Source organism: Arachis ipaensis, chromosome B10 (genome assembly GCF_059453495.1).
Source record: "Arachis ipaensis isolate K30076 ecotype BB chromosome B10, ASM5945349v1, whole genome shotgun sequence".
NCBI classification, from domain to species: domain Eukaryota; kingdom Viridiplantae; phylum Streptophyta; class Magnoliopsida; order Fabales; family Fabaceae; genus Arachis; species Arachis ipaensis.
The window spans coordinates 150,518,149-150,588,229 of NC_142435.1; the positions used below are offsets into that span (position 1 = coordinate 150,518,149).

Consider the following 70,081-nt stretch of genomic DNA (forward strand, 5'->3'; position numbering starts at 1 on the left):
CACTCCCATTTTATTTTTTTAAATAATATATATATATATATATATATATATATATATATATATATATATATATATTGAGTTTAGAGAACTAAATTATGATTAACATAATGATTAAATATTATTGTGTGATTTGTTTGGTTGAAATGTAGCCCAAACCTCGTATGGCCCATGCATGCACATAATATGTCTCACACAATGATCATTCATTAAGCAAGTCCACTCTATAACTTTAAGTCTTTATCTAAAATGGGAAACGGCTGAACCAAGAAAAAGAAAACAAGCCACATATGTAGAAAATAAAAAGAAACAAGTTGGCCCAAGGAACAAATGTCTAAAACCCAAGTCAACACTCTCTTTGGTCAAACACCATCACAAATACTTGATCCAAAATTTAGTGGCTGAAATTTGAGAAAGAAAATACAAGTCCAATCACAAGCCCATGAAACAAACTTGATGAATTAAAAAGAAGAGAACCAAAGTTGCCCAAAACCTTCAATAACCTATACGGTGATCACAAAATCAAAGGATCCCACTTTGCAAAGTTATCATTCTTGGTTACTGAAACTCAAATTCCAACTTAATTAACTTTATTCCTTGATAACCAAAAGTCTTACACGTTACTTCATGTCTTGAGTAATGAAAGCGAAAATTCAATTTGATTTAATTCTATTTAATGCTTCTCTCGAAAGCTTTCTTCCTTTTTCCTTCTCTCTCCTCTGCTTCGGTCACATCAATCTTTCAAGGAATATGATAAAAGAAAGTAGAAGTCTCAGAAGAAAGATTTGAAGAAAAGCTATGAAGGATTTGTTCCACAAAAGGAAAAATCTGTGAAAAAGGACCAAAAGATTTCTTTGCCATGTAAGGAAAGAAAGGTCTCGATTCATGAAGCAAATCTATCTTGAAAGCACAGCAAAGATTCATTTCCATTTCTGTGAAGAGGATAGCCTCTAAGTCTCAAGAAGGAAGAAGCAAAAATAGAAAACTTGAAGCTGTCCTGGGTCAGAACCACATCAACATTCAGAATCAAATCTTAGGGCCAAAGTCAAGATCAATGGCCAAGATTGAAGAAGATGGATGAAAAAGGATGAGAGAGATGCATGCAACAGATTCGGGCTCTCTCTCTCTCTCTCTCTCTCTCTCTCTCTCTCTCTCTCTCTCATGAAGCCGCCGCTACTCTGATGTTGGAGAAGAAGACAGTGCTAGGGTTAAACGTGATTCAACTTTGGAAACTTCACTCTTCTATATTAAGGGTGAACGGCCAAGGGTTGAAGGTAAGGAGTGAGAGCACACGTTTGGGTTCCCATAGCTCTTTGAGCTGTTTATTCTTCTCCTTCATGACTTTCATTGAATATTTCTTTTTCTCAGTTTAGTCTATCTGTGTTTCATTGGTAAAAGGCAAAATGTGAGGTTTTGTAAGAAAAAGCCAATGAGTGAAAAAAAGAAGAGAGTTAAAGAAAAAGTCATAGTTATCTCAGAAATTCTTTGTATGTATTTCTGTTTTGTTGTCATGATCATGAGGGAATTTCCTTACAAATTGGGTTAGCACTTTACGGTTGAAAGCTAGGTTTGAATCCTAGTCAAGTTCAGGTTGGGTTAGAATCTGGACTTGTTCCCTTACAAGTTGGGTGAGCACTTTACTGTTGAAAGTTAGGGTAAGTCCTAGTTAAGTTCAGGTTGGGTTAAAATCTGGACTTGTCCCAGATAGAATTGGGTAGATTCTAGGGAGAATTAGTGAATGTATTTCTGTTGAAAGTTAGTGAAATTCTGTCACTGTTGTGATAAGACTGGATGTAAGCTACATTGCACTTAGCAGCTGAACCAGGATACATCTAGGTATGATTCTCTCTTCTCTGCTTCGTTTATGCTTCTGGCACTCAGAAGACAAAATGAAAAATGTCTCTCAATCTATTATGAGACAAAATGAAAATGTCTCTCAACTTCTTATGAGACAAAAGTAAAAATATCTCCTAAAATTTTTTTATAAGGGCAAAAGTAATATTCTACAAAAAAGGTAGCTAAGATTCAACCCCCCTTCACTTAGCCACTGATTACCATATATATATATATATATAACATGCCCCTATTTTAAATTTTAAATAATCCCACTACAAATAAATTAAGCCTAATTATTAAAATCCCCAAACCCACTTTATCTTTCTATTATTTTGACTATTAGTTAACCTAATTAAATTTAGTCTTCTTCTATTCTCAGATTCCAGCCGTCACTCATTTATTCTCTTAAACCCTCTTCTTAGTTTCATATTTTCAATCTTTTTTTTCTATTCCTTGTCTAGTGGTCATCTTCTCTTCATCAAAAGGTAAATTTTAAATTCTCCATTTTATTTTATATAGCTCTATATGACTCTATGTATCTTTCAATTTCATTGTTTCTATTTTTGATATTTTCAATTACAAATTTTAATTCAAACAATTATAGTTTAGGTATTAAGCTATTTTTTTATTCTATTCATGAATTTATATATTTTATTTTATTCTCAATTTAGTGATCCTTATTGAGTTAATAGTCAAAATTGTCCCTAAAAGATATTTCAATCTCCATTTTAGTTCTCAAAAATAAAATTAATCGAAATCGTCCCCGAAAGATACACGACTTGGTCACGTTAGTCTTTCCGTCAGTTGGATGATGACGTGTCATGTGGCATGATGTCGTGGTGGGTTAATGCTACGTGTCACAAGATGATTGGTTGACGTGTCAGATCAGTGACACCTGACACACCACGTAATGAAAAAAAAAGATGTAGAAAAAAAATAGTGGTATAACTTTATTTAGGTTAACATACATAAATTTTGTTTTTGAACATATAACTTTGTTTAGGTTAACAAATACATACATTATATATATATATTCCTGCAATATGTAATAATGTAAGAAAAAAATTTTAGAATAGAAAAGAATAAGAGAGATTTTGAGAAGAATTAAAGGAGAGATATAATTTTATTGAAAAAATTTTTAAGAAGAAAAGATACAATTACTAATTTTTTGTTTGTCAATTATATTTTTATTAAAATTAGTAGTATCAAAAAATATTTCAAATTTAATATTATCAAGAAAAAATAAAAAAAAATTATATAAGAACTACTTTGATTAATTTTTTAAATTTTAGAGATGAAAATGACTTACGTCTGAAATTTCAAGGACTATTTTGATTATAAATAACTTTTTTACATGTCAACTGCGGAGTTAATACTCAAAATGACCCCTGAAATTTGACCTATGACGCAATTAGTCCTTAAACTTTTAATTGACTCAAATTGTACCCTGAAATTTTGACTCGTGCCTCAATTTGGCCCTTTCGATGTTTTTCGTTACTGGAAAGCTAACATGGCAATTTTAAATGACACATGGCACTGTACGATTAGATGATGTGGCCAAAATTTTCAAGACATCAATTTAACCCCTCACAATTTGAACATAAAACCTAGCGCAGCCCAATTCTCTCAAATTGTCGTAGTAGTTTCTCCAATCTTGAAGTATGATGTTGGGTTCAAAGTGGCATCCGATGATAATTGTGATTGATGAATTAGTGCAAACTCCCCTTCAAGCTACACGCATGCACACACACACAAAAAAAAAAGGTTAAACAAGGTACTTCCACTTCTCGTTGCTCTAATAAGACAATGAAGTATGTGTTTGGATTACCGTTTGTAAACGGAAGTTTTTATAAAATTGGTTTTGTAAAATTGATTTTGATCAAAAGTGAGTTAGTATTAACTTGGTTTATGTTTGGTAATTTTTATTTAAAATAGATTATAATAAACTAAATATTGTTTGTATTACATTATTCAAAATCACTTATGAAAAATTACAGAAAAAAATATGAATTTAAATAATTATTTTATGTTATTTTATAATTTTATTTTAAATATTTAAATAAATTTTAATATTTTTTTAGTATTCTCAGTATTCTTTAATACTCTAATAGGATTAATAGAATCATAATACAAAATAAAAAAAATATTCCATACAAAAAGAAAATAACAATAACAGTAAAAAAAACTCATATAAAAAAAAACAAAAATTTTATAAAGAATAATAATATACATAAGAAAATATTAGAAAAAAATATTATAAAAAAAACAAACATATGAATAATGAAAGACATAATTGGTATACAGAAGATAAATTTTAATCTAACTTGAAAAGGTGAATGAAAAAGTTAGAATTTGTAACTTTTGGTAAATGTGGGTTAAAGATAGAAATCACTTCTACGTTTAGAGAACTCAAAGCACTTCTCTCTTCTCCAATGCAAATTCAAACACACTGGAAATAAGATTGTCAAAAATATACAATTATAATGGTAATTTCACGTACCTTTGCGACTTTTCCTGCAGTGCAACTTGCACAGACAAGTCCACTTTACCTTTGTTGGTTTTTTTAGAATATTTTTATTGACATTCTTTACATTACTCTCTTGTTGGTTCAGTTTCTTAATCTCCAATAGAACTTTGTCATCACTGGATTGGAAGGTTGCCCCTTTAACCAGAATAGACCTTACCAAACCCAAACCATCCAATTCTTTTGGGGGAATTGGGGCTGCGTTAGGTTTTATATTCAAATTGTGAGAGGTTAAATTGATGCCTTGAAAATTTTGGCCACATCATCTAACCGTACAGTGCCACGTGTCATTTAAAATTGCCATGTCAGCTTTCCGGTAACGAAAAACGTCAAAAGGGCCAAATTGAGATACGAGTCAAAATTTCAGGGTACAATTTGAGTCAATTGAAAGTTTAAGGGCTAAATTGTGTCGATGGTCAAATTTCAGGGGCCATTTTGAGTATTAACTCGTCAACTGCCACGTGTCACTGATCTGACACGTGGCGTGCCAGGTGTCACTAATTTGACACGTCAACCAATCATTTTGTGACACATGGTATTAACCCACCACGTCATCATGCCACGTGGCACTTAACGTGACACATCATCGTCCAACTGACGGAATAACTAACATGACCAAGTCGTGTATCTTTCGAGGACGATTTCGATTAATTTTGTCTTTCGAGGATCAAAATGGAGATCGGAGTATCTTTCAAGGACGATTTTGACTATTAACTTGATCCTTATTATTTATTTGTTTATCTTTTGTTTTATTCTATTATATGTAATTATGTTGCATATAAATTTTTAAAGTGAATTGATCAATTTACTAATTTGGAATATATATTTTTTTATTTTTAGAAATATTAATGAAAAAAATATTTCTCCACTAGAATATGAAGTCATTCCATTAGTCTATTCTAATAAAAAGAAGTTCTTAGAATTCAATGTAAAAAGTCTGATAGCTGATCCTGGACAACGACCCAAAATTTTAAATTATGATCCAAATAATAGAGATGAAATATGCACTTTTTTATTTTTAAATTTAAATTAATATATATTTTAATAGTAATGTGTATTATTTTTTTTTTCCTAACATAAATTTTCTGAATCCATCACTGACCATACAACGTAACGTACATTACTTACAAAAAATAATATATCATATGAAAATAACGTTTTTATATGAAAATGTGAGAATGTATTTATAATCATTGAATTAGTTTTAATAGTTAAGATTAGACATATCTAATAAATAACACTATAAATATATTTATTGAATTTATGACAATACATTTAAAGTCATTACATTTATGATCATTATTTTTAATTTTTATTAAAATATATCTAATAAAGATATTAAAATAATTAATTTCATATAACCATAAAAAAGCATAATTAAAAAACTTTACACAAACAATACTTTTTTAAAAAAATGGGATCATATAATAATTAAAATTATTCCATTTCAATATATATCCCTCGTATCCATATATATTGTTAATAATTTTCCGGGGCAAAAAAGCATTATTACTAACTTGTCTTAGGGACACTCCAGCTCGATGGTGTACACATTTTGATTCCGATTTATAGAGAATTTTGTTCTTTCAATTCGCCTGTTCGTTACTGTTTCAACGTTAGTTCCTTCTTTAATTTTTCGTGTGAACAGATTCAGGCTGTACTAAGCTATTTGATATAACCATCATGACGAACTCCTTTCACATACATGATATAGTGGGACGGATCCATAAATTAAATTTAAAAAAAAAAATATTTTTTAGTAGTTTATTTTTAATTTATTTATTATATATATTTACTAATAATAATGATCTCAAAAATAAAGTTGTAATATATATTAAAATAGAATATTTTTAATTATTATATGATTTCAATTTTTTTAAAACATATTGTTTGTGTACATTTGTTTAATTATTTTTTTATGATTGTATTAAATTAATTATTTTAATATTTTTATTAGATATATTTTAATAAAAATTAAAAATAATTACTATAAATACAATAGCTTTAAATATATTATCATAAATTCAATAAATGTATTTATAATATTATTTATTAGATATGTTTAATTTTAATCATTAAAACTAATCTAATAACTATAAATATATTTTTACACACACACACATATATATATTCCATCAAAATATATATATACACACGATAAACAGTAGGTAGGCTGCAAAAAATAAAGAAAATGATGATTAAATTAAAGGAAGAACTAACTTAGAATAACAAATTGAACTCGTGTCTGATGATAGCAATTTTTTATTCTTGCAACACGATTGTAAAAACTGTGACATTATTAGCCTTGAGAAAACCTCAAATTAGTCTCTACCATATATTTGGTGATTAAACAACAAATTAATTTCCACAATATTTTTTTAGTACGCACATTCTTGAAATTATAGAAATAAAATACTTTATTTCCTAACTCACATGATTAACTAATATTTATTTAGGAGATCACTCATATAAAAATGGTAAAAACAATTTTTTTTAAGTTATTTATTTGGCAACATTTAGAAAACATACTCTAAAAAAATATAAATTAATAATAAAAGTATAAATTATAAATGAAATTGAAGATCTAAGAGACGAAAAAATTATATTAATAATTTTAAGTAATATTAATTCAGACGACATTAAATTTCTTAAATCATTACAAAATAATTTTGTTCAAAATTTTAATTTCAAAATAAGTTTTATTCAAAGAATTAAAAAAAAAATAAAAATTACTAAATTAAAAATAGAACAATTAGCAATAAGAATCAGTAGATTAAAATATAAATCTTTAAAAATAAAAAAATATTAAAAAATTATTAAAATTGTAAATAAAAATTCAACTCGTAAAAAATTATTAAATTTGTAAAATGAAAAAAAGTTAAATTAACGATTTTAAATAAAAGACCTAATATATAATAATATATTTATTAGACCAAATCAAACGTTTTTATTTAAAGGCGTTTTAAACGTCTTTTGCCTGATTCTCTGATTCTCTGTTCTTTATTTTTTTTGTTGCCTATAGTATTTTCTAATCTGATAGGTTAATGACTAATCCGTTGTGGATGAGAGCTTTATTTAAAGATTTGTCGCTGGTTAATGGGTTGCTCTATGCACAAGATAGAATTCGATACCAAATTACCAATACTTATTTAAGTGGACGAATGAGCTGATTACCTAAATTGATTATTTGCTCTTTATTTAACCCTGTCTCACATGACACCCACTAACCAACAAGGTAGCGTTCATAACTGAAGGGGCCGAGGGAAGAAATCCAAACAGATTGAAAGGACGAGGGGAATCTGGGCCATGATTTTATCTCCCCATCACCTCTTCATTACTGATTGCATTGCAAGTCCAAAGGACCACAGGTATTTAAATTTTTCTTTCCTATGGATTTCAAAACTAATTATTTTTTTTGTCATGCATTTCAATGTCTCTAAATAACAACAACAACAAAGCCTTGTCCCACTAAGTGGGGTCGGCTACATGAATCAAACGACGCCATTGTGCTCTGTCATGTATCATGTCTACAGAGAGACCGTTTACATGTAGATCTCGTTTGACCACCTCATGGATGGTCTTCTTAGGTCTTCCTCTGCCTTTCGCCCTTTGTCCATCTTCCATCTCATCCACCCTCCTGACTGGATGTTCTATCGGTCTTCTTCCCACATGTCCAAACCACCTGAGACGCGATTCAACCATCTTTTCCACAATGGGTGCTACTCCAACTCTCTCCCTTATATCTTCAATGTCTCTAAATAATAATAATAATAATAATAATAATAATAATAATAATGTCAGGGAGGGACCAATTTTGAGAGTTGACTCTTAGTCGATGGCTCCCACTTTTGGGATTCGTATTTTGACATACTTTTAACATATGAATAGACCCAACTACATTGTTGGGAACGAGCCGAAACAAATTGTACCCAAATAGAAAAAGGACCCACGCAAAGGGTCCAGTGTCTTAGGTGGTTTCGATGTCATTTTAATATGTCCTACAATAAGCCCAACCCAAAATCAACCATTCAGTTTGTTGCGACCAAAAGAAAGAAAAGATTCACGCCATCAACCAAAAAGAAAAATCGAGATTTGTGAACTGATAATAGGTATAGGCAGCGGAGAGATTTGTGAATAAGTTATTCTGCTATCGCTCACCTCATTGCTCAAATTATGTGGCATGTTTAGTGTGCACATTGCAGATATATATGCTTGGTGGGGGATATTTTCAGAACAAAAATGTTATTTATATTAAAATTAGTCACTAAAATCAATCACTAATATATTTATATATAAATATATGTAAAATTTAATTTATTTTTAATATTTATTTGTATTCCAACATATATTTTATACTAATAACTGATTTTAGTATACATATAATATAGTCATTTTTAGAATTGTGAATATAATGCCTGGTTCGATATTATATGTGTGTTATATAAACATACATACTATATTTATATTTAGTTTGGATAAACAGATTAATTAAACTCTTTTTGAAAAAAATAAATAATAAATATTTATATAAAAAATAATTTATAAATAAATTATTTTATATTTATTTTTTAATCTTAAAAATATTTGTTTTAAAAGAAAAATAATAAAAAAAATTATTATAAAAAATGAATTTTTTAATCTTTTATAAATATTTAAATAAATCTTTTAAAAAATTATAATTTAATTTTAAAAATTATACTAAATATTAATGTTATAATTTTTTATAAATTAAAAATTAAAAAAATTACTTATAAACATATTCAAATCGGTCCTTAGTGGAGTTGCCCAGTTGGTCCATGATTCCATGTGCTGTGTTTGTAAAAATAAACCAACAATGGACTCTTATTGGTTTTCACATGGTCAGGTTCTCAACTACTATACTAAGTATTGTGTGGGTAAATGTCATAACTATTCCGGGTTCAGCAAAAGCGTATGTATATAAAAATACAACTTATGAACAAAAGTAATATTTTAAGTTTATATTATATTTGAATTGTAATACTTGTATCAATTTAGTTTTCAAGTATCAATTTAATTTTCTAAGTTGGACAGATGAGCCGTGTAGAATAGAAGATCGAAAACAGTGTTTGAGGTGCTTCTGTATTATCATCTGTCATATTTAGATGAAAAAGAATAAGAAGATATTTCAGAATAAAAATAAAGGAGCTAAAAAAATCTTTCACATGACCATGCTTAACTGCGACGAGTGTAGAGATGTCCATTTCTAGTGTTGTTAATGGCTATGTCGAAGATGACTTGTAGATTTCCTTTCTTTGACTTTTGGTTTTTTTGGAATTGCCTGATCTATTTGTATTGTTTAACGATGTATGCTCCACTTGAGTATGTTGAGCTCTTTTGTTTTAAAAAAAATATCAAATATTATATAATATAAACAATAATTTTATACCATTTTTATAATTATACCTCTTAAAAATTTTTTTACATATATTCTAAATATTAATGGTCACATAATCAGTTATTCTAAAAAATGACTATATAAATAAGAATTATTGAAATAAGCTTAATATTAATGAATTCTAAATCCCTTGTGGCTACTCTCTTACTAGTTTTTCATTCTTGTACTAATTTACATGAATTCTAAATCCATAAGTAGCCTCTTTTCACATGGTATTTACTTTCCTATTTTTTTCACTTATAAAATATTAAAGGGAATACCAATTACCAAACACAATCTTGTAGTTTGACATTTATGTAGAGTAACGAATGTATGAAACATTCCTTGTGGTTTATATTCAACTTTGGTTGTGCGCCGTAACAACCCCTGCTCGCCACTTTTGCCACAAGTGAGAGACACACGGATTTGTGATTATTGATTAATCAACTTTAAGGTGGGAATGTAGGTATTTATATTAATTTAAGTAACCCAAATCTATGTTATGTTAGGCTAATATATGCAAAATCTGAGTTGTCATTCCCTTGGGTAATGGGTATTTTGCTTTCAATATGCAAGGTTTAGGTAAGAAGTGCGATAAACCTATCTAGTTAATGTTCCCTCCAAAACGATTCCATTCCCAATAAATAAAGATCTATGTAAATATCACAAGTAATGTTTAATAGTAAGTTATACTATATTTTTGAAATTATTTAAACCACTTGACATTCATTTGGTATCACTTATACTATATTTTTGAGTAAGTTAATAGTAAGTTAAGTCTTAATTAAAATAAGCACAAAGATAAGATAAGGAATAAGATATCAAGGGCAAAAGAAAGAAACCAAGAACACGTGGGAGAGCAGGCATGTTTTGGCTACAAGCATCTGGAATTTGTGGAACAAACTACTTGCCAACTTCCAAATTCATGAATGTTACTTCGAACCACTTTGGATGCATTCATTTTGGGCTCATCTTAGTTTGATTTATGTACCATTGGCATGTAATTTGTCATTTTTCTAAACAGTATATGTACTCTTGATTCATGCGAAATTTCCATCGTGTTTCTTTCCAACACTCTTTTTTTATTTTTAATTTGGACCCGTCATTATTTTATTTTAAAATGGCTAAAATTTGTGGCGGGCATGCTAACATAGTGTAACATGCACTTTTCCCGGGCTTTGCACTTATAAGGGAGAGTTTTGGTCGAGTGACAAGAAAATTAACCTTTGTTTTTACTTTAAGACAAAAATTTACAAAATGTAATAATAAATCAATCAATTACATGGGTAACGTTTGGCTATTGAACAGAGTGAGGAAAAAGAGGGGGGGACCAAAAAGACTTTTGTGAAGAGTGAAAACTCAGGTGCAGTCGTTTAGACGTAAAGTTGATACTTGAGAGCCATTAAATGATTTGACTGATTTGACTAAATTTTTATTTAACGGCTCTCATGTATCAATTTCACGTGAAGTCAATTTCACCTGCATTTTTACCTTTGTGAAGTGACGAGGACTTATTAAAAGTTAAGTGGAAGACTTAGCATAATAATAAGTCTAGGTCTTTTGTAATTTAGTATTACTAATTTTTGCATGTGATTTGTTATTCCACAGGCAACTAAAACCGAGAAGAATGTACAAATTGTGCTCGACTCTTCATCACATTTCCCAATCTTATTATGTATTGTTTATGTTTATTACTCAACCATTGCAATCAATCAATTTTGTTATTTGTTTGTATCTTATAGTATGTCGCTATAGCCAAATAAATTCCAAATTTCCAATAGACTTGGTTTGTCAAAAAGTAAATGAATAATGCTCTGAAATTAAACTATACAATGATGTCAATTGCTTATTAGACACGTTCAACCTATTTCGTTCTTCATTCTTCAATTTGTGCAGATGCTCCAGGTTTGATTCAGCCGAAAAAGTAGACTCTCTGAGCAAGTTGATTTACATATATTGGTGTAGAATCATTGGGTTTATAGGTGTACATTATCTTAGAATCTGTGTTACTATATTTATATGTCGTAAAAATAATTTCGATTTTTAACTCCAAAGAGGAGTATTATTGTAGTCTATCTGATCTCATGAACTCTGCAACTTGCTAAAATTTGTAGTCAATTTGCATCACGTGTTAAGAGTATGTATGCTGCTTAAACTGTACTACTAGTTTGAATAGTCATGTTTGCTAAAATTGAATAGTCTTATTTTCTATGTTCGTTATAATAATTATTTTAAAACTTGAATAGTTTTGACATGTTAGCAAAATAGCATCGAAGTCGATGATAGTAACATAAAAAGCTACACAGAAATTCTTATTTTCAAAATTACCATAAAGAAAACTCTTAAAATTGTGGCACAGAGGAGAAGCTCAATTTGATTCAGAGGAAGGAAGACTTGGTAAGATGAGATATTTTTTTACTTGCTAGATGTATGTATATCATGTTGACGGTAATTTAAGAACATGGTGATAATGTTTGTAGGCACTGAATGTGTTGTCAACTCGTAATTGGACAATTCATTGCATGACTGAAATTTTTGCATAAAACGGTAAAACCCCATCTATTTGAAGCACCATCAAATTAAATCTACCGTATTTACCATTAAGGACCATAATTAATATATATAATGTTAGTCAGAGGGACCTTCTTCCACTGAACACAAGAAAACAGACATTGTTCCGCAGCAGCTTTAATTTGGCCTCGTGTAAAATCTCAAAAATAATTTTTATTTTATTTCTCCAAAAAAAAAAAGAAAAAAAGAAAAAATCGCAATCATCGCATTAGCCAGCGGGTAGTGAAATAATTTGTGGATTTGAACTTCAAGTTGGAGAGTGAAGAGAGAGCGCCCCCGCCCCGTAACCCTCATTTGTTTCATGTTCTCTCCTCTCCCACCTGCCACGGTAACAACAACACTAGAACTAGAGCTCATGAAGCCCCTCTGCAGATTCTTAATAGTAGCCATGGCGGTGTTTTCTGTGGTGGAATCTTCCAAATCTATATCTTCATGCAACACCGGCAGCAGTAGCGTAGAGCAGAGGCTGGTAGCAAAGGCTTTCAAGTCTGTATCCGGCTTCAACTCTTCCTCCTCCTGGTTCCGAAAAGGAGTATTACTTTCCAACTGTTCATCCCAATCTCATGTCATCAGCATAAACCTTCCATCCAAGAATCTCACCGGAACCATCTCCTGGGGTTATCTCATCAACATCTCAAACCTCCAGCTTCTTGATCTCTCAGGGAATTCCTTACAAGGCCGTGTCCCAACTTGGTTATGGTCAACCTCATCCTTACGTCACCTAAACCTCTCCAACAACAGGTTTGGAGGTAGCGTCGTCTTCACTACCACCGCCGTCATTCAAACGCTCAACCTCTCCCACAACAGGTTCACCAATTGGGTGGTCCAACACCATCCATATCAACGCTACTCTTCCTTCTTCCCAAACCTTAAAATCCTTGACCTCTCTCACAACCACTTAAGGACACCCCTCCCTTCAGGCTTCACCAACCTCACCAACCTTCAATACCTTGACTTATCAAACAACAACCTCACCGGAACTTTCCCTTCCGATTTTCCTCCACTCAACAACCTCCACTTCCTAAACATCTCTTTCAACCGCTTCAACTCAACCGTTAGCCTCAACAAGTTCAACAAATTCGGCAAAGCCGCCTTTATCCACGCTGGCAAGAATTTCACCTACACCGCCACTACTCCAACTCACAGCAACAACCATTCCGCAACTACCACCCCAGCCTCACAAGTCATTCACACAAGATACAAACACAAACACAAACACAAGACACACATTATTATCGCGGTTTCGTGTGCTTCTTCCTTAGCGGTTATTTTTATCATTTGGGCGCTACTACGCATTGCTAGGAAGAAGAAGAAGGAGCGTTGCAAGATTAAGAAATGGGCAATATCGAAAGCGGAGGACATGATGAGCGGCGTGATGGTGGAGAAATCAGGGCCGTTCGAGTTCGAGACTGAGTCAGGGTCCACGTGGGTGGCTGATCTGAAGGAACCATGTTCTGCGGCCGTGGTGATGTTCGAGAAGCCGTTGATGAGCCTGACCTTCAGGGACCTCATCGCTGCCACGTCACACTTCGGGAAGGAGTCACTCCTGGCGGAAGGCAGGTGTGGACCCCTCTACAGGGCTGTACTCCCCGGCGATCTCCACGTGGCAATCAAGGTACTGGAATACGCCAGGGACGTTGATCCTCGTGACTCCATTGCAATGTTCGTTGACCTCTCAAAGCTCAAGCACCCAAATTTGTTGCCCCTCTCTGGTTACTGCATTGCAGGTACCATCACCGTACCCAATACTGATACCACATACAGTGTCTTTCATGTTTCAAAGTTTTTTTATTCTCTCAATTAATGTGCTTCACGGGCTTTAAATTTTCTAGTGTCCTCCCCACTGCTCCATAACATGTTCTGTCGCCATTTCCTGCGTTTACAATATTAAAATCTATCATCATTCGCTATGATTGCCTCTGGATTCTGGAAATTCGCGCGCCCTCTTTTTTAGTTTCCTATAAAATTAAATAAAATTAACTGCATGTCTCTAACCTAGGAGATGTCACTCTCACTCAACTTGAGAAATTTGAAGGCATCAATACGAGCGTGATTAGTATTTTATTAGTTTATTGAATATGTGGTGTGGTTTTGATTTTGAAGGTAAGGAGAAGCTGGTACTGTACGAGTTTATGGCAAACGGCGATTTGGGGAGGTGGCTACACGAGCTTCCAACGGGGGACACCAACGTGGAGGACTGGACACGCGACACGTGGGAGATTCAAAACGGCGTCGTTGAGGGGTCATCAGAGAAAATGGGGTGGCTAACACGTCACCGTATTGCGGTTGGGATAGCGCGTGGACTAGCTTACCTTCACCACGCGGGTTCCAAACCCGTCGTGCACGGCCACCTCGTTACCTCCAACATTCTACTCGCCGACGATTTCGAGCCACGAATATCGGATTTCGGGCTGCGGGGAGAACCGAATCCGAATTGCGGGACGGAGGGTGACGTGTACTGCTTCGGGATGGTGCTGATGGAGATGTTGACAGGGAAGGGAGGGACGGAGGAAACGGTGAGCGCGGTGAGGAAGGCGGTGAGGGAAGGGGAGGGGGTTAGGGTTCTGGAGGAGAGGCTGCTAGTGGGCGGTGAGTGGGAGAGTGAGATGGTGGAGAGCCTCCGAGTGGCGTACCTTTGCACAGCTGAGTCGCCTTCCAAGAGGCCCACTATGAGGCAGGTTTTGGGCTTGCTCAAAGACATTAGTCCAAACCAACCACTCACCCCGAGTTGACTCGTCTTTTCTTTTTCTTACTTTTGGATTCCACGGTTGACCCGGGATTCGGAATGTGAAAAGAGAAAGTCTAGGGAGCCAATGACGTAAGCGTACAATGTGAACAATGAAGGTTTAGAAAGTATTAGAGATATCATTATTAGTGTTACGTTATCCTGTCAGGTTACGCTTTTGGGATGAGTAGTTTCAGAACATGGTATAAGAATTTCAAATGTGGAAGGTCAAAAGTTCGAACCTTGGTGAACCCAAAATTAACTTTTTATAACATGAGATGTTTAAACCAAAGATTTAGCCCATTGTACATATTGTACAATTAGGCCATTGGCTCTCTAGCACTACTCATGTGAAAATGTTATTATTGTTGCCAATATTTATTATTGATATAATGAATTCAATTATTATTATAAATGTAGAGGCCATTCTTTCAAAATGAAAAAGAAAAAATAGTTGGAAAGGAGTCAAGGACAAAAAGGTGGACAGGATGAAGCCATGAAAGGGAGTATTTTCTTGGGTGCGCATACGGCGGCAGAGAATCCCACTGAGAGGTTCCTTATATTGTTGATTCGTTCTCTTTCTTAATTTTGTTTACCATCATATGGTAGCAGGTAGGTTAGCACCACCTGTCCACCAGGGTGGCTACTCACATTCGCACATACTTTTTATACGATGGAGATTTTTTTGGTTCCCATACTAATTTTATCTAATTTACTTAAAAATAAAATTAGAGTAAAATGAGATCTATTTTTTTTTTTTAATTTCATGAATAACATTTAAGCACTATAAAAAAGACCTTGTGTAAAATTGGCTACTCATGTTTAGGGATAACAATCAAGATTCGTAAAATAAACATGAGTATTCTATGATAAAAATACTTGAATATTAAAGTTTTTAAGGTGATTATCCAATACTACAATACGTTTACTCTTAAAATTGTTTGTCTACTTTATTTAATATTTGAGAATTTGATATTTATTATTAATTTTATATATAATATTTGTAGAATATTAAGTTTATTTATTTTAATTATAATAAAATTAACGTAATTTTATTGAAACGAATCACTTTTATGGGAATCCCTTAGAACTTTTCTTTTTGGAAAATAAAAATGAGAAAGAATATTTCTCTATTATAGAGAATAGAAATAGAAATGGATGAGGAGAAATTTCATAATGGTGAGCGGGAAGTGAAGCCTATATTAGCATTCCTACTTCGTATCTATCCTATATACGAAGGATGGTGTTAAAGTAGATATTCTTTTTTTATTGATCATCAAAAGCTCAATTAACACTATCTTTATTTAATAAGGAATCCATAACTTTTTACTCTTCTTCCGACGTTGGATGATGAAAGGCATATAGATGCTTGACGATGCAATTTCCTTTAATAAGAGGATGCATGAGAGGATACATATCTATATATGAGGCAAAATAAAAGGAGGATATCGAACTTTTCCATTTGTTGATTTTATTCGGATTTTAAATCAAATAAAAAAATATTAATTAAAATTACGATAAAAAATAGAATAAAATATATTTTTTGTCCATAAAATATGGTAGAAGTTTTAAAAATACTCTTAAATTTTATTTTGTTTCAATTCTGTCCCATAATAAGTTTTCGATTTGCATTAACTATATTCCTGGCCGCTTAGGACCAAATCAATAACAATTTCATAATAACAACCATCAACACAAGCAAATCAAACATAACTTTTATGTATTTTTGTTGGATTGGTCTTAAATTTTTTGAAAACTTAACTATCGAAAATACAAATCGAAAATTTTTGGGACAAAATTGAAATAAAATAAAATTTAAGAATATTTTTAAAATTTTTACTAAACTTCAAAAATAAAAAATATATTTTATCCAGAAAAAATAGGATCCACTTTATTTTTTGGTAAAAGAGAAAGTTGGATGAAAATGGGAGAATCTCGCCTAACTTTGGTGAATAATATACCCAATTTTAATGTGGTTTTTATTATTTTTGGAATTTTAAAAAATTGATTTGAGTTAAAAATCCGGTTTATTGCGTTGTGGAATTGTTTATGTTTGGCAAAGAATATCATATGCAGCAAGTTACGTAGGAAAAGTAAGAGATATATATAGAGAAAAGTTAGTTGTAGAGGAGACAGAAACAGGTAGCTGCTATGTATTGCGGGTTACGTGTTTGCTTGCTTTATTTACTCAAACTCTCAAAGGGACCATGTGCCTTATCATGTGGTTAAAGCGTGCAATAAAATTCGGTCCATTGTACATTAGCATGTTTTCTGAGGAGAGGTTATCTAAGTTGCTTCGAGTGATTTCTGTTCAAGGTAGCAAACTATCAAAAGTATAAATGGAAGAGTCATGCTGTTTTGGATGTATATTGTGAGAATGGAATAAGACCAACAACAATATTACCCAACCAATAAATATTATTATTTTAAATTAATAATAATTTATATTTAAATTTATAAGAATTTGCACAAAAAAAATATAATTTATATTTATCAAAATTAAATGAAAATTCACGTAAAATTGACTGTACATGAGTTTTTATCATTAAATTAATATAATTTTTTTTAATCAAATAGAGAGACTCGAACTCACAATCTCTAGATGAGTATAAGGAGACTATGCGGTTTGAATTATAGTTTGTTGGCATTAAATTAATATAATTTATATTTATAAAAGATAATTTAATATTTATACTGCTCAATAATCAAAATTACTAAAAATTACTAATCCAAAAAATTTCTCTTCTAATCATTCGATGGCTTTCGTACAAAATTCCATAAAATTGGCACGGATGCAATAGCTAACTCGTATATAAACTTGACTATTAATTTCGAAGGGTTTTCTTTTATTTATACAAGTGAATTTTCATACTTGTATAGTTGTATTATGATGGGATTCAAGTCAAACTATTTTGACCTTTGCTCCAATCAAATGAGATGGTTTCACAATGTCAATACCACACCTAGAAATTTACTAATCTGGACCAATAATAATCTTGTTTTTCTGTCTGTACCAGTTTGCACTATTATATACAGTAGTATCTTAAAACATTTATTATAACAAAACCTAGTAGAATTCTGTTAAATGCTCTTGATCACTCATTAATGTGTCTACTACATATATACCATATACGTAAGACTATCAGTAATTTAACGGCGAGTTGCTTTAAGTAATTAATCTAACTTTGATAAATCATCAATAATAGATCAAGACATGTACTTGATAATGTTTGTGTTCTCTCTCCTCGGATCTCTCTCTCTCGTAGTCTCGTGTCATAGGCAAGATCAATGCATATTGTGATATCACGTCAATGTAGTGTGAGAATTGATGAAGCTACTGATTCTTGGAAGAGTTCCCAATCAAAACGTGATCAATTAAATTAAATAAAAAGGGCCAAGTTAAAGATCTGAACATACATGTGGATCGGATCCATGTATGGTAAATTGGTGACCTTCTTTTAATAAAATCACCCTTTTATTTGTGGCCTTTATATTTTTCCGTTTCTTATATTAGGCCCAAAGAGAAAGTCATATGCAATAATTTCTTCTTTTTTGTCTTGATGTTTACGCCAACGTGACGAAGCAGAGGAGTCCCCTTCCCAGTTCCCACACAATTTTATTCAAAGAATACAATCCAAGATCCTAATTATTACAATTTTCTGGGACCAGTTCATATCTTATAATATACACTAGTTTCTTGAACAATTCATATTCATTATCACTAACATTTTCAGCATTAAGAAAAGTAGGTTTACATTTTACAGTATTCATAACTGTATGATGATAGATTAGTAAAGTGAGGTTCAATTTCGATATATATATATGGTTCTTTTGCTTTTTGCTTTATACATACACAGATGTTTCCAAACATGACACACAATCTGACTTCTTACTTTACAATCTTATTTCTTTTTTCTTTTACTAAAAAAACTCCATCATCTTGCTGTGAAATTGATAGGATAATTGAGCTGATTCCGAGTAAATTAAAGTAAGTGGCACAAAGACGGTGGTACCTGCATGCATGCAACTTGGAATCTAATTGGTTATTCGATTCACAAACTCAAATGTGAGTTGTAAATATATGCCATCCCTTCCACATTAAATTTTGTGCCACTGAGCAAGCTTTAGAATTCAGTATACGGGACCATGACAGGATTGACGAACCCACTACGTTGTGTTCTCCAAAATCCATCCATCAATGCATCGGTATATACTGCAATTCACACATTTTTGGGCCTATGGACAATAGTGTGGGCCTGCCAAGTTATCGTAGTTGGGCCTGAATGTAGCAACAATTCAAATTGAATCAATTTTCGAAGGAGTGGACTAGGGTCCATGGGGAAATAAAATATGCAATTTCCCTTTTTGGTTACTTCGTTCCATTGTGACTAGATTCAGCGTCATGAAAGTTAAGGTGCGAAAGCGAAAGTATAGGGTGACATGGATCCCCCCTATCCTGTTACTGTAGGGTATCACAAGTCAAATATGAAAGATCATGTATCCCTTGCCTTTGATAAGTCAACATAAATTAAATATGCTCATGTAATCTTACGGTTTTGTTTATAAATTGCACAAAGCTAGCACTTACTTTTTGTTAATTAATAATAATTTATAATAAAAATTATCATCGTATAAAGATATTTTATTTTAACTATTAAATGATAGATTTTAGGATTTAATTTTTATATGCTATAAAAATATTATTTTTATTTAAATTTTAAAGTGTGACAAAATAAATAAATCTCACTTTTTAAACTAAAATCATGGTAAAAAAGATGTTTTTGACAATTTTTATTAGAGTAGTTGCCAAAATTTATTGTTTGGATATACTTAAGTAACAGTCATCCGCTCCTCCGAGTTAAGTAAGAGTGACTTGGTTTGGTTGGTTGGATATACGTAGGATTTGTGCTTTTAGAGGTAACTTAATTAGGAGTATCATTTTGCGTCTTTTTTTTTTTTTCTTTATTTACATAAAGGAGCCCTACTGTACTATTTTTTTGAACCACTTTTAAAGTTTTAATAATCTGACATGGAAACGCACTATAGTGCAAGATGGACCATGATAATGATTCCTCGCTCATCAAATTTTGTATTATCTTCCTCTAAAAGTATTTGTGAACGCAGACTTTTTCTTTTGTTCAAGGAATGCTATGAATATTCTTGTAACATTCCAAGTTTTATTATTTCCTTAATTATCATTTTACTTGTGGCGTTATATGTTTTACTAACTCTGCTAAAAATTCATGCTTACCATAAATCCAATGTGAATCTAGAATATACACATTATAATTGATTTCTTTTGCTTCTCCTAACACAAGTACACAACTTGGTCTTCTAGGCTTTAATTTTATAGTGTAATGCTTATATGGCATGTTCCATTATTATCAATTAGTTACATAAAGGGATTGTTTGGACAAATTGTCTTGAATTTGGATATTAGAGATTTGTGCTCGGAGAAGCATCTATAATAATACTATACATTATAGCACATAAATTGATATGCCTAATAATCTAATAAGAATTTTTTTTTTTCCACATTTTTAACCTCACATGGAAACTCACCACTTAGCATTTTTTGTCATTAATATCCTTTTATGACGAACACACTTTAGTACTCACATTTAATGAAATAAAATAAAATAAAGAAAGAATATCGTTGTAAAGTGTAAAGTTTAATGGGAACAGTGAAGCAACGGTAACATTTGAGTTCAGTTTTTTGGAAGTTCCTTAAGGGGCATAATAGGAATAAAGGAAATTTAACGGAACCCTTTGATATAAATAGTGTTGTTCCTTAATAAATGAAAAAAGCACACCTTGGAAAGTTAGAACCGCTAACAACAAAATCGAACTGAGTTAGTGCTTAGTGTTAGTGGGCAGCAAGAGACCAATTTTCTTCTTCTCTTGCTCTCTTTTTCACTTTCACAATTGACTCCATTAGTTTCTGCCAGAATTTTCGGTCTTGTTCATTCACATTCACCAAGTGCTTTCTTCTTTTCAATCTGAGAGGATCAGAGCAAAGCCTCTGTGTTTTTCATGCTTCATAAGGATTAGTTGGATTTTGAAGGTTTTGCAAAAGTGGGGCGGTGATCAATGGCGGCTACTAAGGTAGAAGATATAAGCTACCCACCAATGGACCAACTTCAGGGCTTAGAGTACTGTATAGACTCAAATCCATCTTGGGGTATATCTCTATATCTATGTCTATGTCTTCTTCTCTCACATTCAGCTGCATTCTTTGGTTTTTCAAGTTTCTCAGTGTTTATGTGTGTAAACAGTGGAGACAATAGCTCTGGGATTTCAGCATTACATCCTGGCCTTGGGAACTGCTGTCATGATTCCTACATTGCTGGTTCCTTTGATGGGTGGAACTGATGTAAGCCTTTTCAAACTTGTTCATTTCATGGAATTCTTTCACATAGTATGCAAATCAAGGAAAAACCCTTCCTTTAATAAAATGTGATCTGCTAAATGTGGTAGGTGGGTCCCTCTCCATCCCAGTGAAAGGGACTAATGGAGGGTCCTGAAAAAATGAAAATGGCCTTACACTGGGTGATAGTCATAGATATTGTCTTATATGGTTTGCAGGGTGATAAAGTGAGGGTCGTACAAACCCTGCTATTTGTTGAAGGAATTAATACGCTTGTCCAGACACTCTTTGGAACCCGCTTGCCGACAGTGATCGGAGGTTCATATGCATTCATGGTCCCCATCATGTCCATCATTCATGATCCATCTCTGGCAATGATACAGGACCCTGAATTGGTTAGTGTTATTTTCTTTAACAATTCTATTTTGTTGTCTGCTCTCAACTTTGTCATAGTTAATGTTCTTAACAGAACCATAACTTTGTTAGTTGATTGGTAGGCAAACTTGAGTCAGATTAGTGGAATTCTATGTAATTGCTTTTCCATTTGTTTGTAGAGATTTCTTAGCACAATGAGAGCAGTCCAAGGTGCACTAATAGTAGCATCAAGCATACAAATAATTTTGGGTTTTAGTCAAATATGGGCCATTTGTTCCAGGTATGCTCAGTTTTTTTATTTTGTTGAAATGCATGTTACACTTTTTGAAGTCAAAGAGAGAAACTTGGATTGGAGAATTTGCCAAATAATTATTGTGCTTTACTTTGCATTCAGGTTTTTCAGTCCACTTGGAATGGTTCCAGTAATTGCATTAGTTGGTTTTGGACTATTTGACAGAGGGTTCCTTGTGGTACATATAACACCAGCCCCACTTACTGCATTATTAATAGTGAAATTTACAATTATTTTCTCATCACTAATATGGTTTAGTATACTATTCTGAATATGAATCATTTGTGTTAGGTTGGGAGCTGCGTTGAAATTGGAATTCCCATGCTAATACTGTTTATAGCCTTATCTCAGGTACAATTCAAAAGTAGGCAATAATGGATTAGGATTCTCTTGTGTCTATCTTTCTTAAGGCATATAATTTTCTGTCAAAACAAGCATGATAATATCACAATCCAATAGTTTTGAATGTGTTTTATGCAGTATTTGAAGAATTTTCAGATAAGACAAGTACCACTATTGGAGCGATTTGCTCTACTCATAGCAACCACAGTTATATGGGCATATGCAGTACTCTTAACAGCCGGAGGCGCATACAAAAACCGCCCGGAGATAACTCAACGTAGCTGCAGAACAGACAGGGCTAATCTCATTTCTACTGCTCCATGGTTTGTAGTTGGACCACAAAGATCCTTCTAGTTGAACATTTTTGCAGTGTATAGCAATTATTGTGTGGAGAATTGCCATTGACTTTTGCACATTTGGCAACAGGATCAAGATTCCATACCCTCTTCAGTGGGGTGCTCCTACATTTGATGCTGGTCATGCTTTTGGAATGATGGCTGCTGTTCTTGTCTCGTTAGTTGAGGTGACATATATAGAAAACCAATGATGTTGTATGATACATATAGCCAACTCTATTTAGCAAACAAAGTGCTTTAGTTTGTTATATTGATGATGATGAATGATCTATATCTTTTGACAGTCAACCGGGGCATACAAGGCTGCGTCTCGTCTAGCAAGTGCCACACCCCCTCCTGCTCATGTTCTGAGCCGTGGTATTGGTTGGCAGGGAATTGGAATCTTGCTGAGTGGCCTTTTTGGAACATTGTCTGGTTCAACGGTATCTGTGTAAGTGTTGTTCTTCATATGTCTGTAACTATGGCATTTTTTTGGGACAAGAAGGCTAATCCTTTTGGGATTGTGACAGAGAGAATGTGGGGCTTCTAGGAAGCAATCGAATTGGTAGCCGAAGGGTCATTCAAGTTTCAGCGGGCTTTATGATATTCTTCTCAATGTTAGGTGAGTGTAGCACTTGGAAAACTAAACCTATGGATTCACTCAAGCTAGTTCTCACATAAATGAAATGTATCGGTTTTTCTTTTCAGGAAAATTTGGAGCTTTGTTTGCATCCATACCATTCCCCATTTTCGCTGCTGTATACTGTGTCTTGTTTGGTCTTGTGGGTTAGTACTACTACCATTTCGCCTTTTCTTTTACTTGATTTGTCACTTTGTTTCCTTATGAGGATTTGCTATTCTCTTTTTCAGCTTCTGTGGGGCTATCATTTTTGCAATTCACCAACATGAACTCAATGAGGAACCTCTTCATTACTGGTGTTGCCCTCTACTTAGGTCTGTCTATTCCTGAGTACTTTAGAGAATACACCATCATGGCACATCGTGGCCCTGCTCATACAAGAGCTGGATGGGTAAGTGTACTTAAGTTCTTGAATGTTTCTTGTTTATCCATTATTTCCTAAAGCAAGAAATCATTTGTTTGTTTGTTTTTGCAGTTCAATGATTTCCTTAATACTATCTTCTTTTCTTCCCCAACTGTTGCATTGATTGTTGCTGTTTTCTTGGACAACACTCTTGACTACAAGGATAGTGCCAAGGATAGAGGAATGCCATGGTGGGCAAAGTTTAGAACATTTAAAGGAGATAGCCGTAACGAAGAGTTCTACACCCTCCCTTTCAATCTCAACCGGTTCTTCCCTCCATCCTAGAGAAAAATACTATGATAGAGATATGTTAGAGGAAAGGAAAATCATCATTTCCAGATAAGCTTGCATCTTATGATGATCAGTGCGAGAGAGAGAGAGAGTCAACATGTAACTTAAGGTGGCAGAAAGTGTTCTTCTGCTACCTCTCTTTATTTTTCACATGTCATATATTGAATTGGTTTATTTTTCATATAATAGAACAGTTATTTGTTCACCTTCCCATTTTTCTGGATTTTTTAATTCATTTCACTCTGATTTATCTTTGGTATATTGATTCTTTCAGTTCTTTGGATTCATAAGATGACAGTATTATAAACATAAAGGTATTAAGGGGTTATGGCTTTAATTACACACAGAAGCTAATATATATATATGTCATATATAAAAGTTATACCAAGTTATTATACAATGAATCTAAGTCAGATTACTTTTTATAAGTGTGCTATGTCAACAATTTTGAATAGATGATAATTTTGTAATTTTATAATATAACATAATAATAATAACAAAAATTTAATCATCTTAATCAATTAACTTTAATATATATCAATAGACAATTAAAGTAAAAAGAAATGGTTTAAAAATTCACAAATAATACGCCCACCGTGGGGCTCGAACCCACGACCACAAGGTTAAGAGCCTTGCGCTCTACCAACTGAGCTAAACGGGCTTGATAATTCAAATAACATAGTTATTTTTATTCACTTAAAAGGTCACAAATTCGAGTATCTATCTCTCTAATAAAAAAAAATATTTATATTAAAACTCTGCTAATAATTTTTAGTTACAAATACATAGTGTGGAGTTCAGCTATTTAAGCTTTGACACAACATTTACTTACATACTAGATATACATTTAAATATATCATGATTAATAAAATTTATTTATAATTTTATACTATATTTTTTGTATTTTTTTATTCTAAAAAATATTTGCACCATCAAGACAACAAATGAAGAGGATGAATTTATCAGTCTAAAATCAATTATATTAGATGATTTAGTTGACACTTAATCATCTCAAATTAGTTAAATTAGATTTAGACTCACGCAATGAATAAAATAGATATACATTGTATAAAATATATAAATTAATTTAAAATTTAATAATTATGAAATTAAAACTTTATACATAAGTTGGACTTTAAGTAAAATTGTGAAAATACCAAATCCAAATTTATTTATTTGATTTCATATTATTATCTTTATTTTTATTCTTATAAGACTACTTTTATTTATTTTTATATTATATTTAAATACTATAGTATAAATATAAAACTATTAAATAAAATATAATTTTGAATATAATGTTTCAATAGTTGAAATTAACATTCAATTTTTTAATTTTATTTTTTATAACTCACGACTACCATGTATTTCCAACAATATTACAACTAAATGATATTAAAAAATATAAATAGTTGGAAGGAAAAAAAAAGTGATATATGCACGATATAACTAATGTATACAATTACACTGAAAAATGAAAAAAAACAAAAAAAATGTAAAAGACATGATATATAATTGAAATTAACATTTAATTTTTTTAATTTTATTTTTCATAACTCATGATAATACCATGTATTTTTCAATATATTACAATTAAGTGATATTAGAAATATAAATTATTGAAAGAAAAAAAGGAATGATATAACTAATAAATACAATTAGATTAAAAACAAAAAAAAAATAAAAAATTGAAAATGTTTAATGTATTAGAAATTTATCCTTTAAACATATGTTTAGCAAACTAAAAAAAAAAAGTTGTAGTCATCAACAAAATTTTTCAAATACTTGAGCAAAATATTAGTAAGAATGGAGAAAAAAGAATAAGAGGTATGAGATTATGTGAAAAGAGGAGATAACAAGAGGTGTAAAGTGAAGATTGATTTATATAGTAAATATGAGAATGTGAGTATGAAAGAAGATGATCAATTATGTTTTATTACTTAATTTATATTTTTTATCTATTAAAAAGAAATAACATTAACATTGAAATCATATATATAGTATCCTATATAAAAGTAAAGAGTAAGAAAATATAAAAATATAGAATAACCTAAAGAAAAATAAATGCTATAAGAGTGACAAAAAAAATAAAGAAGAATCTTAAGTTATAATTCTATATAGTAATAATAAGAAAGAATAAATATAAAAGAAAATGAAGAATTATGTTTATACCTAATAAAGAAAAATAATATTAACATTGACGACATATAGTATCTCATATAAAAGTAAAGAATAAGAGAATATGAAAATAATAAAATATCCTAAAGAAAAATAAATGTTATGAGAATGAGAAAAAAAAAATCATAAACTATAATAATAAAGCACATGAGAAATAAAAGCAGAAGATTTAAAAGAATTTCATTTTAAAACAAAAGAATTAAAAAGTAATTCAATTAGGTAAGTAATAACTAATAAGCAAATTGTGCTAATTAGCTACTTATGTTGATGTTGCATAATATTAAAAAGTTAGAAGACTAACAATGTATCAAAAAATTATTTTAGACTTTGTTTTAATATATATTACTAGATTAATAGCTGTGTAATATGGGGAGAGTTAAATTAATTATACTATATAATATATATTTAAAATGTTAGATTGTTTAGGAAGATATTAGATAATATATAAGTTAACGTTAAACTTAAAAATTAATTTATAAAAAATATTGTACAATATATTTATTTAATAATTTATATATAATTCAGTATTATTATTCAACAAAAAAAAATACCATTTTAATATAGATAATAAGTATGTTTAACCATTATTAAATAATGATATGTAATAAATTTAATTGATTAAATTTTATTTTTAAATTTTATTAATAGCATATCAAAATTGATATAAATTTTGTAATGGTTAATAATAAATGATAATTTAAAATAATAAAAATTAATTCAAAATTTAAATACTATAAAATCAATAAAGTTATAGATAACATTTTTAGATCTATACTAATATATAGTATAAGTAATTCAGCTCTCTGTGCATTGGGCGTATTCGTCCATAGATCAAATCGGATATGTTATTATTGGAATAATTGTTGGAGACTCAGATGGTGAATATGCAAGCATGATAACTTATATGTTGTTCTATATCTCCATGAATCTAGGAACTTTTGCTTGCATTGTATTATTTGATCTACGTATCGGAACTGATAACATTCGAGAGGATTATACACAAAAGATCTTTTTTTGGCTCTCTTTTTAGCCATATGTCTCTTATTCTTAGGAGGTCTTCCTCCACTAGCAGATTGTGTTGATTGATGGTGTTAATTAAGGTTGTCTACACATGCACTCTGGAGATCTTGGCTGTCTGTAAATGCTTTTACCAAACTTTCTCATTGTAGCTTTCTGACCTTCCTGGATCATTTTCTTTACTCTTTCTTCAAAACTGTTCCATCCTATGGTACCATTCTCCCACAAGATTGCTGCCAGCCTCTTCTTGTTAGGCCTCAAAGTGGGAGCATGATCACCACCATAGTAGCTTCTGAATCCAGACACCATTGCTGAGAGTTGGCTACCAGAGTCTGTCATGGCAAATACATCAGCAGTTGCACATGCAATAAAGTCCAAAGCAGCAAGCTGCATTAACATCAAACCTTCATTGTTAAGTATTAGTAATCATGCTTCAACTGAATTTGAAAATTATTAACATGAATATTTATTACCTGAGAAGAAAAATTCTTAAAAGGTTCAAGTTCATTGGGAGCAAGGAAATCTTCCTTTGTAATAACATTGGGATAGAGCCTGGTGAAGGGATTCATTCTTGAATCTGCTCCATAAATACCAGAACCAGCCAAGTAAACGTAGGTTCCGCGCTTGAAACCAAGACCTGCTAGCACAAGTGCTGCTTCTTCTGGTGTCAATGGACATCTTCCCATTTTCCTCAAAACCATTGGAGATATAGGGCTACAACATCATATATATGTCATAATACAAGGGCATGTATCAAAACAATTTTTTGAAAAGTATATTGCAGAAACAATCATACCTTGTTGAATTCTTCAAGCGCTCAACAAGAAAAGGAAAATGGCTTTCTCTATAGGCTTGAAGTTCCCTTCTCTCACTTTCACCACCTCCAAACTCACAAAGGGAATAGGCAACCATATCAACTTCAAATCTCAAGTGCAATGCAAGATACTTGATTGACCCTTTGGCAGAATCATGATCTTTCTTCTTGTCAATGAACTTCCCTAGCAACTGAGTGTCTAACATGCTTCGCGAACCACTATGCTTTCTAATCCTTCTTACCAATAGCGCACCAACTTCTTGAATTTTCGGAACAAACTTCAAAGCATGGAAATTGCATTTGCATCTTAACCTCTGCAATTATTTCAGGGGTGGACCATTAGCCTTGAGGTAAACTATGCAACAAAAAGTATTCAAAACCATATTGTTGATAAGGTAAATGTTGTGACCTGAATATGAGAAGGCAAGGGATCAAAGCCAAGTCGATTTCCAAATCCAAGGAAGTGAACAAGCCCATTTTTTAAAAGAAGAGGAAGCACAATTTTAATATAGTCAGCAGCTGTAGCCTCCTTTGGAAGATCAGCATCTGTAATCTAAAATGCAAGGTGTTGTATTGTTATAGTTAATACAAGTGCAAGTTGTCTTATGAAGTGCACAAAAATGTAAGATGTTTATAATACCTGGCTGCCAATTGCTTCAGGGTCCAAAGATTTCATATGAGATGGGAGCTCCTTCACAATACTGATATCATCCTTCAACATATTCATGAAATGCTCCTCTTGGTATATGTCACCAAACTGGCTGTATATTTACCAAATTCATCAAATACTATCACTCAAAAATTGACCACAATGATATAAACAATTGCTTATTATATGATTTTACCTGGGGTCGTTCCAAACATTGCTGTAAAGAAACTTAGGAATAACAAGAGTTGCATTGAGGAGGGATGCCACAGCAACACCATTGCAAATCTGTAATCACTGAACTAGTTTGGTCACTTCCATTATTTGAGATGCCAAACAAACAAAATCCTAGCTTGTAGGATAGGAGCTAATGCATTAAACAATGTGAAAGAAAACAAAGTTTAATTTGTTCCATGTATTGAATCTCAATTACTATTATTTAGTGAACTAATGATTTGTTGTATGTCAAGTTCATCAATCTATCTATCTATGATCTATCCATTTATAATATATTAAAGAGAGACCATAATCGCTATAAACATGCATTATTGGATGATTTATTTCTTCTAACCACGTTAACTCAAACTGTCAAACTTACTGCAACTCGTTGTTGATTGAGACCTCCATTTGCACTGACTAAGATATAGCCATTATTTTCCACAAGGTTCCCTGTCACAATATCAAGGATAATAATAAGATGAAAACAAACTTGGCATTGCCATACACATATATGACGATAATAACATGATACGAACCTGGAGTGTTGTGAAGATTTCTGTGTGCACAAGGTTCCCATGAAGATGCTATTCCATACGGTTCCACCCACAAATTGGATGACTCTTGCTTCAACTCCTTCTATAATGCATAATAAAGTAGAAGTTACACAACATGCATGGTAACAGAAACCATAGACCATAATAATCTGAAAATTTGATACAAACCTCAGCAAGTGCGCTGGAAGCCATGTTTAAAAGCCTACCATACATTTCTATTGGTGATGATTGTTTCTTGCACGTGTAGGAATCTGCACTACTCTTCTCATTCAAATAAAATAATGCGTAAGTTGATAGAATTAATTCAAGAATATAGCATAATAAGGTGCTCTTATATATACCTGCTGAAGAAACGGACTTGAAGTATTAGAGGGTGTAGCAGAATCATGGGAAGAAATCGCAGTAACGTAATCAAGAAGGAAAAAACAAGCCAGAAATCCTAACATGATAGCCATGGTCATTATTACGTTCTTTTGGAGCCACAATTGCTTCTTCCCTGCATAGAGTCCCTTACAAGAACTAGTGCTGTATTTTGAAGCATCATCATGATGATGATGAAGCAACAAGGTAGTGTTGGAAGAATTCCAACCACTGATCCTTCTCCAACATGGAGGATCATTATTATTATTATTATTGCATCTATACTTTGTAGCCTTCATTATTCCTAATAAGCCTAAACTTCCATTCCCCATTATACCGTACATACTTGCCTAACTATTGGTTCCCTCTTCTTTCAAGATTAACAAAATGGGCATTACACGATGAAGTGATGATCATCCATTTCAAGTTTGGTGTGGCTAATGAGAATGTAATAAGTTTCTCATATGGATTCCAAGTGAAGCTAATTAAGGAGTAGGTGTTGATGTAAGAAAGCTAATAAGAAAGTACAAAAATGCCATGCACATATATATATATGATGAGTGAAGTGGAAGCAAAAATAGATGAAAACTGAAGCATGAAACAAATGTAACAGTCGTAACCATATTGAACAACGACTTGCCTGCAGTTGCCACCAAACAAACTAATTAAAGCGGGAAAACCTTCCAACTTGGTTTACAATTCACAATTTTACTTCTTTCAAAGGGTCACAGCGGTAACAAAATTTCAACGTTTTTTCCTTTTATGTTTTATGTTTGGTAATTATAGGTGGAACGGAATAGTTCAATTTCATAGCAATAACTTCACAACATAAAGTCGTTATTCTTAACAATATAATTTATTTCTAATTAGTTCTATCCACATCTTGGACAACTCAATAAAATCCCTTAAGAACAAAATCAAGGTTTAGTTGCGATTTATAATCTATTCTATTCAGTGATGTATAATATATGGGTTGATTTACCATCAATGTAATTGTTGCTCAGCGATATAATTATTTGAGAAATATTAAAGGATTATCAAAATTTATTGTTTTTAAGGATTAGTTAATTATTAATGTTTAAAAAATATAGGATAAAAGATCTTATTGAATTACTAAAATAAAAAAATTAAATTAATGACTAAAAATAATAAATTTTAATAATTTCTAATATTTTTTTAATGGAGGAAGAATTTCTAATCCATATATGATGACAAATTATGCGAAATGGTTTAAAAGCCCGTTTAGGAAGTTTTAAAAGTAACTTTTTTGAGTTTTTGACTTATAAAAAGTACTAATATTAATGTCTAGTGCAATTTTTAAAACCAAATCTAAAGTTATTTAAAAATTTATAAAAAAATTAAAAAAAAATAATTTCTCTCATAATACTATTATTTTTTATCATATTTCTATAAAATAAGTATTTTTAAAATTAAAAATTCAAACACAAAATAATTTATTTATAAGTTATTTTTAATATAATTATTTATTATTTAAATTATTTTTAAAAAAAAATTAATTAAGTTGTTTATTCAAACTGACTCTAATTTGGACCCAACAATGGTAATTAAAACATAATGAATGATTAGCAGTTGAGAAGAGACCAAAATATAAATTATGCTGGGTGTTGTGTGGATTGTTGAATGTGAAATCCGTTAACTTTGGCGGGGTCGTTACTCGTTACCAACATAATAATATATTAATTTAAAAGCCGCTAGCATTCGTTCCCCTTTCTCTTTTCGCCCAACAATTCCCCTTTTCTTATAACTTCTAACTCTTTTTTTGCTTTGTTTTCTTTTTGTTGACCCTACGAAAAAAAGAAAGTTTCCTTTTTTCATTTTGAAAAGCATTTAATAAACTTTATCTGATGGATCCCCAGACATTGATTCTTTATCTGTGCTAATTTTATTTGAATAAATTAGGTATTTGTTTTTAAGCATTCAAAACTTGAATTCCTGCATGTAAAAACGAGGAAGAGTCAATTGACCTATCCCTGTAGAGCTGACCTTCAAATAAAATATAATGTACTTATTTATATTTTCATCGGTCAAGGTTGGTTTTTTATTTTTTATTTTTTATTTTTTAACTGCAACCCAGAAGTTTGACTGAATAAACAAGACATATATGGTTTGACATTGTTCATTTAAATGTCAAATTTGAACATAACAAATATTTATACAACTTTGACAATATTTTTCCATGCACTTAATTTCTAATTTCTAACTTCTCTCGTTGACTTATAATGAATTAATGATGCACACCTTTTTATTTATTTATTTTGACTGTTAATGTGTATATAAATTATCATCAAACCTAATAATGTGTTGCTAAAAAAAGAAAATTTGATATGAAAATTGCAGAGAGAGAGAGAGAGAATGGTGAATTGATAGTGAAAACTGAAAAGTTGTAAGGAAAAGGTTGAGAGCTGGAATCACATGGAGTTGTCGCTGAAGCTTGCTGTCTCCTCCATCCCAATCCCATTATTCCCTTGACAATCATCCATCCATCACTATCTTCTCTTCTTCACCCGCTTCCACTCCACTCCATTCTCTTTCTCTTCCTCCATGGCTCACCTTAAGGTACCTACTTTCCTCTGCTTTTCCCTTTTCGTCCTTTTCAAGTTTGTTCATGTCATTGATGTTTCATGTTTGGTTGGTGAGAGAAAGCTATCCAATTTATACAACTGGGTCTAAAAAAGCCTTCCACTTTTCCTTGTTTCAGACTTTAGAGGAGCGTGCTGTACACTAGTGTTCTTGTTTCTCCAATTGTATTTTTGTTTCCTTCCTAACGTGGCTCAGCAACTGTTAGGGTTTCTTATGGGAGAAATTCAGCTCCTTTGCACAACATTTTTGTCTATGAGCCCGAAAGACAAGATCCCTCTTTTGATTTTGATTTTTTTTTTTTTTTGGGTTGGTGGGTAGGGGACTAGGGGTGTCTTGTGACAAGTTCTGAACTGAGTTTTGTGTAGGACGATGAAGATATTTTACGAGTCAGTCTCAATTGGTTGTGATCTTTTGCTTGTTATTTACTAGTTCCTGTTGCCTTGTTTTAATTTGTTGTAGCAACTTACTAATAAGTTGAGATCTCTTCAGTTTGTTGGAAAAATAAAATTTTTAAAACTTGATTATTTCCTATGCAGTCAAAAGGATTATTTATTTATTTATTTTCAATATGTAGTGGTGCCAATGCTTTATATTTACAATAAGCAGTGTTTCAAGTTGGATAGTGAGACATGTGTACAGACACTCATTCACATCTATAAACCTAGCCAAGAAATCCATTGTGTGTTTTTTATCCAACAAGCTTACTGAGTGTGTTATTGTATCTGTTATATTTGCGAATTGGTTACCTATACTTTTCCTACTTTGCGTTGATTGTAGTGACAAATCATGTTGAACTGCCTTGCGAAATATTTGAAATTCTAGTATTGTTCATAATTGTGACAATTTTGACAGGAACTGCCCGCTTCTGTTGTTAATGGGAATGATTCCCTCCCTGGTAATATAATATCCACTACAATTGGTGGAAAAGATGGGGAGCCCAAACAGGTATTGTCCTTGTTCCCTGAGTTCATAGTTGTTATGATTTTCTTTCGTTGAGTTGTAAAATTTACAACATTATACCTTCATACTTTTGGATTTAGACAATTGCACATCTGAATCGTGATAGATCTTGGATTGAAACTTTAACATCTTTGTTATGAGAATTTCTGTAGACTATAAGTTACATGGCAGAACGTGTCGTGGGTACTGGGTCATTTGGAATCGTTTTCCAGGTATGCCAATACTTGATTTTATTCATCACTTTTATGCTGCAATCTCCACATCTTGTAATAATTCTTTCTTTTAGGCAAAATGCTTGGAAAATGGGGAGGCAGTAGCCATCAAGAAAGTTTTACAGGACAAAAGATATAAGTGTCGTGAACTAGAGTTAATGCGCATAATGGATCATCCAAATATCATCTGTCTGAAGCATCATTTCTTTTCCACTACAAGTACTGGTGAGCTGTTCCTTAATTTGGTGATGGAATATGTTCCCGAGTCTATGTATCGAGTCTTGAAGTTCTATAGCACTGCTAACCAAAGAATGCCTCTTATCTATGTTAAACTTTATATGTACCAGGTAAGTCTTAAACTTTATTTTAAAAATTAAAAGAAGGAAATAATTCTTTCCTTTTCACTTCTCACATGTTTGGCACACATCCAGATTTTCAGGGGGCTGGCTTATATCCACACTGTCCCTGGAGTATGCCACAGAGATTTGAAGCCACAAAATATACTGGTTGGCTTAATATGCTTTCTAAATGGACTTTATAAGTAATAGTCTTTCCCATAAGTAGCTATTATTTCCAGCTCTGATGTCATTCTTGTATTTTCCCAGGTTGACCCTGTTACACACCAGGTTAAGATATGTGATTTTGGAAGTGCAAAAGTGCTGGTATGTTGGCATAAATATATATTAATCCATCATATTATGTTTCCTTGTGTCGCTTGCATTATTATATTTAGTAACTTTGCCTAGGTTCTCCTGTAATTCTGTTAGAATATTAACCAAGTATTATCAATTGTAATGAACTTTCAACTTTTTAACAATGTCAATGAAGAGGATCTAACTGATATGTTTTTTTTTGTCAGGTCAAAGGAGAAACTAATATATCATATATATGTTCCCGGTTCTATCGCGCACCAGAACTCATATTTAGTGCTACTGAGTATACTACTTCAATTGATATTTGGTCAGCTGGTTGTGTCCTTGCTGAACTGCTTTTGGGCCAGGTTTATATCTGCTTTTTCTCTGAGTGTTTCAATGTGGCATTTATTGCGAATCATGCAAACAATCTTTGGTTTTGTTATTATCTACTGCCTATATGTCAACTGATATACAAATGGTATTTTGGCAGCCATTGTTTCCGGGTGAAAATGCAGTGGATCAGGTTGCAGAGATTTTCAAGGTGCTACAATTGATGCCACCTGCTATGTTTCTACTTTTCTATTCTGGTATTACCATGTCATTATTGTCATAAGAATTTAGACCTATAATATTATGTGGTTTCAGGTCCTTGGCACACCCACTCGAGAGGAAGTCCGCTGCATGAATCCAAACTACAACAACTTCAGGTTTCCACAGATAAAAGCACACCCATGGCACAAGGTTTGCATTTCTATCTCCCTTCTGCGACATGTTTTTTCATCTAATCAAAGTTGAGTAGATAGAAAGGGACATTCTAAAACATGACGATTTTTACAGATATTCCACAAAAAGATGCCTCCCGAAGCAATTGATCTCACTTCCCGGCTTCTGCAGTATTCCCCTAGTCTCCGATGTACTGCAGTGAGTGAGATTGCTGCAAATATGATTTACCTGTTCGGTTATTGGCTGATAATTTTACATATGCATAAATGAAAAGATAATTTAGAAGTTTGAGGATGGTTCTGCTTTTGTTCTGCAGCTAGAAGCTTGTGCACACCCATTCTTTGATGAACTTCGTGAACCCCATGCTCGCTTGCCAAATGGTCGTCCATTTCCACCACTATTCAACTTTAAACAAGAGGTGACTGTGCTGGAGCTTCAAATTCTTGGAAATTCTATTAAACTTGGATAATTTTGAATAGTATGATTCACTTTTCTGATCAACCATCAATATAAACATTCTATGTAAACAACTATGAATATAAAATATAGTCTTAAGAAAGAAACACCAGTTTTCAATCCGTCAGATTGCTTGTACCAAGGGGACCTCATAGGAGAAATCATGTTAACTATGAATCATCATGATCTGATAGTTATAGTTACTTTGGTATCTTAACTAGTAGTGATTTTTACCTGTTGTGCTGTTTGTTGTTACTGGTTACAGCTATCCACAGCACCTCCAGAGCTTGTTAACAAGTTGATCCCTGGCCACATGAAGCGGCAACTAGCGCTGCAACTTCCCCATTCTGCAGGAACATGATGTTAAGCCAAGGGCACAGTATTCTGGTTGGTAAGTTAACGCTTAACAGAGGAAGTTCCATCTTTTGTGTAATTTGCCATGTATTTTGCCGCACAACACAACCAGTGTAAAGTTTGCGCCCGACCGGAACTGAGGCTCGGGTTTCTGGACGGCTGCAGTTGATCCATCGGTTCAACCAACATATATACCTACTAAACTCCTTTTGCTTCTTTATGGTGGATCTATATTTCCCCAGGCAAATGGCTCTGGGATTCCATGATATTTGTAAACATCTACTTCTAGTATTGGTCACAATGCTTCTGTGAAGGGCAAAGTAAACCAGAGAGAGGATGGTTCATGAATGTTGAGGACGGATAAGGTTGATTTGTTGGGTCTGGCTATGTCCCCATGTCAATATATGTGACTCACTGGCCATGTTGCACATAAAAAAAAAAGTCATGTTCTTATTGAATGTCAATATGCTGTTTCTTCTCTTCAGTCTTCACCCTCTTATCCGTATTAAAGTTTATTTATATGAATTCTTATATTTCATGCGTGATATTGTTTTTTTTTTTTTTTTGGTGCTCATGATATTGTTATTTTATATACAGAGAATTATTTATTTCTCCCTTGTGTTCCAATATTCTCTGAACTTTTGAGGTTATGCCATGATTGATTAATAAGAATTTTGGGAAAAAAAATTAATCAAGATATTTTTATGTACGCAGACCATGTGAAGAACTTGCCTTAGGTATATTTCTTTATGGAAAAGTCTACGGGGCCAGCAATTTTATTGCATTTTGGCCAGCATGTAACCAGCAGAGAAAGGTGAGCCATTGGATGAAATCTCACACCAATCTCACACCATCAAATCATCATTGATGGCTAGTTGATGGCTACCAATCACAAATGTTGCTGGCCCTAGCATTGTTCTTTCTTTATTAAACATCAGCCGTATTTGGCAATGATTTATAAGTCATTTAGTACTAATTCTTAATGGAAACAGATCTGGTAATCTAACATGGCAGGTTGTTAAGATAGGCTAGAAAAAAATATCTTGTTGGATAGAGGTAATACTTTGTTAATTAAAATTAATTAATGAATTAGAAAGATCATCATTTTGCAGTTTGCACGTGACTTGCTGGTTATACCAACTTCCAGAGTCAACGTCTTAGTTAATCTTAGACCCAAGATTAAGACTGGTGTTATTATTCTGACTTTTAATTACACATTTCTTCATGATTACAAACAATATCAAAATAACACAATCTCAATCAGTGTACAAGACAGACAATATTGTATAGACAAAATATTTTTCAGGAAATGAATGCATCCATATGTTGAACAAATATCCCATGCCGTTGGAAGTAGTTATTCTTTAACTTTTTCATAGCTCAAGCTTACTGAAGCTTCAAATGTACCAAATCTATCGGCATTAGTCAATTTATACGTACCATTTTGCCCTATGTAACACTAACAACACGAGTTTCGTACTTTGAAAATTTGACCAGTATTTATTTGAGTGTTGACAGTTACCAGAGAGAATATCTTTCTTAGGAAAATCCAACTGGATGATACTTTTATCTGTTTAGCATATATCTCTAAATGTAATAAAGAATTGAGTCAATTGACACGTGAATATTGTCCCATTTAAGAACAACCTTCATTAGTTTGAATAAATTAAGGGAATACTTATTTTTGTCTTCACATTCGTACACACACCAAAATATATATAAGGTAAAGTGTATAGTAATGTGCAAGTAGACGTTAATTTAAGTTAGACATAACTAGCGCCAAATTTCTGTTAAAGATTCGCGGTTTAAGGAACTTGATTAATTAAGGTATAGTGTTAAAATAGAAAGATACTTGATTTTGTTTGTTTGCTCTGGGAGATGCAATTCATGGCAATAGCTAGATTCTTAACTTTCATTAATGTTTGTTTGTTAATGCAATTATGCAAATTCTGTTACTATGTCGTATGCTTAATCACAAATTAAATGTCAATTTTTTCATATCACAGAAGAAAAGCAAAGGTGGCAAGATAACTTCAAAAAGAAAAGTCATCAACAAACAGGAGTGTTTATTTTTGTTCCCACTTGTGTTATTACTAGTTGACTTGATATCAAACCATCACATGAATTGCGGTGCTCAAGAAAGTAGTATTTTATTTTTTTAACACAAAGCTGCATGAATAATCAATATAAAGTTAAATTCGTTAACAAGACTATAACATTTTTGGCAGGTAATTAGATAAAAATAGCTATTAAATGGAATAAATTTTGTATTTTGCAATTGAAAAAAATAAAATAAAATAAAAAAGTAAAAAGGGTTCTGTTGTGAAAAGCATGGAATGAAGACAAAAACCCTGAATTTGCTATCCTTTGCTTTGGACATGAAATGATTCAATTGCACTCAAACTCAATCCCTTTTTCTTACCATTTTCCAAGTTCCTTTCTTCACCTAACCCTGCTACTCTTCTTACCCTTCTGTTCACATTCACATTCATATATAAATTAAATATTAATAATGCTCTTTCTTACAACACCACCCACATCCATAAGCAGTAAAGCACTTACCTTCAACGCGGTGTGGATGGATTCTAACATGCCCAGACTTTAATTTCTTTCCATAAGTTAGTATTTTGAGGTAAACCCTTTCTCTTTTGTCACTTTCTCCTTGTTTGTTTGGGTGATTCATTATGGTTAATTTAGGTGATCCATCATATGACCAAAGTTCCTTTCTTTTTGCCTTTTTCATGATTTTGTTGCAATCTCTGAAGATTGTGTGTTAAATCATGAAGCGGGTGGTTGAATGATGTGGCTTTGCTACCTTTCATTTGATCACATTATTCATACTCTCTTAATAATTTTTGTTCTTTTGGGGTTTGTCAGCGTGGGATGCATGGGTTACTAGGAGTTTCCTTTCAGGTTTGGAAATACAAATTCAGTGGAAGGGATTGATTTTGGTGTGATGGATCAGGCAAGAAGCGAAGACAGTGCTGAGGTGTTGGATAATGTAGTTGGAGAAGGAGTTGCAACTGATGCAGGAGATGGTAGTGAATTGGTTGAGAGAGATGATGTAGTTGGAGAAAATGGAACTTCAGATCTGGGTTTGAATACGGAGCTAGAGGAGGAGGAGGAGACTCGAGTGGTTAAGGATCAGGAAACAGCTGACTTGCAAAAAATCAGTGATACATTGTGTGGGGTTGAGCAAGGAACTAGTTATAGCTCAAGAAATTTGGTCAGTGGGGAGGTTGTACTTGAGACCTGTGTTGTAATAGATCCTCCTGCTCAGATCGAGCATGTCCATGGAAAATCGAAATCAAAAGCCAATGAATCAGGGTTGAGCAAGCTAGCCATGAAAGCACCAAAGGCAGTGTCTGAGACAGATAAAAATTCATGTGCAATTGATATAAACAAAGAGTTTAGTGAGAACTTGGAAGGTGAAATGATTTGTAGAATTTGTCATCTGGCATCAGGGCAACCAATAGAAGCAATGATGGTTGGGACTGCAAACAATGAAACTAGTACAGATTTGATTCAACTTGGTTGTGCATGTAAGGATGAGCTAGGCATTGCACACAGTCATTGTGCTGAGGCATGGTTCAAGCTTAAAGGAAGCAGGTAACAGTCTCTTTTACCTCAATATCTGTTTTTCTCCTAATTTTATATATTCAAGTGTTTGGTGTTTTGGAATGTTATGATATGATTAAGATTTAAACATTGACCTTATTCATCGTGCTGGCACTACCTATTTTTAATGGACAATACCAAACATTTCATAAGGATTCCTAAATTTCCATTTCTTTAATAATGATATTTGTCTTAATTTCTGAAAAGAAACCGTCACTCCTGCATTCTTCTTGCTGTATGTGTGTGAATAATATGTGGTAGGGGTTTCAATGTTTTTGTTTTTTTGTATACATGACTTGTCCTGTGGAATTGCTGAAATTTTGTAGCATTACATAAAACCAGGAATGAAATTATACATGACTTGTTTTGTTTTGTTTGTTAGACTTGTTAATTGAATAATGTAATGTAGCTCATATCTATTTTGCTTCCAACTTTTACGTCTCTAGTTGGAGAACCTCTACCACATGACTGCACCCTGACACGTGGAGTTTCCATTGTAATGAACTTCAGGGTGAGTTGGGTAAACCTAGTGGGTTTTCCTTATTTGAGAAGGAGTTTGAATCCCCAAAAGAATTAATACATAACTATGTATCTCCTGCATGAACTGCTCATTGTTGAATGCCGAGTATGTTGTCAAAGTTACTAACCTTTTCACAATCACAGGTTGTGTGAAATATGTGGAGAGACTGCAAAAAATGTTTCAGAATCACAGGTTATCAATCATTCATTTATGGAAGAGTGGAACGAAAGTAGGTTCATCGACGGTGGTAATAGTACCTCAACCGGCTTCTTTGGAAGATGCTGGCGTGGACAGCCATTCTGTAACTTTTTGATGGCATGCTTGGTAATAGCTTTCGTTCTACCATGGTTCTTCCGTGTAAATATGTTCTAGAGAGAGAGTTAGTTAGACACTGTGATGAGTTCTTCATTGTTTCCGGCGCACATACTTCGGAAGGGGTGTTAACCTTGTCCAAATTTCCATATCTCAAGGTTTGTGCCTGAAGCTTCAATGTACAAAAAATGTTACCAGCTAGGGAACTCACGGCCAAATGGTTTCATTATATGACATTCCACGGATTTGAGTGTGTCTTCTCTTCTGAGATATATACATTGTTCATACAGAGAGATTACTTTAAGGGATCCAAAAGAGAAAGAGTAAAAAAAGTTACTTGTGGTGGTTTAGATGTTGTGTTAGAATTCAGTACCTAATTTGTTGAAAAAAAATGCAAACAAACAGTAACACCTTCTTCTCTTGTTCCTTTATTTTAATCTATGTTTTAGAATGTTGGCATGTCTGCCAAAGTTGAAAGAGAACCTAGTATATCTCAAAAGAGAAAAACTCAATGGCCATTAAAATTTATTTTTAGCCAATATTTTTAACTATCATTTTAATTTCTTTATCTAAGAATCTAACAACATATTTTTAGCTCATTTTTTAAAATATTGTTGGTCAAAAATAATAAATTCTGTTAGTCATCTAGTATTTCTATTTTCAAAATTCTAAAAGTTCTAACATACTCAGGCATGAGTACAATTGGTTTTGCGAGCCTTTGGTTTAGGCTACAACTCTTTTCTTTTAGTTGGCAGTAGGTTTAAGCCCTTTACTATTGCTCCAATTTTAGTTGCTCAAATCCGTGTATATGATACTATTATTCAACATAACAAACGCATTTTGTCAATAATATACTAATGCATATAATAGTAGTATATTTGTAAATAAGTTATATACACGCATGTAACAATCCGTTGTAGTCTAGGTGGTTAGGATACTCGGCTCTCACCCGTGAGACCCGGGTTCAAGTCCCGGCACCGGAAAATTTAGATTTTTTGTTCCTCAATAACTAGTGCTTTCCTTCACCCGACTTCCTCAATATATGACTAGTGCTTTCCTTCACCCGACCCGCACTCTAAGGGACCAAACATATATAATTATTTTAAATTAATTTTATTATTATGTTATATTAATTATAATTATTTTATTTTTAATCATATTAGTTGAATTAAAAAATATATTAAAAAAACATAAAATTAAAATTTATGAATAAATTTAAATTTAAATATAGATATCAACTTTTTAATAATAAATATATTTTTTATAAATAAATATATTATAATTTTTTGACATAAAATTTTTCAAGACCTGAATTTTTTTAGTCTAAACCCAATTTTAGTTTGAGTCATAATGTGATTTCTTCATATCTAGGATCAGATAAAAATTTTAAAAATAGACTCAATTATTATTTAAAATTGAATTTGGATCGAGACGAACCGACTTTACCTCAATTATATACACCTCTAGTTGAACTGGTGAAACCATATGTATCTGTTGTTATAGGCAATTTTAGATGCAATTGTCACCGCCGTCAAATCCTTTTTATGCATTCTAATGGCAGAGTTTTATTAGGGTAACACGGGCATGGTTTTCCAAATATTTTATTAAAAGACGGTTATTATTACAGCATCTATTTATTTTTAATATATAAGAGTAGATATATAAATTTATGCACATTATTTATAAAATATTTTTTTTTCTACTAATACGATATTAGTAACATTGCTTATTTGGCAAAATTTTAGAATCAACCACTAATTTTTTGCCAAATTAACTATTATTTTTAAATAAAAAAATTAAAATATACAAAAAATACAAGTAATAGAAATATATGTAAATTAGGCTGCATAATTACCAATGACAATAATTAAAAATTAATAGTGTCTAATTAAATTTGTAACCTACAAGAATTCATATCCCTATATTTATTATATTTTATCGTTATAAACAATACAATAAATTTATAACTTCAATAATTAATTTATTAATTTTTATAAATAATTCATTAAATATAATAAACATTCATATTACAAATGTCATAATAATCTATTAATCATAATAAATTTTACGTTATAAATATTTAAATTCCATACTATTTGACCTACTTATATAAGTCTCTTATCACAAGAAATTTATTTTCGCACTACACAACATCTCAAACTTACTCAATAGAATATCATTCTTTGGACAATATCATATCACCAAATAAACAAACAATTGGTTTATCAAAGTTTGTGTGGTTCGTTTATGCAAAATATTAACACCCACAAATGAAGAAAAATTTCTTTACTTAGAAATGATTATATTAGAGGAAAAGATACAAAACAAACATATTTATTATATTTTTAAATTGAACATTTTCCAACTCCATTTTGAATTTGTATCACTTGAGACATTGTCACAAAGTGGGTCAAAGAAAAATATTAACAGGTAATTTTACTTTATACTATTTCAATTATTCTTATTAAAAATAACTTATTTAAAAAAAATTTTACACATTTTTATTCTTTTTACTGTAGATATCATTAGAAAACTGCATGCACATCAAGAGAATAAAGAGAAAGAAAACCATACAAATTTAAGATATATCTTCGGAAGAAGAATATACTTGCAAAGATGAAACAAATAACACAATAAAAAGTGCATACAACTCAATAATTCATAAATAACATGCATTCACAAGAATTTACGACACAAAAAAAACAACAACTCTAACAATAACACCTTTTAAATTTAGCTTTAGTTTACACATATTTAATTTAATTTTACAAAATATAATTATTTTTAATATTTATTATATATTATCATTATCCGCGCATCGCGCGAGTCTCATTCTAGTACGTATAAAAAAACGTTAAATTGGAGTTCACTTTTTTATAACTATTTTCACAATGATATGATTCTTGGTTCAAGTCTTGTTGCAACAACATTTTCTTCCTTATATATATATATAATCAAATCTTTATTTATTCATATCTTCATTTCATATTATAAATTTATAATTATAAATAATATATTTAAAAAAATTGATTTAGACAAACAAAAATATCTATTTATTGTAATTTTAGATGTTATTATGTTAATTATAATTTCTCAATATTTTTAGAATTTATTAAAATTCTATAATTAAAAATTTATGATGATTGAAAAATAAAAAATACATTTAATTTGAGCATAAATATTTTTACATAATTTATATATTTGACGCTCCTAATTTTTTTTAAGATCCGCTACTGATCGGTTCATTTATGTGAACTATTAAGTGTGTGCTTGGATTAGAGTTGGTAAATCTGTGCTTGGATTAGAGTTGGTAAATCTGGAGTTTGAATGAAAGTAATTTTATAAAATTGATTTTGGATAGAAGTGAGTTTGTGCCAACATGATTTATGTTTGGCAATTCTATACTAAAATTGATTTTAATAAAATGAAATTATTTAGATAATATTAGTTAAAATCACTTTTAGATAGATAATTAGTTAATTACTAAAAAATATAATATTAAATTATAATATTATTTTTTAATATATTTAATCTTTTTTTATACTTCTTTTAGTATATTTTTTATATAATATTTTTTATAAAATTATATTTTAGTTTGTTATAATTTTTTAATAAAAATTAATATTTATTTATTAAATTAAAAATAACATATAAAATAATATATTTTAGTACTTTTTATAAGTACTCTCAATAATCTTATTTTGTTTACTGTTTTGGATTCTAATTTTTTACTAATTATGTTTTATTATTATTTATAAGTAATTTATCATTTTCAATAGGAACAATAATACATATTATAATAAATTAGAATAATAAACAATGAACAAGAATTATAATAATAAATTTTACAATATCAAACAAAAAAATATTCTATAATTTTGTTAGTACTCTCAGTATTCTTTTATTTAGTATTATTTTAGATCGTAAAATTTTATTACTTATGATTTCATTGTTATGCATGATTAGTTTTTTATTTACTTTATCATTTTTAATATGATCAATAATTTATATTATAATAGAATTACAATAATAAATTCAATAAAAAAATCAAAATATAAAAAAAGGTACTAAAAATTGAAAAAAATTTAAAATATTTGAAATGACTTGAAACAAATATAAAAATTCTTTTGAAAAAAATCAATAATGATCATTAAAGATGAACTCACGTTGAAGTGAACGCAGAAGCAACAATTTTTTGCTTCCAGTAAACGCGATTTTAAGTTGCAAAATCACTTCTGCGTTTAGAGAAAAAAAATTGCCAAACATAAAAAAGCAGCGTTCAAAGAACTTCAACGCACTTTTATCCTCTCAAATGGGTTTGCCAAACACACCCTAAATATGTCATAGTATGAGCATATTTCAATGAGATAATACTCAATTTGGTCCCTGAACTTACATGTAAGTCTCAATTTAGTCCCTGAAATTTCAATTGCCTCTATCTAGTCCCCAAACTTTGTGAACATAACTCATGTTAGTTCTTAAAACAATTTTCAACGTACAAATGTTAACGGAACACTGTCGTGACAGCCGGATGCCACACTAAACTTTGTAAAATGATGTCATTTTGGTTTTGGCACTCAAATAACCCAAAAACAACATCATAAATGGTGTTTATTAAAATTTTACCTAACAAAATAAGTAATACGATGCCGTTTTTGAGCTATTTAAATGTCAAAACCAAAACTGCATCATTTTACAAGTTTTAACGTGACATGTGATAGTCTACAACAGCGCTCTATTAACGTTTTTATACTAAAAATGGTCTCAGGGACTAATATGAGGCACGTTTATAAACTTCGGGGACTAAATAGAGGCAATTGAAACTTCAGGGACTAAATTGAGACTCGCGTGTAAGTTCAGGGACCAAATTGAGTATTATCTCTATTTCAATTGAAGGATATTTTAGATTATGTTTTTTAATTTGTGGGGATGTGCGGGAATATTTTAGTATAGAAATCTGATTTGGCAATGAAGTAAAATGAAAGAAGAAGAGTCTAATTAATTCAGTAGTTTGGCAATGAAAACTACTTTAGTTCAACTTAGATACACATTATGGAACCGTGGACAGTCATAGACAGCTCATATCCAACCATCTATAAGAAAATTAGCATCGGCCTTATAATTGGACCAGACCTATATACATCAACATTAATACATCATCATCGTCCTCTTTTTTCCACAACACAATATTATTCTTTACACCAAATCATATCCTGTCATATATTAACATCATTAGCAAGCAATTCCCAGCTTGGCCTTAATTATGTCCCTCTTCTAATCAATTAAAAAACTTTGTTCCACCCATGTGATCAAAACTAAAAGGTTTCAAAATTTTTTTTACTAATAATTGTTATTAAGAATACAAAATTGAATAATAAATATAAATAAATTTATTTATAAAATCCTTTTCTTTTAGGATGTTAGTAAAATCCAACTTTAAAATAGCAAAACTGTTAAATAGTATACTCGAGCAAAAGAAAATAATTAGATATGATAAGCTCATCGACATTGGGTCAGAAATCAAAGAAGGGAAAAGCATGAGAAAATAATTCCAGCCGAAAACATGAATGATACACAATATTAATTTATTTATTCGCCTAGTATTCCATTCATGTAACTCGTAGCAATGCACAAGAAATTATTGAAAAACAAATAATGGAAGGAAAAAAAAAGCTAGTTCTGTGATGCACCCCTCCCTCCCTTTGGTTACAATCTCAATCAAGAACAATCACAAAATAGCCAAAATGAAAAGAATTGAGACATTAGCAATTTGACAACATAGAAAAAGAAACATATTGACATCAATTTAATGATTCTTCCTATCCTATTGGGTACCTTCCATACATTATCCACACCAAAAATAAATAAATAAATTCTTCCCCATTTTTTCATTTTCTCTGATCCAGCAATCGCCCCTCTTTTTGCAACCAATGTATAATTAATCAGTGCATTTTAACAAAAGCATCAGACTTAAATAAATAATAATTTCTCCTAACCTAAGTCCTTAAAACCAATAGCATCACCGACAGCACTTTGAGCACAAGATCAGGAAAACAATGAGGAAAACAATGGAAGAAAGAGCAATGGCGACACCAAGAACCACCTTGTTAGGACCATGATGGTGCTCTTTCTTGTGACTGGTATCATCATCGTCATCATAATCATCATCACTGCTATCATCCTCAGAAGAAGAAGAATCCTTTGATGGTGGAGGAGACATTGGCATCCCATACTTATCACAGGGAGCAATCCCAAGCTTCAATTTTGAAGAGAAAAGTGTGTGATTGTAACACAATTCGCTGTTCCCACCAACCTTAATCACTTGCAACCTCTTCATGAAACTGGAGTTGAAAGGTACAACCCCACGAAAGTTGTTGTTTGCAAGATTCAAGTACTTGAGGCTCTTCATCTCAGATATGAACTTTGGAATTGTACCGTTGAGCTTGTTTGAACTCAGATCCATGTGAATCAACTCTGGTATAGCTGATATAGAATCTGGGATTGACCCAGAGAATGAATTTGAGGCCAAAGAGAGATTTTTCAATGAAATCAAGTCACCAATGGAAGAGGGTATCTCACCCTTGAACCCATTGGAAGAAAGATTCAAAGTTTCAAGGCTATCAAGCATGGTAATGGAAGGCGGAATGCTACCCTTGAGCTGGTTACCGGACAAATCGATGTGGGTAAGGTTGGAATGGACGTGCTTTGGAAGAAAACCAGTGAGATTAGCATTGGAAATGGTTAAAGTTTTGAGCTTGTTCATGTGGGCAAGAATGACGTAGGGACCTGAGGCCTTGATTTGGACATTGGAGAGAGAGAGATCGGTGAGGTTTGAGAGGTGGGAGAGGGAGACGCCGGAGATTCTGTGGGGGCAATTGAGGAGGTGAAGGGTTTGGAGTGTTGGTGAGAGGGATTTGAGTGCTGTGGATGAGAGTGAAACGTAGCTTGAGCAGTTTGAGAGGCGGAGGGAGATGATGTGTCGGAAGGGTTTCGAGTTGTCGCAGGTGGTTGTGTTGTGAAGTGGTGTTGGGGAACATGGGTTCTTTGAGGTTGGGATGTTGAGGGACTCGAGTGCCCTCAGTTGCTTTGGATCAAGGGGTGATGAGGATGAGGATGAGGATGAGGGAGATGAAGGTGAAGTAGATGCCTTTGGTGAGGGTAATGGTGAAGATGTGGGTGAGGGTGAGGATGGTTTAGAGAAGGGTGAAGGTTTGGGGGAAGGTGATGGCTTAGAAGAAGAGGGTGAAGTTTTAGGGGAAGGTGAGGGTGTTTGAGGGAGTGGTGGAGAGGATGATGAGATGATAATGGAGGGGAAAAACAGGAGAATGAGAAGAAGTAATGGAATTGGTTGTGATGGTTCCATTGCTGTGAGGGTTTGGAACTTGGAAGTGAGTGTGTGTGTGATGGATGGTTTTGAAGTAAGTACAAAAATGGGGTTATACCGGAACTGTAACAAATATAGAATATTGGAAAATCAGCTTTGCTACAAATTACAGAGAGAAGATCGATGGGTCCTTGTCTCCTTGATATTCTTCTATTTAAATAACAACGGTCAAAATGGGAAAAAAAATGTTTAATTAATTAATCTTATGATTTGCCAATAACTAGTTCATGGCTATTTCTTTTTCTTTCTGTTGAACTGGTGCCAATGTTTAATGAACCGGAAAATGCAGGTAGGTGAGTTTTCTTCACCTACAATGCTGATCAAAGAGTTTTCCAGATACACATTATGTAATCAATTAATGGAGTTGGTTATGCTAACATTTGCAATGAGTAATGGTTGGTGGATTCAAGTGGCATTTGCTTGGGATAAGGGGTGAGAATAATGATAATTATAAGTTTATAACTAAGTTTTTTTTTTAATAAGCCGCAAGCCTACCTGAATTATAAGCAGCAATGCAGCAAGACAGAAGACTTCTAATAAACTTCATTTACTATAGAATAAAATAATATTAAATATAATAGATGATTATCATAATCTTGTGTTTCTTTGGTATAGTACGGTGCAAAGAATAATGCTTACTTCAAATCTGTGAAAACTGAAAAGTGAAGTTTATTGAATGTTAAAATATGGGGCGGTAAAAGGAACAGCCACAAAATAAGGCCAATCTCATAGTACTAGTTATTCACTTATTCTGTATCAAATTAGTACATGTACGTGTAACTTGCATTAGATAATATATAAAAATATATAAAAATTTTTTTGAATTTTTTAAATAAAAATATATATAGTAATTTTTATTATAAAAATTTTATAAAATTAATTAAATTTAAAATTTAATTATTTTTAATATTAAAAATAATAAAATCAATCATTATTAATTTTATTTATTTCAAAATATAACAATTACTTGTTAATATTAATATATAATTTATTATTAAATTGAAATATTTATATTAGAATTCTATTATTTTAAAGATTTTTTTTTAGATAATATTAGTAGTTGAATATGTAAATATTTTTTTATGATTTATAAGTAAAATTTTTAAACTCCCTTACTTTTATGTTAAAAGTAAGTTCAATCTAATATGAGATTAAGTTTGTTTTTGAATTATCTTTTTTATTATCATAGCGAAAAAAAAAACTATTATAGAAAACTGTTTTTGTTAAAATTTATGTGGTTTTATATTCTTGTATCATATTCATTATTAGAATCAAAGTAATATGATTAACATTGTTGTTTAACTTGAAACTTATCAATATATTTTCTTTATTTTTGTGTTGAAGTAACTGTATTTATACCTGAAAACGGTTTTATATTTTTTTTCTTAGTTTAAACACTTATCAAAACTGCTAAAGATAAAATGAATGCACAATTGAATACATAATATATTGCGACAACGATGATAAATTTATTAGTCAAAAGTAATTTACAATATTTTTTTTTAATTTTAAGATAGATAATAAAAATTTTACTAAAAAAAAATCGGATACAATTTATACTTACCTTTTATATATAAGCACAATTGAATATAATTACTCATGATCCCTACAAAAGAAAAATAAGCCAAAAACACGAATAAGAAGACCTATAACAGCCTTCATCGATGTTATTTCATCACACAATTTCTCAAATTAGAAATAAAATTAAACACGTAAAGAATATAATTTAAACATTGAGAAGACCAATATGTGAAGAATTATGAAAAAGTAACTTATATGAGTCTATGAGATAAAAAAGATATAATTATAATAAAAATTTATAAAAATTAAACTTAAATAAATAAAAAAATAGAAGAGATGGAGTATAATAACGAATAATAATATTATATAATTTATAAAAAAATTAAAGATTAGAAATAATGTATCATAAGAGAAAAAAAAAATATCGAATGAAAAAATAATTGATAAATAAATGAGATTCTCTTCTAGTATATATGACTTTTTATAATGAATAAATTATGAAAAAAATAGAATAAAAAAGAAGAAGAAATGAAATTGTATTTTTTTAATAAATTAAATAAATTATAAAGACATGTTAATAGAAATATTAGATTTTATATTAAATTAAAAAGAAAAATAATAATGAATAAAAATTTAAAATTTAAAATCAAAATATTTAAGGTAAACAAATAAAAAAAAACTTTTAATAATCAACGACTCAAATATTAGTGAGATAATAAATTAAATCAAATAACATATATTTAAATTAATTAAACTAAATAATTGATATAATAAATCAATTATAATTATTTGGCTCAATGAAGTAAATTAAATAAATAAAAAATATCTTATAAATATAACACGTGAAAATTATAATATTTAAAAAAATTATTAATTAAAATACATAAAATAAAAAATTAATGCAAATTAAAATAAAATTAATTTTTTTATCTCAGTCAAATTAAATAATTAAAATTGATTAATTATAATTAATACGATAAAATAAAATATTAAATAATTTTATATTTATCTCAATCAAATAAAATAAATAAAAAATATTTTAGTAACATGCCATGTCACTATGCTATTAATTTGAAAAAAATCTAATTTTAATAATATATAATATATTTTATTGAATATATTTTTTATAATAAATTTTAAATATTTAAAATTTATTAATTCTATACTTTTATATTAAATATTAATTATTTAATCATTTTTAACAATCAGACACCAAACTTTTAAACACTATAAAAAACACTATATAATAATATATTTGTCGGAATAATGGTATTTTACTATTTTCAACTAGATTATTTTATTTGTTGGTATTTTTATTTTATTTGCATCAGGTGGATCAGATGAGTGGAATCCAGCTCTTGCATTGGGTTCCCCTTTGCCATGTTTACTTCTTTTGGGGCTCAACCTTTGATGGCTTTGTTTTCTCTTTAAACTATAATTAGCTGCTGCACCTTTTTATCGTTCTCTCAAGATTGATAACTGGACTTCATTATCATGCCAACAAAATTATTTTATAAAATGAAAACCGAAGCATTTGTGTATTTGCCATATATATATATATATATATATATATATATATATATATATATATATATGTAAAACTTTTCTGCATGTGGAATCTATTTTTTATATATTAAAATTATTCTCCAAACAATTGATTAGGTGAAAACTCAGGTGAAGTCGACTTCACATGAAGTTGATACTGAGAGCCGTTAGATGATTTGACTATATTTTTATCTAACGCTCTCAGATATCAACTTCACGTGAATTCGACTGCACCTGAGTTTCCACCTTACTTATTAGTCATTCAAAGGAACCAAATACTCGAGCACATTGTGTAGTAGCAAAAACAATTCCTTTAATTTTTATTTCTTTTTTAAAGGAAATACTAGTAGCATCATTTTGGTTCCCTCATTCTTACGTTTCATTTGTTGTACTTGCATTCTTTATTTCTTCTATGGGAAGAAAAAGCACAATAACTAGATTTTATATGTAAGATTATAAGAAACACTTTGAAACTACGTCAATACTGCGTGGCATACTTTTAATTGACGTTTATTTGTCTCTTTTTTTCTACAAGCTTCTAAGGAGCGCATATCATCCATGCATGCATAGTGTAATAAATGCCCATTTCAATTGAACTCTTAATATTTCATGTACTAAGGTCCAATGATATAAATCTAAACTTTATCGCTAGAGCTTGATTATTTTAGTATAGTGATCCATCAAATTCAATACAGCACATCATATCATTGTATCAACAGTTAAACCAAGTCTAAGTTGAGATTATTGTGCAACTAACTTTACACTTTTGAATCTGTGTTTCAAACCTTTTAGCTATTAGTAAGCATGGACTAATTTTGAGGGCCCAAACCACCCAAAAAGCATAGTATAATGATAACAATTCTTGCTTGTAGTGGCTTGTTAACAATCAATAGCAACACAGGTATCAGCTAAGGTAGCATCGTCAATTTTGTTGACAAATGGATTGATCTTAACCCAAATTAGAGAGAAGACAGAGGCCAGCAAGACTGACCAGAGCACAACAATGGTTGGAGTGCGGTTTTGGCGACCCATGAGACCCTTTAGGAATGGATACAAATGGAAAATCACCCAGAAGGCAAAGAACACCTTCCCAAAGAGTGGTCCCCAAGACTCATAGCCTCCATTGAGTGCATCAGAGAATCCAGCAACAACACCAACCATGTTGATTATGATAAGTGTTGTTGGAGGAATCAAGAGTGTAGTCCACTTCACTATGTAGAGTTCTCCAAACTCTGTGTCCTCAGCAGCCTTTGCTGTCACTGTGAAGTTGGTATCAACACCAGCCAGCATCTTAAGTAGTCCTTGGAACACTGCAAACAGATGTGCTGAAACACCTCCTATCACCCAGAACTGCTCGTTTCGCCACAAATCTTCAATGGTAACACCGCTCCAACGCAGCTCCAGCACACTTGTCACTATAATGGACAGGAAAAGGCCAAGAAACAGAACACTTGCAACATTCGAAAGCTGGGATCAAACCAAATAGATGAGAATTATGCATTTAGTTATGTTTTAGACCAATAATAAGAAATATGAAGTAACTATTACCGTTGGTATGATGAATTTTCCAGTGAGAAGACAAATTGCTGGCAAAGTACAATAAGCAATGAGAGGAAGGGATGTGAATGGATAGACAATGGTGTTGATATATGCCATTCTCTGCAGCCATTTGAGACGGCCACCGGCGCATCCATACCAGAGGGGACAGTGCCTGCTTAGGAAAATTTCAATTGATCCAAGTGCCCAACGAAGGACTTGGTGCAACCTATCAGACAAGTTGATAGGTGCTGACCCTTTGAATGCAGGCCTCAAGGGCATGCAGTATATTGACCTCCATCCTCTGCATTGCATCTTGAACCCTGTTAAGATATCCTCTGTCACTGAGCCATAGATCCATCCAAGCTGAAACACACACAAACATACATTTTAAAATGTGAAGATGGTATGGACTCATTACAAAGATTATTAGCATTTAATCCAAACCTCTTTTCCCCAGTCAGTCTTCTCTTCATATCCACAGCTAATAACATGAATTGCCTCCTTGATCAGCATGGCAGGATCCGCAGATTCAGGAACCCCACCATTCTCCATTAGTGTTGATCCAATGAAAACAGTAGACAAGCCAAAAGTTTTCTCAAGACCTGTTTGTGAAAGCAGCACTGACCTCTCATCCTCATTATAATCTGCAAGAAGAAAAGAATCCAGTAGTGTCACTTAAGAAAGATTCTGCTGCATCTTTCTCTAGTACTTATTGACATAATTCGATGTGCTTACTGTCCATCTCCTTGAGATTACAAAGGGCAGCGCTAATTTCTGCCCTCTTTGCATCTCTACAAATATCAGAGACATCTTTGTTGGACTTTGATGGGCAGCAACAGCATGATGAAGATGGTAAGTTCGGCATGGATGGTGGGCTATAGCCATAAAGCGCTTGCCGGTTGAAAACACATCCAGTCCCCACATACACTGGTCCTTGAATGCCATCAAGTCCTTTCATATTAACCTGAAATGGATGATTATTAATAGAACATTCATTACATATGACAGTTAGAAACAACAGAAGGTGTTGTCTCCACAATTTTCAATTCTGCAAAAACTTGTTTGGTGAACTGACCACATAAGGAGATGACATACTTTGATTGAATCTAGGAGAGAAACTCTGTTCTTTTCTATGAACTTACATCAAAGAAAACTGTATTGCGATTGGCATATCGATCACTACGATCAATACCATCAAATCTTTGGGGGAACTGCACATAACACACGTCTCTACCAACTTCTGGGTCCATGAGAAAACACATTGCTTCCCGAACTGCTTTGCTGTTGTTAACATAGTGATCACAGTCAAGATTGAGAATGAAAGGAGCATTTGTGAGAACTGCAGATACTCTCACCTGCATAAACCAAACAAACATCAAGCACTATAAACTCTTAATGACTTTATATGAAATACTAATACTAATGGAAATTGAAGTATCTATCCATACCAGTGCATTTTCAGCACCAGCTTTCTTGTGGTGTTGATAACCTGGTCTTTTCTCTCTGGAAACATAAACTAGCCTAGGAAGTTCATTTCCTTCAGTGTCATGAGCACCGCTGCGTCCAAGGAAAACCTGGAGGTTTGAGGCAGCCATGAGAGTACAATATTAACATTCAGATTAAATTCATTACAGACAGAAACAATGGATATACCTGAATCATGCCAGGATGATCACGAGAGTTATTTCCCGGCCAAGGTGTTCCATCTTGCATAGTCCACCCTTCTTCGGGGATTTTCTGAGCCTTTGCTACCATAGCATTGACCCGTACTTTATACTCTTCATACTCTCTCTAATAGAATTGAAAGGGAAACATGAAGGTGTTGCTCTAAGATACTCAATTTGAAAAACAAAGAGATGAATGAATATAGTGTTAAGTGGAGTTACTCAATTTGGAATTCCTTACCTTAATTGCTCTACGTTCCTTCACAAAAGAAGGCTGCACTTTGTCTTTGAGGTAGTCAATCTTCTGAGAGAAGTAATATTCAGGTGCACGTGGTTCAATGGAAAACTTCTTGCAAAATGGCACCCACTTTCTTGCAAAGTCAGCTGTCTCCACCAGCGACTCAAACGTGAGCATGGACGCGCCATCATCTGATACATAACAGGACACTTTATCTACAGGGTAGTCGATGGCAAGGATAGAAAGCACTGTATTAGCTGTGATCAATGGTGGTTCCTTCAGAGGATCCACTGTACTGACAAAGAAATCAACAGCAGCAAGCTGGCAGGGTTCACCCTCTCTTTCAAACCTGAAATCACGGTATATAAGTGATCATCAACATCCAAAGTACAAAGCAGAATGTATTGAAACATTTAAGAACTTTGTGCATTAACCTTGCAGACAGGTTGTCAATAAAAGTTTGCCTATTGACCGGACACCATTTTGGGAACTGGTCTAACACCCAGGAAAATGCAAACCAGATCTCACAGATGATAGATGTCAGCCACAGAGGAAAAGCACTTTCAACAGGATTTGTAACCCTATAATGAAAGAAAAGACCCAAGATTATGAGTCGCATGATTATCACAATTCTGTATGGTGCCAGTTTGGATTTTGATATTGGAATCAGTACTGAAAGTGGCGCAGCCACAGCAGCAGCATCTCCCTCTGTTGGCCTGCAAAAGATCATAAATTCATGACAGTATGACATATATACAGAATCAAATTAAGCACCACTTCAGGTAAATTATTTTATGTTTCTCATTGAACTCACCGTTTATCTTCCATATGCTGTTGTGGTGGAATTGGGGCCTGATTTTCATCCTTAGGTGCAGCCTTTTTCTTCTTGCTCTTTTTATCCTTTCCCTTCCAGCTTTTCAATCTGCTTTTCCAGCTTGACTTGCCAGATTCATCATTTACTTCTACAAGATCAACAAAACCATATTGTGATGATGAAGGACCGTGAATTCTTCATAAGTTGCATAGAAAATGTAGCTAAGTCTATATCATTTACCATTATCCACGGCAGAGACTGAACTGAGGTGTCTAGCATGGAGTCCAACATCCTGCAGAATTTTCAGTGGTGTGGTTTGTCAGTGCAAATGTTAACAGCTTTTCCTCTAATAATTGCTATAACTCATTACCTGAGAACTACTGGGCTGGGAAGCCATTACGGAGTGATCTTCAGAAACCATTATAACATCATCATCTTCATCCAGAATATCATCATCATTGCCGTTTGTTCTTGCTATAAAAAATACAAAAGGAAACATATGTAAGGTGGGGAAAACGGCATGTATTGAACAAGTAAAGTGTGAAAGATTTTCTGAGACATGGGAAGGGTTACCTTGATAAGGAACACCACAGCTCAAGCAAGCCGTATGACCCTCATTGATTTCATGCTGAAAACAATCCTTGCAAATTGGGACAGCGCAGTGATGACAAGCCACAAACACTTCCCCATTATCATTAAGCCCCACTTGTTCCCCACAAATGTTGCATAGGGGAACACCAGACTCGGTCATTTTTCCAGTTCAAGGTCAGTATATCTGGCTGGTATTACTGCTCCTACTATAGGTTTTATATGGAAGAGCACAAAGCAATTGGTGTTGGCCATGTTGGGAGGATGGAGCATAGCAAGTAGTGTGTTGTTTTTGGAGGTTGAGGGGTTGGGATCTTGGTTTCAGAAAGAGAGGGATGAGATGAGAGGCAATGTCTGTTATGTTTGATGGAGCAGTTGACAGTTGCACGGCCTACTTCTTTAACTATAAGCCCCGCCAACACAACATTATAGATGATAGGAAAAGTATAGATAACCAACAAGATTTTTGAACAATGTGTAAATAATGTGAATTAATAGGGTTAAAAGAGTAAATTTAATTAGTAGCATTAAATTAGGGTGTAGTGTATTTTCATTTGATTGGTAGTTGTTCATGTTGTTCAAAATTTTCATTGTTCCCCTAGCACTCCCCTGATGATACTACTTGATAAAGATACTGCACTATCAGCATGCAAAGTTCTATATCAGTGGGTTCATTTGTAGCTATTGAAATGTACGTTCTGATTCTAACTTGTTCCAACGTCATATCCCTCAAATATTTAATGTCTATCAACTATGACATTACTTCTGCAAATTGTGAATACTAGAAATCAAGGTTGTTTGCAATGCAATGTAGTCCATTTAGGAAAATAACTCAATCTAAGGACTGTGTGTGTGCGTGTAAATATATAGAGTGATTGTGGAATAGAATTTAAAGTTTCTAGCACTTAAAAAAAAAATTAAAAGGATATAGCATGTTTTTTATCTCTAAAAGTAATGCATGAATAAAATAAATTATATAATATATTAAAACAAATTATAAGTAAAAATCATAATTTTTTACAATAAAATAATAAAATTGGATTGATTTAAAAATATAGATCAAAACTTGATTCAATCCATATAATTTGTTAGAAAAAATCCCAATTAAATTTAAATTTATTACAATTTTGATCGATTTCAATCTGAATTGAATTAGATAAGCGATTTGGATTTATATACTCCAATTAGAAATGATATTTTATACTTTTTACACAGGATCCACATAGATAATTAGTTTGGAAAATCTCTGTATAGAAATTAGGAAAGAGTCTAACATAAGTAAAATGATAAGGAGATCACTTTAATAAAGATATTAAAAATGTCTTTTTTTAAAGATGTTTATATGTGTCATTTTATTATTGGACATTTTTATTAAACCAGTTAATAATTTATTTTTTAATAAACCAGAACAAAATCGATTTATTATAGCAATAATAATAAACTCAATTATCTGCATTATAATTATTAGACCCGATTTGATCCGATCGAATTACACAATCTAAATCAAATATCTTTAAATTTTTTGATAAAAAAACAAATATATCTCTAACTTTTTTTTTACAGACATTTAAATCCCTAAAAATTTAAAAATACAATTAGATTCCCAAAAAAAATTGAATTTATTGTTATTTTTATAAAAAAAATTGATGTTATTCTAATTTGTTAAAAAATTCAAAAATAACCGGTTCATTAATACATTAATACGTCCAATAATAATGCAACACGTAAGCGTCTTTATAAAAAGACGTTTTACACATCTTTATGAAAATATCCCGATAAGATAATATCCAAGTATCAAGGTTCATTTCATTATTCATTTTAGTTTCTTTAGACACCGGAGAATAACTTGAGCTTGCTCAGTGCTCTGTTTTCACTTTTCACTAACAACCGGTCTAATATGATAATCTCAAATGTAGGAACAAACACGAAAATGAGCACGACGAGAACATCAAACAAAACAAGTTTTACTTCTAAACACAACAACTACAAATTATTAGTCTTGACGAGAAAACCAGCCTAAAAATCAAATGGATACATGAAAAAAGTTGACAAGTAGCATGAAAAACTGGAAGATAACAAGTACACATGAAACGACTTGGACCGTGTGGACAAGCAAAAGAATAGGTCATAGTGAACCTCAAAGCAGCAATATATGCAGGTATGCCTAGATTAAATCTCTGCTGCTTTTATGTTGTTTCGCGCCCAGGAACATGATCCTCTGAGTAATCTGTTACTGAAAGTTCTGATTGCTCTCCAGGATAATTCACAAAAGCCACTTTCATCCAGTTTTAGACTAAGTTACGGAATAGACCTTTACTGATTTAGATGTGTCACACACGACAAGGTTGTCTGTATCTGCTGGGACGGTACACAGTGAATTGACCTGCCAAAGAAGGTGTTTACATGAATGCACAATAGACATACTAAGCTGAAGAATAATAAGTAACCAGCATCAAAATTTTGTATGGAATCATCGAAGAAAACTCACTTTATGGCCTACATTGATGGTAGAGTGTAGGATATCATTGTTGTCGCCTATTCCAGAATCACGATAACTGGACCAATTCCATACCTTCACCAACTGATCATTTCCTCCGGATATTATGAACTTCCCTCTTTCCCCAAACAACGAAAATTCCCTGAGTTACCCATGAGTTAGGGGGCAACTGACAAGCGAATATAGTCTTTACTACGATGATAAAGATTTGACTTACAGGCAAGAAACAGCTGCAGTATGGCCACCCAAAGTGTAATCCAAATGCAACCTCCTATTTCCGTTTTGACCTGCATCCACATTACTACTTGAACTGGTACCATCCTTTGATCTTGATTGAGATCCTTTTCGTGAATTTGACGAGCTCTTTGACCTATTAGCAGCAATTTCAGACTCAATATTAATCACACTAACAACTCCATCTCCCCTTGCAACAGCACAGATCTTATCTGATTTATCTAGCATGTCAACTTCTGGAACAGCTATTGCATAAACAAAAGCAGGATTGACACACTGGCCAGTGTTGCTACTGTTTGCCTCAAGTGAACCTGCAGCAAGAAGGGGCAGAAAGATTGAGTAGCGTTCTTTCCCTTTCATTTATTTTGTCTTTCATTATATATTACTCATCATTTTTTTGGGTATACATATCCATGATTGAGTAATTTAAAAAGAGAAAAAAGCCACCATATAAAAATATTCAAATCAACCATGAAAATAAAATCGGCAAGAAGATCATTAGAAAGCATTGCATGGAGTGGCATTATGCATGTATGCCTAACTACAGAGATGACTTTTTGCTTCTTCAAATTTAAAAAACTACTTGTTTCTGACTTGCATTCTCTAAAGTCAGTAGTCACTAATTCATGTTTCACTTCATTAAATTAAAATGTTTTTAAAACAGCCTAACCTTCCATTCATGGTTAAGGTCAAGATTTTGAACGGAGTCAAAAGCAATAGTTACACTTGAGCTTTCTTATTCTGCAGCATTTCTCAACCAAAAATGAGCAGAAGCATATTAGAACTAGCATCAAGTAAGATAAAAGAACTATGCCCCCAGACATAGATTTCAGTATGAATTTCAGTCAATAAATTGTATATTTCTGAAAATGAACTTGGGTTAAGTATTAGAGATATGACAAGGAAAAGAAAATGGTCCTGGGTATAAGAAAGCCATTCATTCTCTCCACTCTCCACTCTCCACTCTCCACATACCCAAATGAACTCGCTTATTCTCCCTACCTGCGTAATATCCTCCACCCTATAGAAAACCTTGCTTGTTAAAATCTTCTTGTTGATAACAAGGCATGAGGAGATTTATGTCATTGCCAAAATCAACAAACACAAAAGAAGGCTCTATAAAATAGTTAAAGTCATTTTAGGCAAAACTTAAATTAATAAGTACAGAGTTAGACATTATAAGGAAAAACATACCAAAATCCACAACTTTGTGTGATCGCCCTTTGGAGAAGTCCCAAATCAATAGCAAAGAATCAAGACCTCCACTAATTACTGCCAAAGAACAAAAGTTGAAGTCAGATTTCCATAGATATGAAGGGGGAGGGAGAAACGATAGATTTATTCATATAAGGGTAAAAGAGAAAGAACAAAGATAAGTACCTTCATACGATCTCCAAGGAAGAAATTGCACCGTGTTACATATCTACCACATAAAGTCAAGGCGAAACAAACAGTAACAGGATAAATAGATTATAGGGTAAAGTATTGTTTTAATTCCTAAAGTTTAGTCTAAGTCCTAATTATGTCCCTAACGTTTGAAACCTCCTATTTTGTCCCAAACATCTTATTTTGTTCTATTTTAGTCCTCTGGTCAAAATTAAAATTTTCTCTTCCAGAAACACCCCTTTCTTCCATTATCATCTTCTTCTAGGCAATGACAACAATCATAATTGTGGTGACCGTGGTGGTAGTTGTAGTGATTTGAGAGTGAAATTTGTTGAAGAATAAGAGAAAGAAGAAGATAATAATAGAGGGGAAAAGGTACTTTTAGAATAAAAACAATTAATTTTGACTACAAGACTAAAATAGGGTGACATAAGACATTTGAGGCAAACAATAGAACGTTTCAAACGTTAGGGACGAAATTAGAACTTAGCCGCAAAGTTAGAGACTATAACAGTACTATAATGTAATATACAAGGAACAGACCAAAAGTATAAGTAGCTTAAACACAAAACTCCAGATCTGCATAATTAGCATCCATGTTCCGAAGCACCACTAGGAATCAAGAAGGATACAGATGTATGACCAGCTCGTAGAGTTTTATAGAGGCATGGCTGGCGAATGTCAATAATCTTTCAAAGACAATTTCAATCAATAATGAAAGGGATGAAATTAGAAGCATACAGAATAAAACAAATAATATATCAAATTAGAATGGAAAAAGAAATTAGTTTTAAATCGTAAATGTGATTTCCATGTTCTCAGGAAAGTATAACCTAACTTTTATGTTTTTGTTTAATGAGAGAATAGAGTAAGAAAACTTGGTGAATGTCACCAACAGGAAATCAAAGAAATTTCAGGTGTCCAAACTCCAAAGGTCATGATGATCCCAATCAAAGTACCAAATATGAAAGGATAGCTCATAACAACTGATATATGTGGTATTGCATAGGAGAAATCAGACAGTACATGTTGAATAAATATGAAGCATACCTTCACCTCACCACTATCATCAGCTGCAGCAAGAAATGAGGATTTCAAGTTGCATACAACCTGCAAGACCATGAAAAATTGAACCATAAGGCCACTCCTTAACAAATGAAAGTGCACCTCCAGCTTTTTTTTTTCTTTTAAAAAAAGGAGAGAGAAAAGAGAAAGAAGGGGGGGGGGGGGGGAGGGGGAGGGGGAGGGGGGAGAAAAGAAAGAAAGAAAGTGCACCTCCATACAAGGAATCAAGGATAGCAGGATCAGTTTGTATTATAGCAGAATGGAAGAATGTGCAAGCAAATATTAGTTCAGGTATAATGCTGCAATCCAATTTAACGATTCAATAGTTTGTGTAGATCAAGAAACCACAGAACCAAATTAGTGTTCACAACAATGATTAAAATCCATTTCAAAATCTCATGCAAGAAAGCCAAGAGACAAACATGGCATCTCAAATAAACACTACACTTAACATTTCTCAGCTACATGTTGTGAAGTAGTGTCTACAAATACACCACAATTCATTTTATATTAATTTTTCTATTTACCACTTGTCCAACTAAATGACTTGGCATTTATAAAGCTTAGGAGAATTTGACAAATATTTGCAAGAGAAAACACTAGAATAAGAAACTGATGGGAAAATTATGATGGTAAAATGCTGAAATAGGTGAGGCAAAACCATGAAAATGTTACATTATTCATTCAGCCTTTTACATTAACCTGTGTTATGCAAGCATTTATTTACAGGTGGGAAATCAGATATATAAGACACAACGTTTCATTTTCACATGCCAAGAGAGCAGCAGAAACACTCAATAAGATCAAGAAAATGCATAGCAATATAACTGAATACAAGTCATACTGTTTACCTTGTTTATCTCCTCTTTGTTATAATTATAATTCTCCAGTGGCTTCCATTCTTTTGTGGCCTTCAGCAGGACAGAACATGATATACAGGGACTCAGTATAGAAAGTGGAACACAGAAGAGTGTATGATTTTGTAAAACTGGAAATCAAGCCTCTTTGTTGCCCATAAATTGCTTACCAGACGCACATCAAAACACTTGATTTCTGTTCCTGAGGAGGCATAAATCATATCTTCATTCCCTGTTCTCAAGCAAAAGTACTTTTGTCAGCTAAAAAATATTTTACTTCTTAGGGAATATGAAGTGTTAGTTAATGGTGTAGGAGTTATCAAATTTAGGATCACAAACATGTTGACAGGCTGTTCATAAAAGAAGTTATATTGGAAGCCCTCAATGAAGACTATCAAGCCAAGAATACATATGAAACCGCATGATTTATCTTTCAAGCTGCCACTAAGTTCCTGTATCATTAATCTTTGAGTGAAGGTATTAACATGTTATTAGTGTAAAGATGCACCACCAAGCACAACTATTTGCAATCAGTAAAAGATTAGTTAATCACTTTTCAGCTTGAAAGAAAGAGTTTATGACTAGAATCCCTTGTGAAACAGATACTAAAACAAATATTAAGAACAAATGACATTTAAAAGAAGAAAATGGTCTCACCAGTCTTGAAACACAAGGAAGTGACGGGTTCCACGCTAACATCCATAACCAGTCTCGCCACATCTTTGCACCGCATGTCAAACCAGCAAACACGACCATCCTTTTATTTCAATATTTTCAATTAAGAAACAGATAAAAATCAATGCGTTGAATCAGAACAAAACAGTTAAATTTAAAGCAACATGACGAGGAATCAGACATGACATAGCATATATTAAAAGGAAGCGTTATGAACCCTAGTTACGCAGCCACACGTGCAAGTCTTGGTAAGAGAAGGAAAACAGAAAGAACCTCGCCGGAGGTGACGATGACACGTGGCCTGTCACGTGAGGCAATACAGGAGGTAGTGCAGTCCTTGTGTCCTTTCAGCCGCCGAGGCTTACTATGCTTATCTGCCACCGCCGTTGCAGCTGCCTCCGATGACTCCGCCTCCGCCATCGACGGCCTACGTTACTTTGATGGCGGTGCTTATTATGCTGAACCTGTTAGCTGTATTGGAAGAGAATCACGTTGGGAATAGAAAATGGAAGCAGAATTTAATGTTGGGATAAAAATAACACCAAAGCAATTACATTTAAACTTTCATTATTCACAATATAACAAAACAATTTCGGGTTCCACTTTCTTATCTTTGATAATATATATATATATATATATATATATATAACAAAACAATCTCCAATTATATACTAACAATTCACAATTATAAAATTTTGATACTCTCTAAAGAGTAAAGAGTGATTTTCCTCATTTTCAATAGTTAACACCTAATAGATTCACGATTTGATGGGTCCATGATCCGCACGAATAATAAAGAAATTTAAATAGTTGGCGGAAACTTTCAGACAATTAGACCCAAATGGAAGGGTCTATCCGATGAAAAAGAATAAAGGAAAAGAATATACCTCTTTCTATAGATACGTTACTACGATTCTATGTTACTACAATCCTAATTAGTTGTCTCATCGTACGAATTCTTACTTTGGTATCGGAGTGTCTTTACAGGTGGCCCCACCCGCCGACCAACCGATGACTCGCAGGCGCAACATCTCATCTCAACCTCACATTCAGGTCCCGATCTTCATCCCCAACACTTCCTCACCAACCGATTCAACGAACTCACAAAAAAATAGCATTGTTTACGGGGACCTGACGCGAGTTGATTATGGAAGCTTTCTTCCACCCAGAGGACAAGCTAGGAGAGGGTGGGGACAACGAATGCCAAGGGGGTCGCCTCATGAGTAGGGTGAGCACGGGAACCTCTCGGAGGCACCGACAAACCCCCTCTGGCCAAGACAACTCCCATGACCGGTCTCCAGAGAAGTGTCCCTTCGGGGGTACCGGCAGCGACAACTCTCAGATCATGCAAGAACTCAGATACAAGGTCCAAAACCTCGAGAAGAAATTGGCGGCGAGAGACCGCTACCACCCCAATCACAGCCGAAACTCCCGCTCATGCGAGCCATTCTCGCACTCGGTCTCCGTTGAGGAGATCGGAAGAGCGGCGGTAAGACGAGGAGAAGGATGATGGGTACGACCAGACTGACGGTCACACCCTCCTCCACCTCCAAGATAAGTCGAAGGATCAGGATCACAGGGAAGAGCAGAAAAGAAAACGCCGAGATCCCGTCGTGATCGGCGCTACTCATTTTCACTCCTCCATCCTCAAAATCTGACTACCTAAGATTTTTTATAAGTCAAAGGACATGAGATACGATGGTGCCAAAGACCCGCAAGAGCACATCACGGCCTTCGAGGTAGAATGAATCTGGATGGTGTAGGAGACGCGATCATGTGCTGCGCTTTTCCCGTAAAGAAAACAAGAACGGGAGGAAACAAGAACCTCTATTGTGACTACTACAAGGGATTTGAACATAAGACACATAATTGCTTCGACTTGAAGGATGCATTGGAACAAAGTATCCGAAAAGGGAAACTGAGTGAGTTTTCGCGGTTCATTCGGGAACCGAAGAGAAAGGAAAGGGAGTGTTCCGAGGAAGATCGTGCCCAGGTGGTCAAGCCGAAGCAAGACCCCCTAGAGAACTCGGACTCCACCCCTACGGTGGTAGTGAATGTAGTGGTTGGCAGGGACACCCCACCAAAGTCGAAGTCTGCAGCACGGAAAGATGCCAAGATACTTGTCGTGGTAGCTGGGGAGAGGCTTTCAACCAGAGAGCACCCGGAAATATCTTTCGGCCTAGGAGATCGGTGGTGCGACGACCTCCCGGAGGACCCGCCCATGGTGATCACAGCAAGAATCGGGACAGGCTTGGTCAAGTGAATTTTAGTCGACACAGGAGCAGACTCGAACATCATGTTTTGAAATATGTTCGACACCATGGGATTGAAGGAAAGCAACCTCAAGGATCACCATCACGAATTCGTAGGATTAGATGACAACTACATCAAGTCCGACGGCTCCGTTGTTCTGCCAATCCGTGTGAGTTCTAGGGCAAGCAAAAAATCCACAATGGCTGAGTTCGTAGTCCTGAGAGACTCCATGGCGTACAACGTCATCCTTGGAAGGAGAACAATCAACGACCTGCTCGTAGTCATTTGCATGAGGCTATTAACGATGAAGTTTGTGGCAGATGACGGGTCAGTAGGGATGATACGAGGAGACATGGAGATGGTTGTCGCTTGTGATAACGCCAGCTTTTCCTTACGAAAGAGGTTTAAGGAAGCAGTCGGTGTGTTCTTGGCAGATCTAGACGCTAGGATTGACGAGCAAATGAGGCCCGAGCCCTAGGGCGACCTGGAAAAGTTTCGGGTAGGTGAAACAGAAGACGAATTCACATTCGTGAATCGCAACCCACCCTATGAAATGAAGGGACCTCTGATCGAAAGCTAATGGAGACCTCTTTGCTTGGACTCCAGCCGACATTCCCGAGATAGACCCAGATTTCATGTCCCACCGGCTGGCCGTGAGATCGGAGGTGAACCCTGTCGCGCAGAAGAGAAGGAAGATGTCGTCGAAAAGAGCAAACGAAGTAGCCAAGCAAACAACTAGTTTGTTGGAAGCTGGTTTCATCAGGGAACTATACTACTCCACATGGCTCTCGAATGTGGTTCTCGTGAAAAAGGCAAACGGAAAATAGAGAATGTGCGTGGACTACTCGAACCTTAATAAGGCTTGCCCAAAGGACTCATTTTCCCTCCCCAACATAGATGCCATGGTGGAGGCAGCGGCAGGATATAAGTTTTTGAGTTTCATGGACGCTTACTCGGGATACAATCAGATCCCAATGCACCAACTGATGAGGATAAAACGGCATTCATAATGCCAGGGGGAATGTATTGTTACAAGGTCATGCCGTTCGGCCTGAAAAATGCGGGGGCAACCTACCAAAGGCTGATGAATAAAGTCTTCAAGGACCACATAGGTAGGTCGGTAGAAGTCTATGTCGACGACATGCTAGTCAAAACGGCCGAGCTGGATAGTCTGGTAGCTGACCTATAGGTCATCTTCAACTCCCTTCGTAAACACAATATGAGGCTGAATCCCTTGAAATGTGCTTTTGCCATGGAAACAGGAAAGTTCTTAGGATTCATGATCACCAACACCAAGAGGGGGTAGAGGCTAACTCGGACAAATGCGAAGCACATGACAAGCCCCAGGTGTGTAAAAGATGTGCAAAGACTAGCAGGGAGGCTGACAGCCTTATCCCGCTTCCTCGGCGCGTCGGCTGCTAAAGCATTTCCATTCTTCAACCTGATGAAAAAGGGAATGACCTTTGAATGGGGCCCATCTTGCGATGAGGCCTTTAACCATTTTCAGAGGATCTTGTCGGAGCCATCAGTTTTCGAAAAGCCAAAAGAAGGGGAGTCCTTATACCTGTATCTAGTAGTAATAGAGGAAGCTTTGGCTACCACTTTAGTATGAGAGGAAGGCAAACAACAGCAACCCGTGTACTTCATAAGCAAAGTGCTCCAAGGGGTGGAGTTGGGATACACGAGGCTAGAAAAGGTGGCTTTCGCTTTGTTGGTATCCTCCCGGAAGTTAAGGCAATATTTTCAGGGACACCCGATCATGGTGAGAACCCGACCTAGTGGGGAGGATGATGGCTTGGGCAATAGAGTTGTCTCAATACGACATTCAATATGAGTCCCCGTCACACCATCAAAGCTCAGGCAATGGTCGACTTCTTGGTAGATGTGGTCGGCGAACCTCCCGAGGCCCTGAACACACGGTGGAAGCTCTTTGTTGACAGAGCATCCAACCAAGCGTTTTGGGGGCTGGGATAATATTAAAAAGCTCAGAAAGAATGAATTATGAGCCATCCATCAAATTTGAGTTTCCAGTCTCCAACAATCAGGTAGAGTACGAAGCCATGATTGGGGGCTTAATACTAGCAAAAGAGGTGGAAGTAGCAAGGCTTGAAGTCAACAGTAACTCCTAGGTGGTAACGGCCCAGGTAAATGGGACATACCAAGCTCAAGACCCACTACTCAGAAGTACTTAGAAAAAACCAAACACTTGTGCAAGGACTTTGAGGAGGTGATTGTCCAGCATGTAACCAGGAAAAGGAACGCTGGAGCTGACCTCTTATCGAAGTTGGCCAGTACCAAGCCCGGAATGGAAAATCGGTCTTTCATCCAAGGCTTGGTGAAGGAGCTGTCGGTGGCCCTGTGCTTGGTCCAGAGCCAGGAGGAACCACCTTCTTAAATCGAGCCGATCCAACAGTTCCTTGAAAAGGGAGACCTGCCGAAAAACACGGAAGAAGCTAACGTTGTGAGAAGAGAAGCCGCCAAGTATACGGTGGTACAAAGTCAACTGTATAAGAGAGGGCTCAACCAACCTTTGCTTAAGTGTTTGTGGCTCGAGAAGACGGAGTATGTCTTGAAAGAGGTACACGAGTGATGTTGTGGACACCACATTGGAGGAAAGTCCTTGGCCCGGAAGCTTGTCAGAGCTGGTTATTATTGGCCCACTATGATAGCCGATGCTACGTTGCTAGCAAATATGTGAAGAAGTGCCTCAGATGCCAAGAAAATGCAAACTTCCATAAGGTGCCGGCAGAAGAGCTGACCTCCAACATGGCCTCCCGACCTTTCTCCTAGTGGGGAATTGATGTGTCAGGCCCATTTTTGACGGCCCCATGACAAGTCAAATACCTAATCGTGGCCATTGACTACTATATCAAGTGGGTAGAAGCAGAGCCATTGGTGAGTATATCATCCGCAAATTGTTAGAAATTTTTGTGGAGGCAAGTGATCGCCAGGTTCAGAATTCCTAAGATCGTGATATCGGATAATGGAACACAGTTCTCCGATAAGAAATTTGGAGAGTTCCTATCAGGTCTTGATATTAAGCAAAGGTTCTCCTCTGTGGAGCATCCTCAGAGCAACGAGAAAGCAGAGGCGGCGAACAAGGTCATCCTGAAAGGGTTGAAAAAGTGCTTGGAGCAAAGGAAAGACCTGTGCGCAGACGAGCTAGCCTTGGTCTTACGGTCTTACAGAACAACACCACAGTCTGCTACGAGGGAGACGCCTTTCTGGCTCACCTACAATGTAGATGTCTTAATTCCTGTCGAAATAGGAGAACCCAATCCAAGTCTATTGCTGGGAGGAGGCGACGAGGAGAGCGGAAAAAACCTGGTAGATGAAACCAGGGTAATGGCGCATTTGTCAGAAGTAGTACTAAAGCAAAGGTTGGCACTACGCTACAATCGCAAGGTATTAGCAAAAAATTTGAATTGGGAGACCTGGTACTGCGGAGCAGCAACATCGGCCCACCGACTCTGGGAAAGAAAAACTGTCCCCCAATTGGAAAGGACCTTACAGTGTGAAAGAGGTGCAAGGTAAAGATGCGTACAAGCTAGATCGACTAGACAGAAAGGAGGTATCGAGGACATGGAATGCCGGGAACCTCGGGAGATTCTACTCCTAGACGCCCAAGCGACCTTTCGATCACGCTTTGGTTATTTTTCTTCCTTATATCTTGTGTCCATTTTTATTTACTTTGTTTTAGTCTTGCAAACCTACTTGTACTGTATGGTATATAAAGGAAGGGGTACTCTTTCCCCTTACCATCAGCACGGAACGACAGCAAGGGATTTTGATGAGACCCATGTTTTAAAATCACTTGTACTTTGCTTAGAAAATTATTGCCAAGTTATGACTACAGCTTCCCTAGATTGATCAACCCGGAAGCCCCCTACGCAACGACACAAGGATATCCATCGAAATACGGCTGAATGACCAAATAAACACAAACGAGAAGTGAATAAACAGCCAAAAACGATTAAACATGCAAATAAATCTACAAGTTCATAGTACAAATCCACAAAGCCCATAAGTGAGAGTTCAAAAGGGCAACACATTGGCCCAACAACAAAAAAGAGTTTAAAATTACAAGCAAGAGAAGCTTCATTACAAATTCAAAGCGAGCTACTTCCTCGGTATGTCGACAATCTTGTCGTCCTGAATCATTTTAAAAGCACCAACAGCAAAGGTGTCGAAGTAGGGGTCAAGCAGCGAGACCAGGACCTTGATCGCCTCCTCCGTAGCAGTTATGGCATCCCGGGCATCCTTGATGATCTCTTTGTTCTTTTTCTCCATCACAGTAAGAACTTGTCCCGGACTGGAGCTAAATTTACTCTTCTTAGGGTTAGGAATCACAATTACTTCTTCCTCCTCAACCCGAGTAGTCGAAGATTGCTCAGCTGCTACCACTTTGCTGAGGTCAACCACCCCAACAATGTAGCCTATATTCAGTCTCCATCACAACAATGACGAAATTTCACTATCTTTCAACAGAATTATATTCATCAATTCTCTCTAGGATCTACCCAATCCTATCTGGGACAAGTCTAGATTCTAACCTAACCTGAACTTGACTAGGACTCACCCTAGCTTTCAACAGCAAAGTGCTAACCCAACTTGTAAGGAAATCCTCTCAAGATCATGACACAAAACAGAAATACTAACAAAAGATTTCTGAGATAACTTAGTCTTTTTTCCAAGTCTAGCTCACTGCCTTTTTTCACTTATTGGCTTTTTTTTTTTTACAAACATCACCATGTTTGCCTTTCACAATGAACCTTAGATAGACTAAACTAAAAAAAAAAGAATTACAAAATGAAAATCATGAAGGAGAAGAACATAAACAGCTCAGAGAGCTATGCGGACCCAAACTGTGTTTTTCTCTCCTTAATCCAATCCTTGGTCGTTCACTCATATTATAGAGGAGTGAAGTTTTCAGGGCTTGAAATGTTGCTTCAGCATATGTTAATTTTTCTTCTCCCAATACACAGATGCAACAGCGGCATTCACAGAGGAGAAAGAGAGAGAGTAGAAGCAGTGACATGCAAACTTACCTTCAGTCTTCTCTTTCAGCCTTTTTTTCATGCATCTTAAATCTGAGCCGTGCATTCTTACTTTGGCCCCAAGTTTGTTTCTTGACCGTAGATTCCAAATAGAGCACCATTAACTTCACCTTCTCCATAGTTTTTAGAACGGTGCTTGTACAGAGTTAATTTCTTAATGATTTCTTGATGAAGCACAAATGGAGAAATCACCTTTTTGTGATTCTCTTTTCTAAAGAAATCTTTCCTCTTGTTGTAGCCCTTTTTTTTCTTCTTGCTTGATTTTGGAAATAAATTTTTTGTTCTACCCTTTGCCATAGCTTCAGAACTTTCCCATTCTTTCTTTTTGTTACAGAGCGATGTGATATGAAAGAAAGAGAAGAGAGAGAAGAGAGAATTTTTTGGTTCGGTGGATGTGAGGAGGTTCAAATGAAATTGAAAAAGAGTTACCTAGTTAGCAACTACGATGAATAAATGGATTTAAGTGTGGACCACCGTTTAGGCTTAGGTTAT

At 33.6% G+C, this 70,081-nt stretch overlaps 8 protein-coding genes and 2 non-coding genes across 20 annotated transcripts; 5 read left to right on the forward strand and 5 right to left on the reverse strand.

Annotated features, from left to right (window-relative positions):
* Positions 1–11,159: 11,159 nt before the first annotated feature.
* LOC148582085 (cellulose synthase A catalytic subunit 8 [UDP-forming]-like) lies at positions 11,160–55,964 on the reverse strand. 3 transcript variants are annotated; one of them, XR_015883381.1, is made up of 14 exons: positions 55,551–55,838; positions 55,348–55,451; positions 55,218–55,269; positions 54,978–55,125; positions 54,598–54,879; positions 54,167–54,512; positions 53,915–54,052; positions 53,710–53,835; positions 53,404–53,616; positions 52,997–53,225; positions 52,706–52,905; positions 52,271–52,624; positions 51,552–52,189; positions 11,160–11,243 (listed from the first exon to the last, which is right to left on the reverse strand). XR_015883381.1 is itself a non-coding variant. In XM_088487438.1 (13 exons), exons 1-13 carry the CDS (start codon positions 55,726–55,728, stop codon positions 51,602–51,604), a joined length of 2,958 nt encoding a protein of 985 aa, XP_088343564.1. In that variant the 5' UTR covers positions 55,729–55,964; the 3' UTR covers positions 51,353–51,601. The 3 variants fall into 3 exon arrangements, 2 of the variants coding, with proteins under 2 accessions (XP_088343564.1, XP_088343562.1); XM_088487438.1 differs by lacking the exon at positions 11,160–11,243 and having other exon boundaries at positions 51,353–52,189; positions 55,551–55,964; XM_088487436.1 differs by lacking the exon at positions 11,160–11,243 and having other exon boundaries at positions 51,353–52,189; positions 55,348–55,840.
* LOC107632184 (calmodulin-binding receptor kinase CaMRLK) lies at positions 12,500–15,423 on the forward strand. The gene is made up of 2 exons (XM_016335862.3): positions 12,500–14,050; positions 14,427–15,423. Exons 1-2 carry the CDS (start codon positions 12,625–12,627, stop codon positions 15,053–15,055), a joined length of 2,055 nt encoding a protein of 684 aa, XP_016191348.1. The 5' UTR covers positions 12,500–12,624; the 3' UTR covers positions 15,056–15,423.
* Positions 20,851–24,298, forward strand: LOC107632183 (nucleobase-ascorbate transporter 2). The gene is made up of 13 exons (XM_016335860.3): positions 20,851–21,229; positions 21,324–21,421; positions 21,634–21,810; positions 21,970–22,070; positions 22,185–22,260; positions 22,374–22,433; positions 22,563–22,747; positions 22,851–22,947; positions 23,065–23,210; positions 23,290–23,381; positions 23,468–23,545; positions 23,630–23,790; positions 23,875–24,298. The coding sequence occupies exons 1-13, from the start codon at positions 21,139–21,141 to the stop codon at positions 24,085–24,087; spliced, it is 1,575 nt and encodes a 524-aa protein (XP_016191346.1). The 5' UTR covers positions 20,851–21,138; the 3' UTR covers positions 24,088–24,298.
* On the reverse strand, positions 24,682–24,754 carry TRNAK-CUU (transfer RNA lysine (anticodon CUU)). Its single transcript has one exon. It is a non-coding gene; the product is annotated as a tRNA-Lys (tRNA).
* LOC107632181 (O-fucosyltransferase 8) lies at positions 27,086–30,377 on the reverse strand. Of its 2 annotated transcripts, none has more exons than XM_016335858.3 (10): positions 29,863–30,377; positions 29,690–29,782; positions 29,504–29,603; positions 29,347–29,417; positions 28,948–29,036; positions 28,743–28,863; positions 28,512–28,655; positions 28,085–28,416; positions 27,762–28,002; positions 27,086–27,675 (listed from the first exon to the last, which is right to left on the reverse strand). In XM_016335858.3, the coding sequence occupies exons 1-10, from the start codon at positions 30,223–30,225 to the stop codon at positions 27,367–27,369; spliced, it is 1,863 nt and encodes a 620-aa protein (XP_016191344.1). In that variant the 5' UTR covers positions 30,226–30,377; the 3' UTR covers positions 27,086–27,366. The 2 variants fall into 2 exon arrangements, with proteins under 2 accessions (XP_016191344.1, XP_088343542.1); XM_088487416.1 differs by having other exon boundaries at positions 27,404–27,620.
* LOC107632182 (shaggy-related protein kinase eta) lies at positions 32,032–36,933 on the forward strand. 4 transcript variants are annotated; one of them, XM_021120071.2, is made up of 13 exons: positions 32,186–32,458; positions 33,335–33,427; positions 33,595–33,654; positions 33,729–34,001; positions 34,086–34,160; positions 34,260–34,316; positions 34,514–34,654; positions 34,780–34,830; positions 34,935–35,030; positions 35,127–35,210; positions 35,329–35,430; positions 35,734–35,859; positions 36,537–36,933. In XM_021120071.2, the coding sequence occupies exons 1-12, from the start codon at positions 32,444–32,446 to the stop codon at positions 35,827–35,829; spliced, it is 1,143 nt and encodes a 380-aa protein (XP_020975730.1). In that variant the 5' UTR covers positions 32,186–32,443; the 3' UTR covers positions 35,830–35,859; positions 36,537–36,933. The 4 variants fall into 4 exon arrangements, with proteins under 4 accessions (XP_016191345.1, XP_020975730.1, XP_088343548.1 ...); XM_016335859.3 differs by lacking the exon at positions 36,537–36,933 and having other exon boundaries at positions 32,032–32,458; positions 35,734–36,300; XM_088487422.1 differs by lacking the exon at positions 36,537–36,933 and having other exon boundaries at positions 32,191–32,458; positions 32,601–33,427; positions 35,734–36,300.
* Positions 38,161–40,820, forward strand: LOC107632179 (uncharacterized). The gene is made up of 3 exons (XM_016335857.3): positions 38,161–38,454; positions 38,700–39,431; positions 40,104–40,820. Exons 2-3 carry the CDS (start codon positions 38,779–38,781, stop codon positions 40,330–40,332), a joined length of 882 nt encoding a protein of 293 aa, XP_016191343.1. The 5' UTR covers positions 38,161–38,454; positions 38,700–38,778; the 3' UTR covers positions 40,333–40,820.
* TRNAE-CUC (transfer RNA glutamic acid (anticodon CUC)) lies at positions 41,183–41,255 on the forward strand. Its single transcript has one exon. It is a non-coding gene; the product is annotated as a tRNA-Glu (tRNA).
* LOC107632178 (receptor-like protein 51) lies at positions 45,819–47,782 on the reverse strand. Its single transcript, XM_088487434.1, has one exon. The coding sequence runs from the start codon at positions 47,633–47,635 to the stop codon at positions 46,292–46,294; it is 1,344 nt and encodes a 447-aa protein (XP_088343560.1). The 5' UTR covers positions 47,636–47,782; the 3' UTR covers positions 45,819–46,291.
* Positions 55,965–57,439: 1,475 nt separating the features above from the next.
* Positions 57,440–62,986, reverse strand: LOC107634048 (Transducin/WD40 repeat-like superfamily protein). Of its 5 annotated transcripts, none has more exons than XM_088487451.1 (12): positions 62,935–62,986; positions 62,553–62,750; positions 62,262–62,361; positions 61,775–61,836; positions 61,599–61,658; positions 60,733–60,792; positions 60,315–60,353; positions 59,677–59,719; positions 59,491–59,568; positions 58,280–58,607; positions 58,054–58,204; positions 57,440–57,948 (listed from the first exon to the last, which is right to left on the reverse strand). In XM_088487451.1, the coding sequence occupies exons 2-12, from the start codon at positions 62,697–62,699 to the stop codon at positions 57,859–57,861; spliced, it is 1,158 nt and encodes a 385-aa protein (XP_088343577.1). In that variant the 5' UTR covers positions 62,700–62,750; positions 62,935–62,986; the 3' UTR covers positions 57,440–57,858. The 5 variants fall into 5 exon arrangements, with proteins under 5 accessions (XP_088343577.1, XP_088343572.1, XP_088343568.1 ...); XM_088487446.1 differs by having other exon boundaries at positions 60,315–60,371; positions 62,935–62,985; XM_088487442.1 differs by lacking the exon at positions 62,935–62,986 and adding an exon at positions 62,834–62,897 and having other exon boundaries at positions 60,315–60,371.
* Positions 62,987–70,081: the final 7,095 nt, after the last annotated feature.

Coding starts and splice junctions, on each gene's coding strand:
- LOC107632184 (XM_016335862.3), top strand. CDS start 12,625: ATGTTCTCTCCTCTCCCACCTGCCACGGTAACAACAACACTAGAACTA. Junction 14,051..14,426: donor CTCTGGTTACTGCATTGCAG/GTACCATCACCG, acceptor TTGATTTTGAAG/GTAAGGAGAAGCTGGTACTG.
- LOC107632183 (XM_016335860.3), top strand. CDS start 21,139: ATGGCGGCTACTAAGGTAGAAGATATAAGCTACCCACCAATGGACCAA. Junction 22,261..22,373: donor TTGACAGAGGGTTCCTTGTG/GTACATATAACA, acceptor CATTTGTGTTAG/GTTGGGAGCTGCGTTGAAAT. Junction 22,748..22,850: donor CTCATTTCTACTGCTCCATG/GTTTGTAGTTGG, acceptor ATTTGGCAACAG/GATCAAGATTCCATACCCTC.
- LOC107632181 (XM_016335858.3), bottom strand. CDS start 30,225: ATGTACGGTATAATGGGGAATGGAAGTTTAGGCTTATTAGGAATAATG. Junction 29,604..29,689: donor CTTCCAGCGCACTTGCTGAG/GTTTGTATCAAA, acceptor TATGCATTATAG/AAGGAGTTGAAGCAAGAGTC. Junction 28,656..28,742: donor CTGAAGCAATTGGCAGCCAG/GTATTATAAACA, acceptor CTTGCATTTTAG/ATTACAGATGCTGATCTTCC.
- LOC107632182 (XM_016335859.3), top strand. Junction 33,428..33,594: donor AAGATGGGGAGCCCAAACAG/GTATTGTCCTTG, acceptor GAATTTCTGTAG/ACTATAAGTTACATGGCAGA. Junction 35,431..35,733: donor TATTCAACTTTAAACAAGAG/GTGACTGTGCTG, acceptor TACTGGTTACAG/CTATCCACAGCACCTCCAGA.
- LOC107632179 (XM_016335857.3), top strand. CDS start 38,779: ATGGATCAGGCAAGAAGCGAAGACAGTGCTGAGGTGTTGGATAATGTA. Junction 39,432..40,103: donor TTCAAGCTTAAAGGAAGCAG/GTAACAGTCTCT, acceptor TCACAATCACAG/GTTGTGTGAAATATGTGGAG.
- LOC107632178 (XM_088487434.1), bottom strand. CDS start 47,635: ATGGAACCATCACAACCAATTCCATTACTTCTTCTCATTCTCCTGTTT.
- LOC148582085 (XM_088487436.1), bottom strand. CDS start 55,728: ATGACCGAGTCTGGTGTTCCCCTATGCAACATTTGTGGGGAACAAGTG. Junction 55,270..55,347: donor CCCAGCCCAGTAGTTCTCAG/GTAATGAGTTAT, acceptor AAAATTCTGCAG/GATGTTGGACTCCATGCTAG. Junction 54,053..54,166: donor AGGAACGTAGAGCAATTAAG/GTAAGGAATTCC, acceptor CAATTCTATTAG/AGAGAGTATGAAGAGTATAA.
- LOC107634048 (XM_088487459.1), bottom strand. CDS start 62,699: ATGGCGGAGGCGGAGTCATCGGAGGCAGCTGCAACGGCGGTGGCAGAT. Junction 61,837..62,261: donor TTCCTTGTGTTTCAAGACTG/GTGAGACCATTT, acceptor GCTTGAGAACAG/GGAATGAAGATATGATTTAT. Junction 59,569..59,676: donor TCCTTGGAGATCGTATGAAG/GTACTTATCTTT, acceptor GTTCTTTGGCAG/TAATTAGTGGAGGTCTTGAT.